Source organism: Choloepus didactylus, chromosome 6 (genome assembly GCF_015220235.1).
Source record: "Choloepus didactylus isolate mChoDid1 chromosome 6, mChoDid1.pri, whole genome shotgun sequence".
NCBI classification, from domain to species: Eukaryota; Metazoa; Chordata; class Mammalia; order Pilosa; family Megalonychidae; genus Choloepus; species Choloepus didactylus.
Window position 1 is genome coordinate 140,780,773 of NC_051312.1, and position 68,879 is coordinate 140,849,651.

Here is a 68,879-nt window from a genome sequence, read left to right on the forward strand (position 1 = left end):
CGTAAGAAAGAGTTAAAACATGCCAGTCATCAATAAATGTAAATGACCTTAACTCCTCTGTCTAAAAAACAAAGATATCCAATTTGACACCATATACAAGGCCTAAGAATATGCTATACATGAAAGACACCTAAAACAAAGTGACTCAGAAAGGGCTAAATAAAAAGGGATGCATAAAGTTATGACAGAGAGAAAGCAAAGTAGAGAGCAGGGATAGTGATCCTGATAACAGATTAACAGATTGAGTAGAGGTAGGAATAAGCCAAACAAAAACAAAAACAAAAAACAAAAAAAGGAACACCAAAGATGGACATATTTTAATTCTAAAACTAAAATTCATGATAAAGATATGACTCAAAAATCTGTACACCAGATAACAGAATAACAAACTTTATAAAGCAGATTAAACATGCAAGAAGATGGATGGACATACAATATTACTAATAATGTTAATACCCCACTTTCCATATATATTGACCAACTGACCTGTCTTATAAGTAAGGAATTAGAAGTCATAAGTAACAATCAATAAGGTAACCATTGATATAAATATAGAATTCCACACTCTGATTTCAGAACACAAACCTCAAACATCCAATGGTATATTCCAAATTTATTAGATAACATCAGTAATTTCAATTAAAAAGCATCATCTGGTTCAATAAGTACAGATATTTTAAACAGTATTCACTGATCACAATTCAATAAAATTAGAAATTACTTACAGAAGCAAATAAACCATCAAAAACAGAAAGGGCCTTCCAACTGGAGATTCAAAACTTTATGTAAGTTTTTCTGTTTTGACTGGATACATCGGAAGTGAAGTACATACTCACTTCTATGGCCAATTGATTTTTGACAATGGTGCCATGCTCACTTAATGGGGAACAAATAGTTTCTTCAACAAATGGTACTGTGAAAACTGTATATCCATAGGTAGAAGAATGAAGGTAGATTCTTACCTCACACCATAAAAAAACATTAACTCAAAATGGATCAAAGACCTAAATATAAGAATCAAAACTAAAAAAGTATGAAAGTAAAACAGAGGGAGGCATTTTCAGGACCTTAGGTTATGTTTTCTTAGACTTTACATCATAAGCACAAGCAGCAAAAGAAAAACAAATAAGTGGGACTTCACAGAAATTAAAAACTTATGTACGTAAAGGACTGCATCATGAAAGTAAAAAGACAACCTACACAGTGGGAGAAAATATTTGGAAACCACATATCTGATAAGGGTTTAATATCCTACAACTCAACAACAGAAAGACAATCTAATATAAAAATGAGCAAAAACCTGATTAATCATTTCTCTTAAGAAGATATACAAATAGCCAGAGAGCACATGAAAAGATGTTGAACATCATTAGCCATTAGGGAAATACCAATCAAATACCTACTAGAATGGCTACTACTAAAAGAAAAAAGAAAAAAAGAAAATAGCAAGTGTTAGAGAGGATGTGGAGAATTAGGAACACTCATTCATTCTTGGAAGAATATAAAATGGTACAATTGCTGTGAGAAATGGTTTGGTATTTCCCCAGAAAATTAAATATAGAATTACCATATGACCCAGCAATCCAATTCTTGGTTATATACCCAGAAGTGTTGAAAGCAGCTACTCAGACAGATTATTTGCACACCGATGTTCAGAGAAGCATTATTCACAATAGCCAAATGATGAAAAAAAGTAAGTGTCCATCAACAGATGAATGGGCAAACAAAATAAGGTACATTCATACAATGAAATATTATTCTGCTGTAAAAAGGAATAAAGTTCTGATACAAGCAACAACATAGATGAACCTTGAACACATCATGTTGGGTAAAATTTTCCAGATACCAAAGGACAAAAACTGTATTATCTAATTGATATGAAATAATTAGAATATGCAAATTCAAAGAGTCAGAAAATAAAATGCAGCTTATTAAGGGCCGGGATGGGGTCAAGGAATGGGGAGTTAAGGCCTACTTGGTACAGAGTTTCTATTTGGTATGATGGAAAATTTTGACAATGGATGGTGCTGATAGTAGTAAACATTACGAATGTATTTAACACTTTCATACTATATATTTGGATGTGGCTAAAAGGGGAAATTTTAGGTTGTATATTTGTTACTAGAATAATTGTTTTTTTTTAAATAGGAATTACAATATAAACAGTGGACCCTAACGCGAACTAAGATTTTAACTAATAGTACAATTATAATAATATTTTTTCATCAATAATAACAAAGGTACCATACTAGTACAAAGTGTCAATATTAGGGAAAACTGTGTATGTGAAGAGGGTTATATGAAAACTCTGTATTTCCTGCATGATTTTTCTATAAATCTACAGTTTCCTAATAAAAAATAATTTGAAGGGACAGAATGGATCAGAAAATCTCAGAGTTGGAAGTATACAAAGGCATCATTTTGGTCATATCCCTAGTCAATGTTTAAGTCCCCTCAGTAATATCTCAGACAGGGAGTCACTCAGTCTCCACTTAAATCCCTATTTCTGGATAGCTCACAACTTTCTAAGATGACTTATTATTTTTTTAACAGTTCTGACTGTTGAAACAATCTTACTTAAATTGAGAAAAATCTGCCTCTCTATAACTTTCTCTCAATAAATCTATTTGTGTCCCATGGCAGAAACTACTACAACTTCTACAACTAACCTTCTGTTCTATTTGAAAGTTCGTCATTCCTCAGTGTCTATGACCAATCTTTGTCTCCTTTTATTCATGAAACTTTTTTGCCACCTGGGATTATATTATGTATTTATCCCCTGTTTACTGTCCTTCTTTATGACTAAATCCTAAGTGCCATAAACACAAGAACGTGGTCAATTTGTTCATCTCTTTATCAACAGTATGATAAATACTGTCAGGCAGGTACTGTGCATCTAACAATATTTGATAAATAGATGACTAAAAGACTGAAAAAGTAAGTGAATATAATGAAAAAGTAAATGAATATATAATTTCAACTCCCTTCTCCATCATGGACAGACTCATCTGAATATAATTCAAAATGCCAATTTCCCCTAGAAAAGTAATATCAATTGAATACATTATTTGCAAATGGATGTAGTCTAATCAATACAGTATAAAAGATGACTAGAGTTTTCTCATTCTAAATACAAAAATATAGCTAATGCAGACAAAGTAGCTAACTTTTAAGGTAGCTAAACTCTTTAATTATATTGACTGTTTTATTGAAAACAAAACAAAACAAAAAAACTTTGATTCTCTGCAGTGTCTCTTTCACTCTCTCTACTTTTTTTGTCCAGAAGTATAGAATCTGATGTTATCCATGTGAACTTTAGTCTCGTTAATTGTGGCCAACACTCTAGAGATCATTGTGGATCATGATTCTCTTATCCATTATATTACCTGCTCTCCCATCTTCACAGCATCCCATAAATGTAATTAAAACTTCTTCAACATCTCATCAAGTTATCGACAAAAACCAGAATTACTAAACCAATATACTGATTCCCAGTTACCTCATGCACATACCTCTAGTAGAGTAGACTGCCTACTCTATTAGATGCTGGAATAATAGCTCAGCATGGGGAACCAGCATCAGGATTGTGTTTCTCTTCTCTGAAAGAGCTGAATCCTTGCACCAAACAGAAGTAAGTGGTGGTTATAGGAAACATTTCAAGATATTCAAAAATCGCAGAGTGTGCACAAATTGGGGCTCCCACAGTGGGCAGGAAAGAACCATAGAATACTGGGGGAAATAAAATAGTCAGCATCATTAAAATGATTATGCTCATACAAAATCAAGGAATTAATTCAACTCTACAGATCGGAGCCACGCTCTACTAGACTTTGGGCTGAACAGACACAACTCAGGCAATGTGGGACTTCAGGACAATTATTATGGATCTTTACTGAATGTGTTTACATTGTTTGCAGGACTAGCCTACATCTTTGCCATCTCTTACCCTAACCTTCACCCTCATCCTAGTTCTGTCTCTCTTATTCACTCCCCCACTCTCTCCTTGGAGCACATTCTCTCTCTCTCTCTCTTTCACACACACACACACACACACACACAAACACACACACACACAGTGCTGTGCTCTGTCATACTGCTTGTGAATTACTCACATGTACATCACTATTATCACTCCAGATATCACAGTCTACTACCCCTTCCTCTCTGATACAGCTCAATTTAACCTGTGATGCATCATACCCTTCCTTTCTTTTCAGCCATTTCCTTAACTCTTTCTTGTCTTTATCTGTTTGATTTCTTAAGTTGTTCAGTGCCTTTTGCACCTCATCTCTGAAGTTTTCTAAAATTATAAGAATGTATTTGGAATCAGCTTCCTCCCTGCTGTCTTTTGCTGCCTTAATATTTCATAAGTATCAGCTTTCCCAGAAATACACACACATAACACCACAATTTATCTGCAAGCTGTTCATTATTAAGTACTATAGAGTGCCCCCCTCCCAGGGCTCCAGCTCAATATCCTGAAGGCTTTGGGACTGAAAAACTGCTCCTCCTCTCAAAAAGTGCAGACATTCCTGTCCCTACCCTCCAGAAATTCTGACCCAATTAACATTATCCCTTCTTAAACACAATCCTTAAATCACTCCCTACTTTCCAGTGCACTTTCAAAATTAATATGTACAATATATTCTTTTTTTTTGCATTTAAAAGCACAAAAGATACATTTTAATGACAAAAATATGCAATGATGATGAATATCTACTGTACATCTTGCCAGGGCCAAAAGAATGAAAGACAGTATGAAGAAAGTCAATCTTCAAATATATTCGTAACAAAAACTCTCTCCTAAATAGTAAAATCACCATTTAAGAATATACTCTGTACAGTATCTGGACACCAGCTGCAAGAAAATGGGGAGCAATTAGAGAGTGGGGAACAATAAGATGATAATTTCTCTAGGTTTTCTAGATAAAAATATGTGTGCACCAGAATTCAGGATTAAACTTTTAAACACACATTTAAATAAAAATAAAATGAACACTTCTAATATGTGACAGCTGGATTTAACAAAGTTACATTTTCTTTTCTCAATAGAAATGAGATGGGGCATTTCTAAACAATAACACCTTAGTGTGGAGATCCTTCCCTATCCCTAGTTACTGGCACAAAACAATTATCTTCCATGGAATTCTCTTTCACATTACTAAAATATGCTCATTTCCTTGGGACCAGTAATGCATGGAATACTTCTAATACTTGTTTTCAGGTGTTTGGAATTACCAGAGCTGAGATTTTGAAACCACTTATGTATTACCAATATTTCAATCTTTGCAAAGAGATAATAATCCTTTCACTATTTATTGACTAGGTTTCCTTAAGCAAATCAGATCTACTATTGTAATAGTGGTGCAGGTGTAATAAGTGATATTCTCAAATTTTTATTTTTCTATCATGGGACTTGCCCTTAAGAAGCCTGTTACTGCAAAGGAGAGGCTAGGCCTGCTTATAATTGTGCCTAAGAAATTCCCCCTGAACCCCTCTTTGTTGCTCAGATGTGGCCCTCTCTCTCTAGCTAAGCCAACTTGGCAGGTGAAATCACTGCCCTCCTCCCTATGTGGGATCTGACACCAGGGGTGTAAATCTCCCTGGCATCAAGGAATATGACTCCCACGGAGGAATCTGAACCTGGCATCACGGGATGGAGAACATCTTCTTGACCAAAAGGGGCATGTGAAATGAAATGAAATAAAGTTTCAGTGGCTGAGAGATTCCAGATGGAGTCGAGAGGTCACTCTGGTGGGCACTCTTATGCACTATATAGATAAGTCTTTTCAGCTTTTAATGAATTGGAATAGCTAGTAGTAAATATCTGAAACTATCAAACTACAACCCTTGAAGCTTGAAGACAATTGTAAACAATGTAGCTTACAAGGGGTGACAGTGTGATTGTGAAAGCCTTGTGGATCACACTCCCCTTTATCCAGTGTTTGGATGATGAGTAGAAAAATGGGGGCTAAAAAACTAAAGGAAAAATAGGGTGGGAAGGGAGGGAAGATTTGGGTGTTCTTTTTTTTACTCTTATTATTTTATTCTTATTTTCACTTTTTCTGGCATAAGGAAAATGTTCAAAAAATAGATCAGGGTGATGAATGAATAACTAGTTATATGATGGTTATGTGAACAATTGATTGCATACTTTGGATGACTGTATGGTATGTGAATAAATCTTAATTAAAAAAACAAAAAAAAAGAAAAATATGCAATCCATGTAACATTAAGTAGTAATTATGTTACAATGTACACTTTTTTTTGGCAAGGAATGATTGCTTTCAAAGCCTACTGGGAAAATGAACCAAAAAAACTAATAACAGCATTTGCAACCTGGTTTAATACCAATAAGCTAAAACTAAAATTCAAGTGATGGATAATTTATGCATGTTATTAAGCAAAAAATCAATATCACCATAAGTTTACCTAAGAAACTAAGGAAAAGGTGGGAAGAAGTTAAATGAGCACAACATGGGTCTCAATGATTACACTATGATTCTCAACAGGATTTTCAAAACAGAAGGAATCTACATACAATTTCTATGAATATTTCTTATAGTAAAAAGATGAATTCCAAAGCAAATGTCGGCTAGCTCAGCCCTATCTTGTCAAAGATAATATTCAGATGAAATGAAGTTCCATTTGCTAAAGTGCATCTGCTAAACAAATCTGCTCTGGCTGTGCTACTAAGAGCTGTCCAAGAGGTGGCAGTAACTCATGCTGATTCGTTCGTGGTCTGGGCTATACAAAGAGGAGAATAGAAAGGTGGATATTTTAAAACTAAATATTTTATACAGCGGACTATAGAAAAAAAAATCCTAAATATACAACTTTCAAAACTCCAGAGAGCAAGAAAACCTCATTATTTAAAAATACTGAAAATGTAAAGGATCCATAGAAATCAAAGTGGCAATAAGCATAGACTTTTTTAAATTTGATTTTATTGAGATATATTCACATACCACACAATATCCAAAGTGCAAAATTAATTGTTAATAGTGCCATCATATAGTTGTGCGTTCATCACCCCCAATCTATTGTTTGAACATTTTCCTTGTACCAGAAAAAGTGAAAATAAGAATAAAAAAAATAAAAGAAAAAAGAACACCCAAATCATCACTCCCTCCCACCCAATTTTTTTTTCCTTTTTAATTTTTATTGGGATTGTTCAGAACCATACAATTATTCAAAGATAAAAGTGTACAATCACTTGCCTCTGGGTACCCTCACACAGCTGTGCATCCATTACCACACTTAATTTTTGTTCAATTTTTAGAAACTTTTCATTACTCCAGACAAGAAATAAAGTGAAAGATGAAAAAAAGAAAAAAAAGAAAAGGAAACTTGAATCCTCCCATATCCCTAACCAACCCCTCTCAATTGTTGACTCATAGTGTTGGTATAGTACATTTGTTACTGTTTATGAAAAAATGTTGAAATACTACTAACTGTAGTATATAGTTTGCAATAGGTATATATTTCTTCCCTATATGCCCCTCTATTATTAACTTTAATTGTATTGTCATACATTTGTTCTGGTTGACGGAAGAGATTTCTAATATTTGTACAGTTGATCATGGACATTGCCCACCATAGGATTCAGTTTTATATATTCCCATCTTTTGACCTCCAACTTTCCTTCTGGTGACATATATGACTCTGAGCTTCCCCTTTCCACCTCATTCACGCACCATTTGGCACTGTTAGTTATTCTCACAGCTTGCTACTGACACCTCTGTTCACTTCCAAATATTTAAATTCATCCTAGTTGAACATTCTGCTCATACTAAGCAACCGCTCCCCATTCTTAAGCCTCGTCCTATGTCTTGGTACCTTATATTTCATGTCTATGAGTTTACATATTATAATTAGTTGCTATCAGTGAGGCCCTGCAATATTTGTCCTTATGTGTTGGCTTATTTCACTCAGTATATTGCCCTTGAGGTTTTGTCATCAACCCATTTTTTTTTAAATATGGTTTTGTTCACACACCATACATTCCATCCTGAGTAAATAATCGATGGTTCTCTGTATGGTCATATATTTATGTGTTCACCACCTTCACTGCTATCTATATAAGGGCATCTACATTTCTTCCACAAGGCAGGAGGGAGAGACAAAGAAGTTAGAGAAGCAAAAGAAAGAGGGAAAAAAAATGACAGCTAGGAAGCAGCAAAAGGAAAAATAACCTTAAATCAAAGTAAAGTAAAGAGTCAGACAACACCACCAATGTCAAGTGTCTAACATGCCTCCCCTATCCCCGCCTCTTATCTGCATTTACCTTGGTATATCACCTTTGTTACATTAAAGGAAGCATAATACAATGATTCTGTTAGTCTCTAGTTTATGTTGATTGCATCCCTCCCCCAATGCCTCCCCATTTTTAACACCTTGAAAGGTTGACATTTGCTTGTTCTCCCTCGTAAAAGGACATATTTGTACATTTTATCACAATTGTTGAACACTCTAGATTTCACCGAGTTACACAGCCCCAGTCTTTATCTTTCCTCCTTTCTTCTGGTGTCTCACACGCTCCCAACCTTCCTCTCTCAACCGTATTCATAGTTATCTTTGTTCAGTGAACTTACATTGCTGTGCTACCATCTCCCAAAATTGTGTTCCAAACCACACACTCCTGTCTTCTATTACTCTGTAGTGTTCCCTTTAGTATTTCCTGTAGGGCAGGTGTCTTGTTCACAAAGTCTCTCATTGTCTGTTTGTCAGAAAATATTTTGAGCTCTCCCTCATATTTGAAGGACAGTTTTGCTGGATACAGGATTCTTGGTTGGTGATTTTCCTCTTTTAGTATCTTAAATATATCACACCACTTCATTCTTGCCTCCGTGGTCTCTGCTAAGAGATCTGCACATAGTCTTATTAAGCTTCCTTTGTATGTGATGGATTGCTTTTCTCTTGCTGCTTTCAGGATTCTCTCTTTGTCTTTGACATTTGATAATCTGATTATTAAGTGTCTTGGTGTAGGCCTATTCAGATCTATTCTGTTTGGAGTATGCTGCACTTCTTGGATCTGTAACTTTATGTCTTTCATAAGAGATGGGAAATTTTCATTATTTCCTCTATTATTGCTTCTGCCCCTTTTACTTCTCTTCTCCTTCTGGGACACCAATGATATGTACATTCTTGTACTTTGTTTCATTCTTAAGTTCCCGGAGACATTGCTCATATTTTCATTCTTTTCTCCATCTGCTTCTTTGCTTGTAGGCTTTCAGGTGTTTTGTTCTCCAGTTCCTGAGTGTTTTCTTCTGCCTCTTGAGATCTGCTGTTGTATGTTTCCATTGTGTCTTTTGTCTCTTGTGTTGTGGCTTTCATTTCCATAGATTCTACTAGTTATTTTTTTGAACTTTCGATTTCTGCCTTATGTATGCCCAGTGTTTTCTTTACAGCCTCTATCTCTTTTGCAAATTCTTCTCTAAACTTTTTGAATTGATTTAGCAACTGTATCTCAGCTGAAGTGTACATTTGTTCCTTTGACTGGGCCATAACTTTGTTTTTCTTAGTGTAGGATGTAATTTTCTGTTGTCTAGGCATGGTTTCCTTGGTTATCCCAATCAGGTTTTCCCAGACCAGAACAGGCTCAGGTCCCAGAGGGAAAAAATATTCAGTATCTGGTTTCCCTGAGGGTGTGTCTTAGAAAATTGCTCCACCCTGCGATGCCTCAGGTCACTGTGCTTTTCTGCCCAGCAGGTGGTGCCTGTTAGCCTATAATTATTGACTGGTGTGAGGAGGTATGGCCTTGTTCCCCCAGGCTCTGGGGTCTGGTTCTGAATGGAAAGGGCCCCACCCCTTTCCTCTTAGATAAGATAGACCCCCTAGGGGGAGGTCACTAGCATTTCAACGGTCTCTCTCTCTGCTTGTGCTATTTCCACCCTTGTCTGAGTCACAGTCCTGGGAACTGAAAATGGCTGGGGCTTTCTCCACTGAGCTGAAAAAGAAACAGATAGTCCCCTTCAGACCTAGTCCAAGGCAACCCTCCAGCTCTCCAAGGTCAGTTGTCACCCAAAGCCTCTGTCTGTTTTGGGGGGATTTGTACCTGTAGTGAGCAGTTCACACTCGCTATTTAAAACCCCAGTTGAAGCTCAGCTGAGCTATATTTGCTTGCTGGGTGAGAGCTTCTCTCTGGCACCATGAGACTTTGCAGCTCAGGCTATGGGGGAGGGGGTCTCATGACTTGGATCCACAGGTTTTACTTACAGATTTTATGCTGTGATCTCGGGCATTCCTCCCAATTCAGGTTGGTGTATGATGAGTGGATGGTCTCATTTGTCCCCCTGCAGTTATTCTGGATTATTTACTAGTTGTTTCTGGGTTTTTTCAGTTGTTCCAGGGGGACTACTTAGCTTCCACTCCTCTCTATGCCGCCATCTTCCCTCTCTATCCCACCCTATTTTTCATTTACTTTTTGTCCCCATTTTTCTACTCATCCATCCGTACCCTGGATAAAAGGAGTGTGATCCATGAGGTTTTCACAATCACAGTCACACCTTGTAAGCTATATTGCTACACAATTGTCTTTAACAGTCAAGGCTACTGGGCTGCACTTTGATAGTTGCAGGTATTTACTTCTAGCTATTACAATGCATTAAAACCTAAAAAGGGTTATCTTTATAGTGCATAAGAATGCCCACCAGAGTGACCTCTCAGTGACATTTGGGATCTCTCACCCATTGAAACTTTATTTCGTTTCATTTAGCATCCCCCTTTTGGTCAAGATTTTCTCAATCCCATGATGTTGGGTCCAGATTCATCCCTGGGAGTCATATTCCATGTTGCCAGAGAGATTTACACCCCTGGGAGACAGATCCCATGTAGAGGGTAGGGCAGTGAGTTCACCTGCCAAGTTGGCTTAGCTAGAGAGAGAGGACCACAACTGAGCAACAAAGAGGCATTGAAGGGGAGATTCTTAGGCACATCTATAAGCAGGTTTAGCCTGTCCTTTGCAGTAACAAGTTTCATAAGAGCAAGTCCCGTGATAGAGGGCTTGGCACATCAAACTGCCAGTCCTCAATGTTTGTGAGAACATCAGCAACAATCCAGGTGAGGAAGCCCAACACCTCTGCATTTTCCCACAGCTTCTCAGGGGGCCCCTGCACATATATTTTTATTCTCTGTCCAAATTACCTTAAGATGGGTCTCTATTTCACACTAACCAATGCAAACCCACCAGGTCTCACTTCCTATTAAAAGTTCCATGTATTTAAGGTATTTGAACAAACTGCATGAGTTAAATTGTTTAGGAAATATAGATCTCGAACCAACTAAACATCTCTTCCTTTGGTCTCACATGGAACTTGAAGTTTTAAAACACAGTCAGTATTGTCCTTTACCCTTTGGCCCAATTTGCCCTCATCCTAACCACATCTGCTTCATTCATATCTCTAGTTGAAGTCTGGATTCTTTTTCAGCTTTTTGAACAGCTGCTATATGTGCTAATACTAACAGTCATAGCTGCCGAGTTCTAGCTCTGAGTTTCAGGTGTCACACAGATACCCAAAGTTCCAGGGATCAAACAGGTTATACACAAAGGGATCAGCAACTCAGAATCTGGAGACAGCTATTATAATTCAGGAATAGATGTGACTGCTGTAAGAGCTTACAATCTAGGGACCATTACAATAAGTGTTCTCCTGATAAGCTGTGCTCTAAGGTTCAGTTCTGAGTTTACACATTGTAGTTAGTTCATATTGGTGAGGCATTATAGTATTTGCCTTTGCTTCTGGTGTAGTTCACTCAAAATGCTCTCTACAGGTTCCATTTGCTTCCTTGCATGTCTCCCAGCTTCACTCCTTCTCGCAGTTGCTCAATATTCCATTGTATGTACACACTACAGTTCACCATTCTGTTCCTCAGTCACTGTACCATTGCAAATAATGCATACTCGCTCCATAAACACCAGTGTGCAAATGTCCACTCATATCCCTGCTCTCAGATCCTCCAAGTAAATGCCCCCTAATGAGGCAGAAGAACCTGAAGGCACCTACATACTTAGCTTCATGTGGAACCATCCCATTGTCCTCCAGAAAGATTATACCATTCTGCCTCCTACCAACAGTAAATATACACATCCCTCTTTCCATGTTTTCACCAGGACTTTTATCCCTGTTTATATTTTTCCATACAATTTTATAGAGCTATATTCACATACTATATAATTATCCACAGTGTACAATCAATTGTTGATGGTATCATCATACAGTTGTGTATTTATCACCATAGTCAGCACTTGAACATATTGATTACTATGAAAAAAAAGCGTTTTTTTAATGAATAAAAAAGATAATAAAAAGAAAAATAAAATATCATACAATACAATAGTAGGGTCAGACAACATCACCACTACCAAGAATCCCATATCCTTCCCTTATATCCCCCTCTCATACACATTTAGCTTTGGTATATTGCCTTTGTTACATTTAATGGAAGCATATTACAGTGTTGCTGTTGACCTCAGGCTCCAGTTTGCTTTGATTCAATTGTTTCCCAATACCATCCCCTTTCCAACACTCTGCATGGTTGACATTCATTTGTTCTCCCATATGCGAGAACACTTTTATATTTGTACATTTAGTCACAATCGTTGACCACTCCAGTTTTAAGGATAGACTTTTACTTCAATATTCACTCATTGTGCTCTTAAGATCTCTATGATAGAGCATTTATCTTCCTCATATATTTTGGCAATGGATTCAAAAACAAAACTAGCTGTTGAATGCCTTGAAACTCGATTTTTTTTCTTTAAAGCTAAATTAATGAATATCTTTATTGTTATTGCACTCATATATTACCTGGAATATATCTACAGCAACTGAGCAATAGTGATTATAACAAAAGTAAGGCAAGTTGGTTTATAAAGCAGTTGATTTCCTTATTAGATAGGAAAGTTTTCCTAGTAGAAATTCAAACAACTGCAATTCAAATCAGATTATATAGGCTTAACTTCATGTCCATACCATCTTGTCTCTGTGGGGAAATTATTATATTGTTTCTAGTCATCTTTTTGATTGTGGGGATAATTGTAAAAATCTGTGAAAACATTAAAAATCATTGGGTTATACCAAAAGGGAGGATGGTTGGTATGTGAATTATATTATCAAAGAAGTCAACTTAAAGAATAATAGTAAAATCTTTATAAAAATAGTAAATAAAGAGCTAAATAAAGTATTTTCAAATCACTGAAACTGTAAATACAGCATATAAAAATATGTGGAATATCATTAATTTTAGCTTATAGGGAAATTTATTGCTGCTAAGTGCCTATATTGCAAGAGCATCTCAAATCTCATACTTAAGCTTTCATCTTATGAAACTGCAGATAGAACTGCAGGTTAAACTCAACACAAGAAAAAAGTGAAATAGTAAAGTTGAGAGCAGAATGCACTAAAATAGGAAACAGAAAAATATTACATAAAATCAATTAATGCAAAAGCTGTGTTTTTAGGTCAATAGAAGTAATAATCAACTAACCAGACTGATGAGACTTAAAAAGAAAAAAAAACAACACATTATTAACATCAGCACTATTAAAGGACATTACTACTGATTGTACCACATTAAAGGAAAGTAAGTAAATATTATGAACAAATTCATTGAAATAATCCTGTCAACAAATGAAATGGATAAATACTTATAAAGACCTAAACTTTGAAAGCTTACTGAAGAAGAAATAGGCAACCAGAAATGCCATACGTCTATTAAGGAAATTGCATTTTCAGTTAAAAAACCTCTACAAAGAAAACTTCAGGCCCAGAGAATGATGCTGTCGGAAATGAAAACTGAGATCAATACCATTCATGAATGTGAATTCAAGAATTATTAACAAACATTTAGCAAACTGAGTCTAGCAATATACAGAAAAGGAGTAATACAAACAGTAAGTAAAGTGTATCTCAGGAATGAAAAATTGCTTTAATTTCTGAATATAAATCAGTTATTCACTAATGAAGGGCATATACAAACATGTGTAAGATAACCTGACACTTAAAAGTGAAAGACTGAATCCTTTGTACTAATTTAAAAATCAAAATACGGATTTTCACGCCCACTACTCCTATTGGTTTTATGTCAGAGGTCATAGTGCAATAAGGCAGTAAAAGAAAGAAATGGCATATGATTTTAAAAGAAGAAATAAAATTGTATCTATTAGCAAATAAAGTGACTGCCTATGAAGAAAAAATGAACAAATATTTTTTAAATCCTATGATAATTATACCAAAGGTATAGAATATAATGTCAATGATATTTCTATCTAGTCGTAATGAAAAAAAGGGAATTTATATATTAAAAAAGCGATACTGTTGCAATAGCACCATAAACATGAAAAACTTATGTATAAATCTAACAAAATATGTGCATGACCTGCACACTGCAAAATGGTAATTAAATCAAAGAACACATAAAACAGAAGATAAACTATGTATATGGATTGGAAGAATCACTATTGTTAAGATGGCCATCCTCTTTAAACCGATGCACACATTCCATGCAATTATATTAAATTCTAATCAGAATGTGTTGTAGAAAGATGATTCTCAATTTTGCATGACAAATGAAGGAAAGAGAATAGCTACAACATTTCTGTAAAAGAATAATATTGGAGGAATCACACTACTGCTTTCAAGACTTACTACAACTTTACAACAATCAAGAGAGTGTGGTATTATCTAAAAATAGGTAGATTTACAGGGCAGATAACAGAGTCCAGAAGTTAATGTACATATGCACAGTCATTTAATTGTGACAAAAGTACAAAGGAAATTCAATCAAGAAGAGACACGCTTCTAAATTAATGTCATTGGATCAAATAAATATCAATAAAAACAGGGAGAAATTGAGCAGGAGAAGGAGGAGGAGAGAGAGAGATAGAAGGAAGAAGAGGAGGAGGGGAAGGAAGTGGAGGAGGAGGAAGATCAAAGAACAACAAGAAAATACAATCATTTCCATTTTTATCCCACAACATTAACAAAAATTAATCATAGACTAATGGAATGAATGTGGAATACAACTCATACCACACATAGAAATTAACTCAAAATGGAACAAAGACCTAAATATGGGAACAAAACTATAAAACTCCTAGAAGACAAGAGGGAAGCATCCTCAGCACCTTGCATTAGACAATGGTTTCTTAAACTTTACACCAAAAGCATGAGCAACAACACAAAAATTTGATAAATGGGACCACATCAAAATTTTAAAAACTTTTCTGCATCAAAGGACTTCATCATGAAAGTAAAAAGACAACCTCCTACTCAGTGGCATAAAATATTTTGAAACTACATATCCCATAAGAATTTATATCTGGAATATAAAGTGCGGGTAGCTGAGCTTGTACCTCGGCTTGCCAGGCCTGGGCCAGGGGACCTGATATCACCCCCTGGGGAGGGTAGTAGGTACGGGCGTGAGTGCCCTCTGCAGCCCCCCCGAGCCTGGGGAGCGAGGTCGAGGTAGCTCCCTTTTCCTCACCCAAAATGTCACGGGCAAGGGAGGCTTGCCGGAAGAAACCGCCTTTCTCCCAACTGCCCTTTCCCCACTTCCTTATCTTACCCACTCACTCCCTGGTGCCAAGGCCACTCCTGCCACCGCCAGCGCGCATGCACCGTGGCCAGAACAACCCCCGCCCGCTGCAACGGCTCCTGCGTCCTCTCAGAACCAATCCTAGCCCCTCTCCCTTCAGTATTGCCATTTAAGGCTACTTCACCTCCTTTCCAGCCCTGCCCTTCCTACCAGCCTATATAACCTGTGATCACCCCTGAATAAAGCCTCTTTGGCGCATACTCCTACTGGATGAAGAGTGTCTTGTCCTTATCGCCGCCCTCCACACCTTGCACGCCTCTCGCCGAGGACCCGGCCAAGTCCTCCGCCTCTCCCTCGCCTCCGGGAAAGAGCCCCCGCCGCCGGTACCCTTTAAGCAGCCCCGAGAGCTGAGGGCTCAGCTACCGGCCGCCCCTCCCCTCAGAAGCAGTAACCCCGACCGCAACTGGTGCCCCGTGTGAGGGACGTCTCCACACGACAGTTCGGCAGGTCGCCCGCTCGCCCGGACGCCTCTCCAGCTTCCCGTTTCCTCGCCTGCAAGGTAAGGGCCGCCTCTCCTTCGCCGCTTCCGGAGCCGTGGGAGGTTCACTGCTCCGAGGCCGCTCCTCCCTTCCCCCACGCTCTCTTCATCCAGTAGGAGTATCCCCCACGCTCTCTTCGTCCTCTTGTATGCGCACTTCTATGACCCCCGTTCCTCCTAACGCTCTCCCTCTTCCCCTCCATTACTTTGCTGTAGTTCTTTGTATCTTTCTTTCCTCATTTGGCGCCGTGTGCCTCTTTGCAACCGCCCCCCCTGACTGCTCCCGTTGCCAAAGGGCACTGCTTTCTGCTCTCGCCATCTCCTTCGGCCTCAAGGCCACGGTTTATCTCATTCTCTCTGCTCGGTAAACAAACCCCCCTCCTCTCCCCTCAGCTATGGGTAATCGTCTATCTACATGCCAGGCACCTCGAGTTCGTGCTCTAGCGGGTCTCCTAGACACGCATCGCTGTAAAGTGTCTGTCCGGCAGCTGCAGATATACTGGGACCTCTTGCTGCCCTTTAACCCATGGCTCACCACTTGCCATCTTTGGGACCCTGTTATTTATGATCGTCTTATTGATCGAGTCACCAACGCCATGGAACATGAGAGCAAGCGCTTCCCTCCCGGCTTGCTCCCCACCTTGATAACCATCCGCTCCTGCCTTCAAGGCTCCCTCCCCCCTGATCGAGGCCCCGTTAAATCCAAGGAGGCCCTATCAACCCAGCCAACAGATTCAGATAGCGATACTAATTCAAATCATGACTCGGACACGGAGTCCTTAGTCGAGCAGATTAACAACGCGCTCGAGGTGACTCCCAAAAAGCAAAATAACACTGCGCCACGCCAAGATGGCGAACTTCCTCCTTCTTCTTCCATCGAGGGGAGGAAATGCTCCGGCAATAACATCAGCCCTAAGCTGGGCCGGAAACCGCATACGCTTTACCCCGCCCTTCCACAGGGCGGAGCTAGTCCACCATCTTGTGCCTTGGACCCCGCCCTTTCACAGGGCGGGGCTGGTCCGCCATCTTGTGTCTTAGCCACGCCCACCGCGCCGCCATCTTGCGACGCTTGGGGCCTCCCATTTCCGCCTTCCCCTCCGGCGAGCTCCCCCTCGGAGCCGCTACCGGCAGCTGCCGCCGCTCCTTCCACCCTGCCGACTAACAACCCCTGGCTGCCTTCTGCACCTCAAGGCAACCCTTGGGGCAACGCTCCCCCTACCCCCACTCCCGCGCCAAGCCCTCTGCAAGCGCGCCCTCCTTTCTCTCGTGCTTTTCGCTGCTTTCCTCTTAACCTTGCCCCCACCCCACAGAAACCGTATGACTGGTATCCCATTGACTTAGATACTATCAAGCAGCTTCGCAGGGCCGTCAAGGAGGACGGGTTAGGTAGCCCATATGCTTCCCAAATACTGCAGGATCTCGCCATGAACTATTGCCTTCCCCAAGACTGGGCCTCGCTTGCCCGTTCAATTTTTAACCCCGGTCAGTTTGTTGACTGGCGTGCTCACTTCCAGGCAGAAGCAGCTAAGCAAAGTGAGCAAGATGCAGCCATTGGAGTCTGTCATCCCCCCGAAGCCTATTTGGGCACTGGAGCGTTTCTAAATGCGTCTGCTTATATTAATGCACCTGCCACCTTTTGGCCTATCCTTTGGGGAATCGCCTTACGAGCGTTTGCCAATTGCTCTGCCTGTCGGCCTAATAGATTCACCAAGCTCTTCCAGAAGCCGAGTAAGCCTTTCGCCACCTTTGTCTCCAGAGTCGAAGAAACCTGCGCTCAAAAGGTAAGTGATCCCCAGGTCCAATATTACATGTGCCCATCCTCAAATCCTGGAAAATCGTACTGTAATTCCCCCAACGAGTACTACTGTGCATACTGGGGGTATGAGACATTAGCCAATAATTGGAAGCCTCCTGTTCCTAATCATTACCTTACCTTAAAGTGGGCCCCTACAGGGTGCAAACTCCCTACTGTTAACTGGCTCGGCCAAGAAAGTAAGGGATCCTGCACACATCTTAATCTTACAGTGCAGCTCCCCACTAATCCCTCCTGGTTACTCAGTCAAACTTGGGGCTTCAGAATCTATGAGAAAGGAGGCGACCGAGGATCACTTATTCTCATAAAAAAGGAGGCTGTAAGCCAACCATGCCAAAATACTGTATTAAAAACACCCTCTGGCATAGGTCCCAACCAAGTCCTTAACCCCCTTTTTTCCACAGCCCTCCAGCCGCACCTCAGCTCCAACCAGCCGCACCTCAGCTACAAACAACGCATCGCCAACCCCACCACCCCAGCTTCCTCTGCCCCCTTCTCGTTATTCCTCTCCCCTCCTCAGTCTCATCCAAGCCGCCTTTGCCTCAGTGAACTCCTCCAACCCCAATTTTACCTCCTCCTGCTGGCTCTGCCTCTCCACCTCTTCCTCACTGTACGAGCCCGTTACCTCCAACCTCTCCTTTTCAGAAAGCACAGAAAACAGCCCCTCAGAATGCAATTGGAATACCTCTGCCGTCCCCCTGACCTTTCATTCAGTCTCCTATATGGGAAAGTGCGTCCGCCCTCGCTCCAGTAACTCTCCCGACCTCACTGCCTGTGCCAGCTACTCATTTCCCAGCAGCTCGGCAAAATTTCTCATTCCTCATAACTCCTCCCAATGGCTCTGCTCCTCTACAGGACTTACCCCCTGTCTCAGCACAAATATCATCAGTGAATATAAAGAAACTTGCCTCCTAATTGTCCTTATCCCTAGGGTCTTATACCACAGCGAAGAAGATTTCTTCCTCCGTCTAGAAAAAACTGCAGCTCCTGCCCTTTTGCAAAAGCGAGAGCCCATCACCGTCCTCACAATTGCCTCCCTCCTAGGTCTTGCCGGCACTGGCACCGGAATCGCTGCACTAGCCAGTCAAGGCTCCGCCCTAACTCACCTCAGGGCAGCTGTTGACGAGGACATTCATCACTTACAAAACGCTATTTACCATCTAAAAAATTCTGTCAATTCCCTCTCTGAGGTAGTGCTCCAAAACCGCCGAGGTCTTGACCTTCTCCTCCTCAAAGAAGGAGGCCTCTGCGCCGCCCTAGGAGAAGAGTGCTGTGTATATGCCAATTCCACAGGTCTCGTCGAGGACAGCCTAAAAAGGGTCCGAGAAGGACTGGAAAAGCGTAAAAGAGATCGTGAAGCCACCAGTTATTGGTCCAGTTTTTTCACTCCCATCCTCCCATACATCCTTCCTTTTCTTGGCCCCCTATTAATAATTATTCTAGCTCTCATCTTAGGACCCTGCCTCATCCGCAAAATTGTCCAGCTTGTAAGAAAACAAACGGATGCCATTTTTTCCTCGTTCGTGCAAATCCAGTATCAGCGACTCGCCACCTCTGACGCCCCCCACTCCAAGATAACAGCCAACCCTCCGCGACCTCAACGCCACCGGTCAACCCGCCGACCGCGAGGCCCTTCCCAATCACCTAAACATCGCTCTCGCCTCGAGTTCCAGCTTCTCTGAACCCCTGAACTTTAAACCCCTCACCTTCGCCCAGCCCGCTGCAGCGAAGCCATTGTCAAGCGCCCGGGCACCACACCAACACTGAGCTCCAGCCTCACCGAGCCACCGTCAACCCCTTTTTTCCCTTCCCTGACCTCCCCCTTCCCTCACCCTTAGCGGGCCTCTCCGGTAAAGCCTCTTCCTCTATTTAGAAAAGAAAGGGGAATTGCGGGTAGCTGAGCTTGTACCTCGGCTTGCCAGGCCTGGGCCAGGGGACCTGATATCACCCCCTGGGGAGGGTAGTAGGTACGGGCGTGAGTGCCCTCTGCAGCCCCCCCGAGCCTGGGGAGCGAGGTCGAGGCAGCTCCCTTTTCCTCACCCAAAATGTCATGGGCAAGGGAGGCTTGCCGGAAGAAACCGCCTTTCTCCCAACTGCCCTTTCCCCACTTCCTTATCTTACCCACTCACTCCCTGGTGCCAAGGCCACTCCTGCCACCGCCAGCGCGCATGCACCGTGGCCAGAACAACCCCCGCCCGCTGCAACGGCTCCTGCGTCCTCTCAGAACCAATCCTAGCCCCTCTCCCTTCAGTATTGCCATTTAAGGCTACTTCACCTCCTTTCCAGCCCTGCCCTTCCTACCAGCCTATATAACCTGTGATCACCCCTGAATAAAGCCTCTTTGGCGCATACTCCTACTGGATGAAGAGTGTCTTGTCCTTATCGCCGCCCTCCACACCTTGCACGCCTCTCGCCGAGGACCCGGCCAAGTCCTCCGCCTCTCCCTCGCCTCCGGGAAAGAGCCCCCGCCGCCGGTACCCTTTAAGCAGCCCCAAGAGCTGAGGGCTCAGCTACCGGCCGCCCCTCCCCTCAGAAGCAGTAACCCCGACCGCAATAAAGACATTGTAAACCTCAACAACAAAAAGACAAATAAATCAGTTTAAAAATGGGCAAAAGACTTACACAGATATTTCTAAAAGAAGATGTATGAATGGTCAATGACCACAAAAAAAGATGTTCAACATCATTAGCCAGAAGGGAAATGCAAATCAAAACCACAATGTGGTAGCATTTAACATCCACTAGATTGGCTACTACTAATTTTTTTTTTAAAAGGAAAATAATGAGTGTTGGAGAGGATGTGGAGAAACAGAAACATTCGTTCATAATTTTTGGGAATGTAAAATGATGCAGCTGCCATGAAAAAGTTAATAGTTCCTCAGAAAAGTTAAGCATAGAATTACCTGGTGACCCACCAATACCGCCTCTATATATGTACCTAAAACAATTGAAAGCAGGGACTTGAACAGTTATTTGTACACCAGTGTTCATAGCAGCATTACTCACAATAGCCAACAGATGAAAACAACCTGATCGTACATCAACAGATGAGTGGATAAACAAAATGTGGTATATACATGAATGGCATGATATTCAGCGATAAAAAGGAATGAAGATCTGATGCATGCAACAAAGTGGATGAATCTTGAAGACATCATATTGAGTGAAATCAGACAGACCTAAAATACAGGATACCAGGGATAGGGTGAGGGTAAAGAATGGGGATTTAGGGCTTCATTTGTACAAAGTTTCTATTTGTGGTGATAGAAAAGTTTTAGTAATGAACGGTGGGGGTGGTAGCACAACATTGTGAATTAATTAACACTACTGAATTGTATATTTGAAAGTGTTTAAAGTGAGAAATTTTAAGTTGCATGTATGTAACTAGAATAAAAAATTTAAATCATAAAACTGTAAAACACAGCAAACCCTAATATAAACTATGGACTATATTTAATAGTATAATAATAATATTGTTTCATCAATTGTAACAAAGATATCACACTAATGCAAAGTGTTAATTATAGGGAAAACTGTGCTTGTGGTGGGGGAAGTTATATGGGAACTATAATCATTGCATGATATTTCTGTAAGCCTACAACTTCTGTAATAATTTTAAATGAATCATAGAACAAATGTATAGCTTCCATCGATAAGATATTTAGAAGAAAACAAAAGGGAAACTCCTTGTGACATAGGGTTTGCCTAATGTTCCAAAGAGAAGATACAAAAAGCACAATTTATAAAACAAACAAAAAAATAAGTTAAATTGAATGTTGTCAAAATCAAAGCCAATAAAAGAAAGAAAATACAAGCCACACACTGGGAGAGCTATTTGAAATCACATATCCAATGAGAAACTTGCATCCAGAATATATAAAGAGCACTTACAACTTAACAATAAGAAAACAAGCAACCCAATAAATGAGTGAGCAACATATGTGAACCAACCATTTAACAAAAAAGATATAGAATTGCAAATATATACATGAAAAGAAGCTCAATTGCTTCATTATGGAAATACAAATTAAAACCATAATGAGTTGCCATTACAAATCTATTAGAATGGCTAAAATTTTAAAACTAAAATAAAACTGACTAAGCCTAGTGCTGGTAAAGATCTGGAACTGGAATTCTCACGTATTACCACTGGGAATGCAAAATGGTACAGCCAGTTCGGAAAACAATTTGGCAGTTCCTTACATAGTAGATCCAATCCAAGGTATTTTCTAGAACTAAAAAAGCTTATGATCACAAAAAAACATAAAATTATTTCTATGGTTGATTTAACATTCTTCAGCCAACTTATGGATAAATAACCTCTGGTACATTCATACCATGAAACCTACACAGCAATATAGCAGAATCATGGATACATGTAACAATATGGATAAATATCAAATTCAAGAGAAAGAGCTCAAACCAAGAAAACTATATACTTTAAGATTCAACTTATAAAACATTCTGGAAAAGGAAAACTATCACAACACAAATAAGATCACTGGCTTCCAAAGTCTGGGGGTGGGAAAAGGGTTTAACTATAAGGTAGCACGGGGAAATGTCTTGATTTTGGAGACAGTTTCTCTAATGTACTGTTTGACAAAACTCTAAACTAAAACTTTTACACTATTAAAATTATACCTTAATGAAAGAAAATATAAACACTTGCATAAAATGAATTTCCACTTCACATCACATCAATGAAAATGAGAAAAAAATTGAAAAACTGAGAACACAAACTGTTGGTGAAGATGTGAAACAATTTCAACTTACCTATAGTATGGTGGGAATGTGAAATAGTACATCACCTGGGAATCAGTTTAGAAATTTCTTTTATAGTGAAGCAAATACCATATGACAAGCAATTCAAAACCTAGATATTTCTGAAAGAATATAAAAACACAGAATTCAAAAATGATTTGCACCTACATACTAATAACAGCATATTATGTCCAGTCTGAACTCAACACCAATGTCCACCAACTAGAGAACATATAAGCACATTATGGTATACTCACACAAAACCATATTGTTCAACAATGAGAAAAATGAACTACTGAGACACAAAACAAAATGGAATCTGATAAATAACATGATAACTAAAGAAGTCAAGCACAACAAAGCACATATTGCATGAGTCATGTTTTTGAAGTTCTAGAACAAGCAAAAATGAACCTGAAAGTAAGTTGTGAAGACTGACCCCCAAAGAGGGAAGAAGAAACTCTCTGATACAATGGAAGGAGCCTATATCATGTTCTTGGTGGGAAATGGATGGGTATGTACTTAAGAGCCATCAAGCATAAGATTTGTAAATTTTGCTATATATAAATTACACCTCAAAAATTTTTTAAAAAAGGAGAAAATATGTAACATCTCCATATTTTGAACTGTTGTTCAAATGATCCATTGAGAAACATCATGGAAAATTAGAGGGCTTTTTTTTTTCTTTAACACATTTCTGAACTCTTAAATTGACGTAAGAGGGGAAATCCACATCCTTCCAGGCCACCATTAGAGGCATAAAACTGGGCTAGTTGGTGCAGTAGTTCTACAGAGTATGGGATTCTGATAATAGCATTAAAGAAATTCTGACTTAAATTCACTTTCTATAACTTGAAGGGAGATAGATGAAGCTGAGCTAAACACACATGGGAATTCAAGGGAGAAACTGCAGCTACTCAAGTCTTCCATCTAAGATTTTTACCTCTAAGAACCAGTAATTATTACCCTCAGCTTGGGTTTCATCAATAGTAACAGCCAAGTATCCAACTGTATGTATGCTTTATTTAATAGCTGTGATATTTTAAGGACATTTTATGGCTATAAAATTAATAGTACCTAAAGGGACATGAAGTGTCTCCCAGGGCTGACACCATGTGTCCCCTAAGAGTACTGTACACTCACCTAGGAGATTTTATTTGTTAGGCTACTTTAACATAGGTGTAATTTTAAAAATTAAAAAACAGATTATTTTTATAAGAATGGCCTATAATTTATTTAATAAAAGAAAACAACTGACAACTGATCCAGACTAAATACAGGTATGAGAGGGGAGTGAGAATCCCCAAATTTTGAGTCATCTCTGGACCAAGACCCTTTCCCTCAGCACAACCCCGACTATAAAGTTCCCAAAACACTCATATGTTTCCGCTGTTATTTTTTAAGAGCACTGTTTAGATGAACTTGCTAAAGTATTAGATGTATCTGAAACATATATTTAATGTAGACTGAGCCAAGGGGGAAATGTGGTCCTGGGGACGCTGTTACCCAAAGCCCCGAATATGACAACTGGCAACAAGGACAGCACCCAGGTCTAAGGGACAATCTGGGGACAGTGACTGGGGATTGACACTCCTCAATCCACAGCGGGCAAAAGCCTTGTGAGCCCAAAGAGGATCCTGTGGGTTCAGTTTTGCTTTCTGGTATGTTGCAGCCTTCAGTGGGGTTAAAAGTGCCTCTGCCATTAAAGTTGCCACTAGGTAATGCCTGACAAAATTATTCTTAAAACCTCTGTGACCCCACAATAATGATGAACAGGATCCCGGGAGGAGTGGGTACAGAGGATGGGGGACACACCTGGCAGCGCCCCTGCATTGTGGAGCCAAGAGCCAGCTGGTGGGTCTCCAGCACCTGCTGGGACAGAGGAGCTCCCTGCCCAAGGATCCTGGAATCAAGAGGCCATTAATCAAAAAACAAAGGTAAAAATGATCATAAGAAAGTTTATCTGCTACTGACCGCCAAAGAGGGAGTTAAAGGAACCCCCTTCCTCAAAAGACCCCTGGAGTAACGCCCCATCAAAGTCAAGGGAATCACCAAAAGCCCGACCCTCAGCGCACCCACATAAACCTGCGGGTCTCCTGAAGGGGCGCCCTAACCCCATGGTGCTTACCGGGCGCTTCTAGCTGGGCCCGAACAACACGCCCGAGTCCCACGGGCTCACCTTCAGGTGGCGGCGCTGAGTCCTGGGGGCGGTGGAAGGATGACCTGAGGGCCCCGGGTCGCCACCGGCTACACCACAGGCGCCGCGGGTCACACCCGGTGTGAGGGAGAGAAGCAGCCGCCACCGCCACCGCCAGCTCAGAGGAGGAGGAGCGGACCCGGATACCACGGAAATACAAAATAAAGTCCGCCCGAAGGCGGACCACCATTCCAGGCCTGTACAGAGACCCGCTGCAGGGACCAAATAAAAAGGGCGCCGCCCGCTGTACGACGTGACCCTTAGGAGGCGCCTCTGCTATCCACGGGCCAAAAGATGCAACAGCTGGTAGCTATCTCCAGAGAGAGTAAGATGTTTCATTACTTAAAGATCCTGTCAGGATTATCCAAAAACACAGCCAAGTGGGGTGCTAGAGGCACTGAGAGCAGATATAAACCGCTCCCGCACCTTGTTACAATGACTGACTACAGCCTGATGCTTGGCCCATCCCTATAGGAGCTTACTTACCTCAGAGCCACCTGTGGCTGGTGCATTACTGAAGAGGGGCAAACGCTGCCTCCGCACCTGGGTTATGCTCTGCTCCTACAGAGCCAACACAACTGAACAAATCCCAATCAAGCTACTCGGGTTCTGATACCTTAGAGTTATTTTTGAGCAGAATCTTGCCACAAGTTAAACCAACTCTACTGGCCTTGTTGGCCACAGCCCCCAAGTAAATCATTCCTTACAGGCACTCACCACCCTAAAAAATACAAAACACACCCATCCTCTAGCTGTTCATGGCAACAGCCTGCCTTCGCACCCAGGAACAACTTGTAAAAAAGTTTCCCCCTGAACTCCCTTACCTGGGGTCCCCAGCTGAGCCGCCATCCTTACATCAGGGTGACCTCTATTGGCAGCTGTGCCAAGGGGGATCCTAACTGGCTCATCTCTGGGAAGTCTCCCAAGCTCCTTAGAGTCTCCTTGAGGCTGGTGACAAGTCAGAGCCCCCACCAGGACAAACAAGCTCCAGGCCTTCAACAATGGCAGGTCCCTGCTTGCCCGGGGGTATTCCCAGGGGCCTACAAACCACAATTCCCTGTTTACTGGACTCATGTCATTTAGGGGACCCCAAAACCCATAAACTTAATGACCTTATTAGACACTAGATTACAGGACACTCTGATTCTCTCTTCACCAGCACAATGCCCTGATGCCACAGAGCCCACTGATGGACTGGTTGGTGACAACTCTGAGATACCTGTCATGTTCAACATGAAGATAGGACCTAGCCTAGTCTCAGGGCCGGATGTTAACTGCTGCCCACCTCTCAGCTGCCATTTCCTATATTTGACATAGATATTTTGACACTCCAGTTCTCCACATAAACCAAGCCCAAGTCCTTTAAGATGGAAAATTAAGTGTGACCTCTGAGGGCCAATAAAGCACCAAGGTTTTGTCACTAGCATGACACTACAAAATAAGCCCAATTTATGTGGGACACGGTACAGGTGGGTGTTCTAAAACCCACCATCTCACCCTTTAACTCACCAGTCTGGACTGTATATAAGGCTGGGGAGAAAATTAGAGGTGACCCTTAATTACCAGAACCTGAACAAGGCCATGCCTCCTATCAAAGCCCCTCTACCAGACACTGTCACTGTTATTTTAAAAAGTTCAAATGCCTCTTCCAATTACTTTCCTGTTACTGACCTGGCCATCATGTTGTATTCGGTGCCAATAAACAGGCAAAAAATCAGGCTCAATTTGTTTTCATTTTCAAAATCCAACAATATACATTTACTAGGCTCCAGTAGGGCTCCCTCAACAATACCCTACTGGCACATGGACGTGCGGACAACAATCTGACTGTCCTCTGTCATCTAAACCTGCCTGTGACATTATATAAATGGCAATCTCTTGCCCAGTAAACAAAAACACAACTTAAGACAAGACCTCATGTTGACCATCAACCCCCTGACAAGGCGGAGGTAAGCAATCACTCCTCACATAATACAGATCCCTGCTACCTCCATCAAATTTCTGACCTACATTTAAAATGAAACAACAACAAACAACCAAAAAAAAATGCAAAAACCCATAGTCAGTCTGCCTCAAACTCCTCACTCTCAGGGCTCCCACTCGGCCAAGGAGGCCCAACACACTGTCATATTTGGGGCTTTGTTGGACAGAGCCCAGCGTAAAGTTTTCCCTTTGGCTCAATCTACATCAAAGATGAGTCTTAGACACTGTTTAATATTAAACAGCGCTCTTACAAAAACATCTACTAAAATATGTTAGTATTATGGGCATTTTACAGTCTATGTGATAAGAAGCCTCTAGTCTCTAACTACAGATAGACTAAATAGAGGTATAAGAGAAGGGAGGGACTCCCCAAATTCTGAGAGGCACCTCTAGATACAGTCCCTCCAAGTCAATTGGTTGCATGACCCCTGACTGTAAAGTACACACTATGCCAACATGTTCCCGCTGCTCATCTCATAAGAGTGATGCTCAAATAAACCTACTGAAGCCTCAGGTGGTGCCTAAGTCTCAGCTTTGATTCAGGTTGAGCCAAAGGGGAAATGTTGCTCTGAGGACTCTGCCATCCAAATACCCAAACATGATAAAAGTAAGTTTAAACAGGAGTACTTCAATTTAACTATATGGATAATTTGAGTGTCAATTAACAACAACAACAACAAAAACTTGACATTAAGTTAAAACCACGTATGGCTGATAATGCTGAGAGGAGGCGGGGCAAGATGGCAGACTGGTGAGCTGTATGTTTTAGTTACTCCTCCAGGAAAGTAGGTAGAAAGCCAGGAACTGCGTGGACTGGACACCACAGAGCAATCTGACTTTCGGCATACTTCATACAACACTCATGAAAACGTGGAACTGCTGAGATCAGCGAAATCTGTAAGTTTTTGCGGCCAGGGGACCCGCGCCCCTCCCTGCCAGGCTCAGTCCCGTGGGAGGAGGGGCTGTCAGCTCCGGGAAGGAGAAGGGAGAACTGCAGTGGCAGCCCTTATCGGAAACTCATTCTACTGATCCAAACTCCAACCATAGATAGACTGAGACCAGACACCAGAGAATCTGAGAGCAGCCAGCCCAGCAGAGAGGAGACAGGCATAGAAAAAAAACAACACGAAAAACTCCAAAATAAAAGCGGAGGATTTTTGGAGTTCTGGTGAACATAGAAAGGGGAAGGGCCCTGAGGCGCATATGCAAATCCCAAAGAAAAGCTGATCTCTCTGCCCTGTGCACCTTTCCTTAATGGCCCTGGTTGCTTTGTCTCTTAGCATTTCAATAACCCATTAGATCTCTGAGGAGGGCCCATTTTTTTGTTGTTTTTTTTTTTTTTTAATCCTTTTTTCTTTTTCTAAAACAATTACTCTAAGAAGCCCAATACAGAAAGCTTCAAAGACTTGCAATTTGGGCAGGTCAAGTCAAGAGCAGAACTAGGAGAGCTCTGAGACAAAACGCAATAATCCAGTGGCTGAGAAAATTCACTAAACACCACAACTTCCCAAGAAAAGGGGGGTGTCCGCTCACAGCCATCATCCTGGTGGACAGGAAACACTCCTGCCCATCGCCAGCCCCATAGCCCAGAACTGCCCCAGACAACCCAGTGTGACGGAAGTGCTTCAAATAAAAGGCACACACCACAAAACTGGGCGTGGACATTAGCCTTCCCTGCAACCTCAGCTGACTGTCCCAGAGTTGGGAAGGTAGAGCAGTGTGAATTAACAAAGCCCCATTCAGCCATCATTTCAGCAGACTGGGAGCCTCCCTACACAGCCCAGCAGCCCAGAACTGCCCTGGGGGGACGGCACTCACCTGTGACATAGCACAGTCATCCCTCAACAGAGGACCCGGGGTGCACGGCCTGGAAGAGGGGCCCACTTGCAAGTCTCAGGAGCCATACGCCAATACCAAGGACTTGTGGGTCAGTGGCAGATACAAACTGTGGCAGGACTGAACTGAAGGATTAGACTATTGCAGCAGCTTTAAAACTCTAGGATCACCAGGGAGATTTGATTGTTAGAGCCACCCCCCCTCCCTGACTGCCCAGAAACACGCCCCATATACAGGGCAGGCAACACCAACTACACACGCAAGCTTGGTACACCAATTGGACCCCACAAGACTCACTCCCCCACTCACCAAAAAGGCTAAGCAGGGGAGAACTGGCTTGTGGAGAACAGGTGGCTCGTGGACGCCACCTGCTGGTTAGTTAGAGAAAGTGTACTCCACGAAGCTGTAGATCTGAGAAATTAGAGATAAGGACTTCAATTGGTCTACAAATCCTAAAAGAACCCTATCAAGTTCAGCATATGCCACGAGGCCAAAAACAACAGAAAATTATAAAGCATATGAAAAAACCAGACGATATGGATAACCCAAGCCCAAGCACCCAAATCAAAAGACCAGAAGAGACACAGCACCTACAGCAGCTACTCAAAGAACTAAAGATGAACAATGAGACCATAGTACGGGAGACAAAGGAAATCAAGAAGACCCTAAAAGAGCATAAAGAAGACACTGCAAGACTAAATAAAAAAATGGATGATCTTATGGAAATTAAAGAAACTGTTGACCAAATTAAAAACATTCTGGACACTCATAGTACAAGACTAGAGGAAGTTGAACAACGAATCAGTGACCTCGAAGATGACAGAATGGAAAATGAAAGCATAAAAGAAAGAATGGGGAAAAAAATTGAAAAAATCGAAATGGACCTCAGGGATATGATAGATGATATGAAACGTCCAAATATAAGAATCATTGGTGTCCCAGAAGGGGAAGAAAAGGGTAAAGGTCTAGGAAGAGTATTCAAAGAAATTGTTGGGGAAAACTTCCCAAATCTTCTAAACAACATAAATACACAAATCATAAATGCTCAGCGAACTCCAAATAGAATAAATCCAAATAAACCCACTCTGAGACATATTCTGATCACACTGTCAAACACAGAAGAGAAGGAGCAAGTTCTGAAAGCAGCAAGAGAAAAGCAATTCACCACATACAAAGGAAACAGCAAAGACTAAGTAGTGACTACTCAGCAGCCACCATGGAGGCAAGAAGGCAGTGGCACGATATATTTAAAATGCTGAGTGAGAAAAATTTCCAGCCAAGAATACTTTATCCAGCAAAGCTCTCCTTCAAATTTGAGGGAGAGCTTAAATTTTTCAAAGACAAACAAATGCTGAGAGAATTTGCTAACAAGAGACCTGCCCTACTGGAGATACTCAAGGGAGCCCTACAGACAGAGAAACAAAGAAAGGACAGAGAGACTTGGAGAAAGGTTCAGTACTAAAGACATTCGGTATGGGTACAATAAAGGATATTAATAGACAGAGGGGAAAAATATGACAAACATAAACCAAAGGATAAGATGGCTGATTCAAGAAATGCCTTCACGGTTATAACGTTGAATGTAAATGGATTAAACTCCCCAATTAAAAGATATAGATTCGCAGAATGTATCAAAAAAAATGAACCATCAATATGTTGCATACAAAAGACTCATCTTAGACACAGGGACACAAAGAAACTGAAAGTGAAAGGATGGAAAAAAATATTTCATGCAAGCTACAGCCAAAAGAAAGCAGGTGTAGCAATATGAATCTCAGATAAAATAGACTTCAAATGCAGGGATGTTTTGAGAGACAAAGAAGGCCACTACGTACTAATAAAAGGGGTAATTCAACAAGAAGAAATAACAATCGTAAATGTCTATGCACCCAACCAAGGTGCCACAAAATACATGAGAGAAACACTGGCAAAACTAAAGGAAGCAATTGATGTTTCCACAATAATTGTGGGAGACTTCAACACATCACTCTCTCCTATAGATGGATCAACCAGACAGAAGACCAATAAGGAAATTGAAAACCTAAACAATCTGATAAATGAATTAGATTTAACAGACATATACAGAACATTACATCCCAAACCACCAGGATACACGTACTTTTCTAGTGCTCATGGAACTTTCTCCAGAATAGATCATATGCTGGGACATAAAACAAGCCTCAATAAATTGAAAAAGATTGAAATTATTCAAAGCACATTCTCTGACCACAATGGAATACAATTAGAAGTCAATAACCATCAGAGACTTAGAAAATTCACAAATACCTGGAGGTTAAACAACACACTCCTAAACAATCAGTGGGTTAAAGAAGAAATAGCAAGAGAAATTGCTAAATATATAGAGACGAATGAAAATGAGAACACAACATACCAAAACCTATGGGATGCAGCAAAAGCAGTGCTAAGGGGGAAATTTATAGCACTAAACGCATATATTAAAAAGGAAGAAAGAGCCAAAATCAAAGAACTAATGGATCAACTGAAGAAGCTAGAAAATGAACAACAAACCAATCCTAAACCAAGTAGAAGAAAAGAAATAACAAGGATTAAAGCAGAAATAAATGACATAGAGAATAAAAAAACAATAGAGAGGATAAATATCACCAAAAGTTGGTTCTTTGAGAAGATCAACAAGATTGACAAGCCACTAGCTAGACTGACAAAATCAAAAAGAGAGAAGACCCATATAAACAAAATAATGAATGAAAAAGGTGACATAACTGCAGATCCTGAAGAAATTAAAAAAATTATAAGAGGATACTATGAACAACTGTATGGCAACAAACTGGATAATGTAGAGGAAATGGACAATTTCCTGGAAACATATGAACAACCTAGACTGACCAGAGAAGAAATAGAAGACCTCAACGAACCCATCACAAGCAAAGAGATCCAATCAGTCATCAAAAATCTTCCCACAAATAAATGCTCAGGGCCAGATGGCTTCACAGGGGAATTCTACCAAACTTTCCAGAAAGAACTGACACCAATCTTACTCAAACTCTTTCAAAACATTGAAGAAAATGGAACACTACCTAACTCATTTTATGAAGCTAACATCAATCTAATACCAAAACCAGGCAAAGATGCTACAAAAAAGGAAAACTACCGGCCAATCTCCCTAATGAATATAGATGCAAAAATCCTCAACAAAATACTTGCAAATCGAATCCAAAGACACATTAAAAAAATCATACACCATGACCAAGTGGGGTTTATTCCAGGCATGCAAGGATGGTTCAACATAAGAAAATCAATCAATGTATTACAACACATTAACAAGTCAAAAGGGAAAAATCAATTGATCATCTCAATAGATGCTGAAAAAGCATTTGACAAAATCCAACATCCCTTTTTGATAAAAACACTTCAAAAGGTAGGAATTGAAGGAAACTTCCTCAACATGATAAAGAGCATATATGAAAAACCCACAGCCAGCATAGTACTCAATGGTGAGAGACTGAAAGCCTTCCCTCTAAGATCAGGAACAAGACAAGGATGCCCGCTATCACCACTGTTATTCAACATTGTGCTGGAAGTGCTAGCCAGGGCAATCCGGCAAGACAAAGAAATAAAAGGCATCCAAATTGGAAAAGAAAAAGTAAAACTCTCATTGTTTGCAGATGATATGATCTTATGTCTAGAAAACCCTGAGAAATTGTCGATACAGCTACTAGAGCTAATAAACAAATTTAGCAAAGTAGCGGGATACAAGGTTAATGCACATAAGTCAGTAATGTTTCTATATGCTAGAAATGAACAAACTGAAGAGACACTCAAGAAAAAGATACCATTTTCAATAGCAACTAAAAAAATCAAGTACCTAGGAATAAACTTAACCAAAGATGTAAAAGACCTATACAAAGAAAACTACGTAACTCTACTAAAAGAAATAGAAGGGGACCTTAAAAGATGGAAAAATATTCCATGTTCATGGATAGGAAGACTAAATGTCATTAAGATGTCAATTCTACCCAAACTCATCTACAGATTCAATGCAATCCCAATCAAAATTCCAATAACCTACTTTGCAGACTTGGAAAAGCTAGTTATCAAATTTATTTGGAAAGGGAAGATGCCTCGAATTGCTAAAGACACTCTAAAAAAGAAAAACGAAGTGGGAGGACTTACACTCCCTGACTTTGAAGCTTATTATAAAGCCACAGTTGCCAAAACAGCATGGTACTGGCACAAAGATAGACATATAGATCAATGGAATCGAATTGAGAATTCGGAGATAGACCCTCAGATCTATGGCCGACTGATCTTTGATAAGGCCCCCAAAGTCACTGAACTGAGTCATAATGGTCTTTTCAACAAATGGGGCTGGGAGAGTTGGATATCCATATCCAAAAGAATGAAAGAGGACCCCTACCTCACCCCCTACACAAAAATTAACTCAAAATGGACCAAAGATCTCAATATAAAAGAAAGTACCATAAAACTCCTAGAAGATAATGTAGGAAAACATCTTCAAGACCTTGTATTAGGCGGCCACTTCCTAGACTTAAACCCAAAGCACAAGCAACAAAAGACAAAATAGATAAATGGGAACTCCTCAAGCTTAGAAGTTTCTGCACCTCAAAGGAATTTCTCAAAAAGGTAAAGAGGCAGCCACCTCAATGGGAAAAAATTTTTGGAAACCATGTATCTGACAAAAGACTGATATCTTGCATATATAAAGAAATCCTACAACTCAATGACAATAGTACAGACAGCCCAATTATAAAATGGGCAAAAGATATGAAAAGACAGTTCTCTGAAGAGGAAATACAAATGGCCAAGAAACACATGAAACAATGTTCAGCTTCACTAGCTATTAGAGAGATGCAAATTAAGACCACAATGAGATACCATCTAACACCGATTAGAGTGGCTGCCATTAAACAAACAGGAAACTACAAATGCTGGAGGGGATGTGGAGAAACTGGAACTCTTATTCATTGTTGTTGGGACTGTATAATGGTTCAGCCACTCTGGAAGTCAGTCTGGCAGTTCCTTAGAAAACTAGATATAGAGTTACCATTCGATCCAGCGATTGCACTTCTCGGTATATACCCGGAAGATCGGAAAGCAGTGACACGAACAGGTATCTGCACGCCAATGTTCATAGCAGCATTATTCACAATTGCCAAGAGATGGAAACAACCCAAATGTCCTTCAACAGATGAGTGGATAAATAAAATGTGGTATATACACATGATGGCATAGTACACGGCAGCAAGAAGGAACGATCTCGTGAAACATATGACAACATGGATGAACTTTGAAGACATAATGCTGAGCGAAATAAGCTAGGCAGAAAAAGAGAAATATTATATGCTACCACTAATGTGAACTTTGAAAAATGTAAAATGAATGGTTTATAATGTAGAATGTAGGGGAACTAGCAATAGAGAGCAATTAAGGAAGGGGGAACAGTAATCCAAGAAGAACAGATAAGCTATTTAATGTTCTGGGGATGCCCAGGAATGACTATGGTCTGTTAATTTCTGATGGATATAGTAGGAACAAGTTCACAGAAATGTTGCTATATTATGTAACTTTCTATCAAGGAGGCTTATCTTTTAATAGTATTTGTAAAGAATGTGGTGCATATTATGGAACACAATTTAACTTTTCTCCTAAGAAATAAGATGGAGAAACCAAGATGCATGTTGAAAGGAAGAATCCCAATAGGTATTATCATAATTGATTTTTGTTTGATTTTAAAGGAGCAGACAGAACCTTGACATTGCATGTGGCAATCTGTTCCAAAGCCAAGAATATCATTTTGTGATATCTCATCACAATCCTTAGAATTCCAGAATATTTTGGAGAACAGTGCAAATGTGAGTAAAAATGACAGCTGCTCCATGGATGTATGAAAAGTTGAGGAAAATTTCAATTCTATTTATGACAAGGCATCATTTGAACAATGCAATAAAATACAGGCATTCACAAGAACTGCCTAACTCTTCAATACTGGCGGGGTTGGAGTAGGCGAGCAGGGCGGTGAGCTTCACCTGTTCTCACACATCCTCGAAAATAAACAGGAAAAATAAATGTAGGGTAACTGTTTCAGAGAAAGCACAGCAGAGATGAACCTGTCAAACAGCAACCCAATCTGCAGCATACCTTGGATGGGAAAGGCACACATACAACAAATGGAAAGTAGCTTTATCTTTGACATAAAAGAAAATCAACACAGGGTCTGAGAATGACATTTTAGTTCAGTACATGGCCCATGTTCCTTAAATCAATTCCTATGGTGCAGACCTGTTGTGGGTGAGACCCTTTGATTAGGTTGTTTCCATGGAGATGCGACTCAGCCCATTCAAGGTGGTTGTTAATCCCCTTGCTGGCATCCTTTAAGAGAGGATAAAAAACATATGAAACTCAGAGAGCTCAGAGAACCAAAGAGAGAGAAAAATACAGACAGAATCCCAGAGACATTTTGTGAAAGCCATGTGTTCTAGTTTGCTAATGCTGAAGAATGCAAAACACCAGAGATGGATAGGCTTTTATAAAACGGGGGTTTATTTCACTACACAGTTACAGACTTAAGGCCACAAAGCGTCCAAGGTAACACCTCAGCAACTGGGTACCTTCACCGGAGGATGGCCAATGGCGTCCGGAAAACCTCTGCTAGCTAGGAAGGCAGCCGGCGTCTGCTCCAAAGCTCTGGCCTCAAAATGGCTTTCTCTCACAATGTTCCTCTCCAGCAAGCTTGCTCCTCTTCAAAACATCACTCACAGCTGCACTCAGTTCCCTCTCTTTGAGTCAGCTCATTTATATGGCTCCACTGATCAAGGCCCACCCTGAATGGGCGGGGCCACGCCTCCATGGGAAGAGCTCATCAAAATCATCACGCACAGCTGGGTGGGGCACATTCCAAGCAAATCTAACCAGCACCAAAATGTCTGCCCCACAAGACTACAAAGAAAATGGCATTTGGGGGATACAGTACATTCAAACCAGCACACCATGGAAACCAGAAGCTAAACCCAGGAGAGGATCAGCAGACACTGGTCATGTGCCTTCCCATGTGACAGAGGAACCACAGATGCCATCAGCCTTTCTTCAGAGAAGGTATCATCCTATTGATGCCTAAATTGGGACATTTTCTTGGCCTTAGAAATGTAAATTTGTGAACTAATAAACCCCTATTGTAAAAGCCAATTCATTTCTGGTATATTTCATTTTGGAAGCTTTAGCAAACCGAAACACTGGAGGACCACCAAACTGTTTCCCAAAAAGCTGCACCATTGCACCATTTTATATTCTCATCAACAAAGAACAATTGACGAGTGTTCCTATTTTTCTGCATCCTCTTTAACACTTGTTATATTCTGTGTTTTTTTTTTTTTTTAAGTAGTAGCCATTCTAATACTATTTGATTTGTATTTTCCTATGGCTAATGATGTTGAGCATCTTTTCATGTGCTTATTGGCTATTTTGTATATCTTCTTTAGAGAAATGTCCATTCCATTTTTAAATTGGATTGTTTGTCTTTTTGTTGTTGAGTTGTAGGATATTAAACCCTCATCAGATATGTGGTTTCCAAATATTTTCTCCCATTTTGTAGATTGTCTTTTTACTTTCATGATGCAGTTCTTTATGTACAAAAGTTTTTTAATTTCTATGAAGTCCCAAACATCTACTTTTTTTTTCTTTTGCTGCTTGTGCTTATGATGTAAAGTCTAAGAAACCATAACCTAACCCAAGGTTCAGAAAATGCTTCCCTCTGTTTTATTTTAGGACTTTCATAGTTTAGATTCTTACATTTAGGTCCTTGATCATTTTGAGTTAGTTTTTGTATGTGTTTATGGATATACAGTTTTCCCAGTGCCATTTGTTGAAGAGACTATATGTTCTCTATTAAGTAAGTATGGCACCATTGTCAAAAATCAATTGGCCATAGAAGTGAGGGTTTATTTCACTTTTGATTTCTCTGGTCACAACAGAATAACCTAGCAGAAAATTTTTGAATCTCTTGATGGTTTATTTGTTTCTGTAAGTAATTTCTAATTTAATTGAATTGTAATCAGTGAATATTTTAAACAGTATTCACCGATTACAATTCAGTTAAATTACAAAAATGCAAAACCACCTAAACAGTAATTTTTCTAAATTAAAGAGTACAAAACTTCTAGAGAGAGAAACATAGCGAATATAAGAAAATATGAATGATTATAAAACATAAGACAGAGTCAAAACTAAATATTTGAGTCATCAATAATTGTGAGTGACCTTAACTCATATGTATTCTTATTGCACTACTGATGTTTTTAATTGAAATTATTGATGTTATTTAATCAATTTTGGAGTATACCATTGGATGTTTGAGAATGTTTGTATTCTAACATCGGAGTGTGGAATTCTATATTGATATCAATAATTCCCTTATTGATTATGTTCTTTATGGCTTCTATTTCCTTACATGAATATTGTCCAGCTGACCTGTCTTATATGAAGTGTAGTGTATTAAAATTTCTAATAATATTTTATTTCCATCTTTCTTCTTAGATACTTAATATGCGTTATAAAGGTGATTATTCCATTATCCTTTGTACAAATGTTTGAATCATATCTTTATCATGAATTTCAGTTTTAGAATTAAAATATTTGCATCATGCTGTGCCTTTTATTTTTTGGCTTAATTCCTACCTGTACTCAATCTGTTATCAGGATCACCATCCCTGTTCTCTACTTTTCTGTCTTTCTGTTATAACTTTATCCATCCCTTTTTATTTAGCTCTTTCTGAATTAGTTTTAGGTGTCTTTCATGTATCATATATACTTAGGCCTTGTATAAGCTGTCAAATTGGATAACTTTGTTATGTATACATATGAGTTAAGGTCATTCACAATTATTGATGACTCGAATATTTAGTTTTGACTCTGTCTTATGTTTTGTAATCATGCGTATTTTCTTATATTCACTATGTTTCTCTCTCTAGAAGATTTGTACTCTTTAATTTAAAAAAATCACTGTTTAGGTGGTTTTGCATTTTTGTAATATATGTTACTTTTTTTCTTATAACTTTTAATTTTTCCTAGACTCTTGTTCTCTTATTTAGCCATTTGCACCCTGGATTATCATTTATTGGTAACCTTTATTCAACTTATCCATCAGTCAAAGAACTAATTCTATTTTTTCTCATCTTTTCCTTCCTTCTCTTTCCTTCAACAGTTTAATTTTTTCTACTTTGTCAAAACTATATTTTCACATTAGTCCTCCAATTTCATCTCCACCATTGCTTTAATCGGGTAAGTACCTTTGTATATTTTATCTGCTTTTTGGTCCAAGGGAGAACATTGGTTCTTTAACCCCTGATTCCCCCACTGAGCTTACCCAGTGGGTCAGGTTAGAGCTTATCAGAGGGGTTTGAATAAAGCTGGGAGGACAGTTTCCTAGCCCTGTTCAAGGCTCTGTGACATTGAAACCAGAGATCTTTTATCAACTCAGGACCTATGAGGTGAATTTAAAAGTTGTGCAAACTCTCTGGGATACTTAGAGGATTGACTGAGACAACAGCATGAACAAAATAACTCTGAAAGTCTATTAGTCATAAAACCACAAAATGTTCCTTTAACTATTTCAGGATATAAATGCAAATGCATAGAAGAATAAACATTGAGTCTAAGTTAACATCATGTCTGTCATATAAAAATGCCTTTATTTTGTTTCATATTCTATACACTGGAGGCTCATTAAAGTCATTTCTAGCCTCTGAATATCTGCATTTGTAACAAGTTCCAGAACCAAAGCCAGCTATAATATCACTTCTTTAGGTGCATGTAAGTTTGCTTCCTTACTGTCAATGGAATTGGAGACTCTTCCACATTTTCTTACCTTCTCTATTTTAGTCAGATAGTTTCTAGGCTTGAGAAGAGCAGGAACAGGTCTACATATTGTACTTAGCCTATAAATATACCTCTACCACTACTAACATATGGAATAATTTTTTCCGGGAGGATGTCTTGCATGAATGATAAATGGGAAGATACATGAATAACAGAACATGAATTATTCATACTTCCTTGGCTGTCTTTGGAGTGGATTGTGGAGTTTATTAATCCCTATTTTATATAGTGCCTTATTTACAAAACAGTTTGTATTATATATTATCTCATTTTATGACTTCCCTGAGAAGCAGCTGGTGTGAAAATTATGAGCTCCATTTTATAGATGAGACAATCAAATTTCATTTGGTTTAAATTGCTTTAACCACAGATAATAAATGTAAAACCAGGTCTTGGTCTGTGATTCCTAAATGCTAATTCAAGGCTCTGGCCACTTCTTCATTATGAACAATTCCTGGCATGAAATCCAAAAAATTTTTAACCTGACTTCTGAATTAAAGAAGACTAGACCACTGGGAATGTTATTCTGATTCTCATGAAGTCTCCTTATCATAAAAGTTACAGCTCTAAGAAATTTGGAAAATAATTTACTTGAATCCTATTATTTTATAAACAAGTAATCTGAGTCCCACAGAGTGTCAAGGACTTCCTCAAAGTCACAGTTACTTTGAACAAATGAACATTATATATGCCTAGTTAAATGCCTATTACTAATTATGAGAGTACAAAGAGTAGTTTTCATAGTTAAGGCTATTTTTTATTATTGAATAGATTTGGAGTTAAAACACAGTATTGAGTAAATCCAGTTATGAATGAACTGTACTACTACACTGTTGATGTGTAAACTTTAGAATACTTTCTTGAATGCTTTACAGATTAGCTTCACTAAAGAAGGGGTTTCTTTGGAGAAGCCTTGGCATTTCTGGCAGTCCAGCACAAGAAAGCTGAGAGGGCCCTAAAGTGCCATCATCTCCTCTGACAGTGGCTCTCAGTCAGGAGAACATACTCCTCAATTGTCCTAGAATGGTAGGTACCTTTTTCCCTTTTCCAGGTGTAATCTAGAAAATAATGACTAAGGCTGCTTGAGCCATTGAATGACACAAACTGCAGTCACAGGACATGGTATAGAAGCAGAAGGCACACTAATTACTGAATTCTGGAAATTAAAGCTTGATTCATGTGGAAAGAATTCATAGAAATTTTTTCTCAGGGTCTCAGGTGATTTCTGACCTGTTAAAGTTTCTGAGCCCGTGGATAGGAAGGGCAAACAGGATTTCCTAGGACACTAAAATCTCAATGATGGACCACCATTGGATTGCCAGACTTTTAGTTTGTCAAGTAAAGGCATCCAAACACAACAAGTAAATAAGAAGCAACCAAGAAATCTAACTACAGTCTGCTATCAGTACTATATCATAAAATGAAAGGGTATTTTGAAGCCCAACAACATAATAAAAGTAGAAATAATAACCTCTAAGAAAGTAGAATCTTTAAATTGGATAAATTTAGCTTTAGGAAAAATTTACATTGTCCTTATTTCCTCTCCTTCCCCCACTTTTTCTACTGACTGATTAAATCTTAGCCAAGAAACAGCAGTTGCCTGCAGAATGGCCTTTGGAAATCATTGATATGATTGCTCTGTGTTCTAGAATCTTTATTGGTGACATGAACATATAAAATAACAAACTTTTTTAAGACTTTCCTACTCTTGCAACAGACACCAATGAGCCATGAGAATACTATGATTATCTTTTCAGAGGCTTATTAAATGCTTGAGTCTCCAGTAAATCTCTGGGCTCAAAAGGTCTTGAGGGACTTCTGTGTGCCCGACTGTGTATGTATTTTTAATGAGGTCCCTAAGCTTGGAAAACCTCAGTTAAGGTTCTACATCACATCATACTCTGCTTTTAAGACTGGGGAAGAAATAGCGTGATCTGCTTCAAGGTCCAGAGATTTTGTAGTATTAGATGCATTTTAATGTTTTACTTTTAGCCAATCAAGTAATTCAACCCTGGAAATATAAAAGTGTGCATCAGGCAGTAGGAGAGACATTGTTGGCTATAAAATGGAGCTGTGACATTAGAAAAACAAGGAATTCCTAAGAACTTCAGTCTCTGTGCAGGATCAGGGTAAGTGCCAAGCTTTCTTGATAACAGTGTATGCTATCCAATAGAAGGACAAAATGGAGAATAGTAATGACACTCACTGGAAGCAACTTTTTTACTTTACCCAGCAGTATTTCTCCCTGCTATTTTCCTCACCTGCTTATGTTCTCTTTTCTCCTCTTCTATAAACATTGTCTTCACATTTCTTCACAAATTAGGCCACACTTGATCTCCTGCTTGAGTGAATCCCAGCCTAAGTCCATCCAGCTCTGGTTCAGAGAACCTCACTGGAGGGTGAGAAGATGCAAGTTTCTGCTTCCTCGAAACACATCTGATGTATGTATTGATTGTGGTTCCTTGTCTTCTTGTACACCAGCCCTCATACATGGGTCTCTAAGAGAAAAGGATACAAGGGCTGACACAATCCCAGAGTAGAGTATTTATATTTGGACAGAATGTTAAATATAAAGTCCTATTTTCTCTTCTATCTTACTCAGTTGGGCTAAAGGAAAGAATGTTCTCAGGCTCCTAAGAGAGTCCACCTACCTGGCCCTGCTTTCTTTTGTCTTGACATCAGAAGCACTTGTCAGTGACAGACCCAGCCTAAATGAGATAAAGAGCCTCCAACAAAAAGGCTCCTCAAAAAGGCTCCTCCGCAAAAGGCTTAACACTTCCAAACCCTCTCAAAATTTCAAAATCTAGAGGCTCACATATTTAAAAATCTAACTTTCCATCATCTCTCTTAAGCTTACAATCTTTTGAACATGAATAGCAAAGGGAAGGAGTTAGGATGCAGAAGAAACCTGTATTTCTGACTTTTCTTCACGTCAACTTAGTATATTTCTATTTCTCCATGTGATGTTCTTTTCTATATTCAATTATATTAAACATATAATTATATTTTATATACTATAAAATTATAATTTAATATGAATTATTATATTTTTTTATATACATAAACACATTAAAATTTGGTTAGTATTTTTAGAGAATGAACTTTCACATGTATTATTTTAGTGGATCACAGAAATCCTTTGAAGCATGTATCATCATTCCCCCTTTACATATGAGAATATGGAGACTTCCATTAAATTCCAAAGTTGCTCAGATTTGCAGGTAAAGTGAGCCCCTAAAATAAGGCTTCTTTGACACCAAAGCCTTTCCACTGATTTCTTGAATAGTCGGTAAGTTTTTCTCTACTTTTAAGCTCATTTAACCTTTTTGTTATAAAATAAGTATGAGTAGTACTGAGTTAAACAAAGTGGAATAGATTTATTTCTAGTAGAAGAAAAGCATTTAATTCAGATTCAGAGACTTTAATGCACAAATGTTCAGTATGAACTTCCTAGAGTCATGTACTGGAAAATAAAAGTCCTTCCCCCTTATTCTTTATTGAACGTCTTGATCACTGTCTGGGAAATGATAGTCTAGGCTATGGACACAGTTTCTTAGGGTATACTTTAATGCTGCTATTGTAAAATACCATAGCATTTAGTATTCTATTAGATGTCTGACTTCTCAAAAACCAAAAATGTATCTCTTTTCCTTCCTCTGTATTTTCTCTATGCCACAGTCAATGTAAGGTAAAATTAAGACATGAAAAATTAGTCCTGTTTTGAACTATTTATGAATGCTCATTGTCCTCAGGGTGTTCAGAATGAGTGAGCCCTTTACCTTTCTTGTTGCATATCTAGATCCACCCTTTCCTTGAAGCATTTTGAAATCTGGACCATTCTATAACATCTCATAATAATTCCCACCTTCTCTTGTAGTTTCTCATTGTCTTAGGGTTTCTTAGAGTTAAGAAGCAATCAATAATATATATTAATCCATCTCTTAAGAAAAAGTAGAAGAGCACAGCAGAAAAGAACAAGGACTCTAGCACTAAAGTTCCTGGATTCAAATCCTGGCTCCAATCTTAAATCCCCTTAAATTAAGTTTCTTCATCTGTAGAACAAAGATAAAATGGTATCTACTATGGGGATGTTGAAGAATTAATATATGTAAAGCACTCAAAAATAATATGCAATTGATGATGATGATGATGGTGAGGATTCATTCTCATCATATCTTGTCATCTTTCCTAGCAGGCAAACTACCTTGTCTAGGTATTATAAATGCCACAACAAACTTAAACGTGTCCATGGAAGGTTTTAGTAGGACGTCTATTTATTCCACTGAAGAAGTGGTGGCAAAGCCTTTCAACAGAGTGTGTTTTCTGTCCTCCCTTCTAATCAAGCATAACCCTGCCTTTCTATTCAAAAATGAATACTGAATGCCAGCCTGAGTCTATCAAGTTCTGCTTTGAAATTCCCCACCAATAACCCTCTGATTCCTAGCTTACATGCTTTCCACACTTTGACAGGTAATTTGGCTTCTTTTTGCTATTGATATCCTCAGTTCATTGTCTCTCAGAAGAACTGAGCTTGCTCTGTCTTCACCCAAGGTTCTACTCATTTCTTGACTCACAAAGAGGAGTTGATGGTCTTCATGTGTGCAAAAAAAAAAAAAAAAATGTGATTTGGTCAATCTTTTCCACTTCCTCCAGCAAGCAGATAGTTGTTGTATAGTCACTGGGTATTAAAATAAAACTATATGACAAGGAGGGCGCCAGGGATTTCAAAAGGAGATGGTATTTAAGCTGAATTAAGAAAAATGAATGAAAATGATGTGGATGATACCTATAGAGAGAGGCAGAGGAAGCAGCATTTTGAGAGGTATAGAGGTTTACAGAATTTCTGGTGTATTTGTGAAATGCAAATTTACTTCTGTTGCTGGGTGCAGCATGCTTTGGGGGATGAATGGCATAAGGGGGAAAATAAGCTTAAAAATTAAATTGGGGCCTCACTATCATGGGTATTAAATGTTAGCTAAGTAATTTGGATTTTTTTTTTTTTTATGAATGCATGGTGGAACCATTGAATGTTTCTAAACAAGAGTATAGAATAACTAGAACACTGACAAAACACACACCCATCTAAAATGACTCCAGCAAGGAGTTAGTTCAGGTTGCAATAGGGTGGACTAGCCAGATTCCAAGGTTTCTTCTGGAAACATACACTGTACTCACTAATTTTTCAAGATCCAGAGGTCAAACCACCAGGGGCACTGAGCTATAGGAAGATCAGTTTCCCATCAGCAACGATTTTCTCATACACCCTCAGAAGCAACTTTTCCTGCCACTGTAAGGCTGTTCATTGGGGTCTTTGGGGTCACACAAGTAAGGGGATGGTAATATACTGTCATTCAACATTTCTGGGGATGGTTGAGGTATGAGAAGACCCTCTTAATCTTTGCAGGTAGTGGGCCCCAGAGTTACAAGAGACTGCCCTTCACCAGCGATTCCAGTAGCCAACCATTCTGCCTCCCCCTTCTTATCTTTAGAGTACTTGGGTGCCTTCATCTTAGTGGAAGAGGTATTACCTCCGTATCAGAATCAGGAGGTGTCATGTGAGGGTTTCTGTTTCTTGAGCCCTGTTGCTTTGGACTGGGGGAGACATATTAGCTGATATTGGGATAACCAGATGCCTCTCTCTGAACCCCATACCCATCAACACTCCAACTGGGAGTAAGAGTGCCATCGCCAGTACCCTGAGGCCTCTTTGTCTCCTGATTAACAGATGCTGTAGGAGATGCCTGCAGTCCTTACAGTATGAGAAAACTGGGGAACTGAAAGAGTGATTTGAATCTTCCATCAGTCTCTCCTTCTGTGTAACTGTTGACATGTACCTGTTAGGAATTCTTCCCATAAAGGGTGCTATGGTCTTGCTGCTAAATTCAGGTAGTGAAAATTTTTAAGTTAGAAGAGTATTTGTTTTCTGATCAAAACTCTGGGGCCAACTTTAAGGAGGTTCAAGGTACTTTAGGGAGCTAGGGTCAGGGTATCAGGACTATGTACATGAGTTGAGAAGAACTTGTGGTTCAGTTTTTCTGTCCCTGTCAACCTCCTTTACGCATGTGTAATTTCATTTGGGATGGGAGTTAAGATCCATTTTAATGTAATTTTTATTTTCCATTTTCACAGAATTCCCCAAAGAAGAATGGCCCTAGGAAATGATTCCACAGCAACCACGTTTGTCTTAATGGGTTTAACACAGCAGCCCGAGCTCCAGCTGCCCCTCTTCCTCCTGTTCCTGGGAATCTATGCAGTGACTGTGGTGGAAAACCTGGGCTTGATCCTTCTGATTGTAGTCAGCCCTCTGCTTCACACCCACATGTACTGTTTCCTCAGTAGCTTGTCCTTCATTGATGTCTGCTATTCCTCTGTTGTTACCCCCAAAATGCTGGTGAACTTCCTAGGGAAGAAGAACACAATGCTTTATTCTGAGTGCATGGCACAGTTCTTTTTCTTTGCGCTCTTTGTGGTGGCAGAGTGTCACCTCCTGACAGCAATTGCATACGATCACTGTGTTGCCATCTGTTACCCTTTGCTTTATTATGTGATCATGTCCTCTTGAGTCTGCTCACTATTAGTAATTGTTCCCTTCTTCCTTGGATTTCTGTCTGCCTTGGCCTATACAAGTGCCATGATGCAGCTGTCCTGCAAATCCCACATCATCATCCATTACTTCTGTGATGCCTACCCTCTCCTCAATCTCTCCTGCTCCAGCATGCATCTCAATGAGCTTCTACTTTTTATTGGGGGGTTTAACACCTTAGTCCCCACCCTCGCTGTCTTCATCTCTTATGCCTTCATCTTCTGCAGCATCCTTGGCATCCGATCCTCAGAGGGCTGGTCCAAAGCTTTTGGAACTTGCAGCTCGCATCTCATGGCTGTGGGGATCTTCTTTGGGTCTATCACATTCATATATTTCAAGCCCCCTTCAAGTAACTCCCTGGAACAGGAGAAGGTGTTTTCAGTGTTTTACAACACAGTAATTCCCATGCTGAATCCTTTAATATATAGTCTGCGAAACAAGGATGTAAAGAAAGCATTGAGAAAAGTTTTATGGGGAGGTAAACATTGATTTTGGAGATTTACATATGGGAGAAGTTAATGACTCCAATGAAAATATATTCATTTTCTTAATCTCTCCTTGTTATTCTTCTTTAATAGATGTCATATCTAGATTTTAGAAAGACTTTTCTACCCTTAAGTGAATTTCTGTTAAATAGTAAATTATGCCTTTCTTCTTTTTTCTTTACATTTGCCAAATTATTAGTTTTTACAAAATAATTCTCTAGTTTCATTTTGCAGGATCTTCTCATTTGAGAAATATGAACTCAGTAGAATGGTGGATACTAAAATCTCATTGTGTTAACAAAGCTTACGTATCTTTAGCTCCCTCCTTTTGATAATACCACCCAGAATACATCCTCCCCCTCCTCAATCTCTCCTGCTCCAGCACACATCTAAAAGACATTCTACTTTTTATTATTGCAGGATTTAAGAAGGACGACTTGACAACACTTGTGGGGAGTTAATTCTTGTGCCTGAGGACAAGTCACATGAATTTTCCACACTTCCCTGTCTGGTTGCTAACGGCAGTTTAAAGCACCATAAGAGAGCCACACAATTTGCAGCAGAGTAACCACCCTCATTTACTGGTCTTGGAATTCAATATTTCTTAAAATCATAGCTGAAAAACCCAATGAATACAGGAAATGATTGCTCCAACCTCTATTGTTTAAAATGCTTTTATATAAAAGAGTCACTTTTCCCTATATTCAAATCATTGCCTTCTTGGGTAAAGGCTTCCTCTACATGGTTTAACTTTAAACCACATTTTTAAGGCTTAAACACAATATTTGAGTGAGGGCTGACAGGCTCATGCAATTGTTAAGGTTGTCTCAACCTACCCAAAGAACACTGGTTGAGGATACTAGGGCCCAGGACTTTGTGGAGGCTCACTTAACTCACATTTTTTCAGTGGACTTAGCCTCTTCTGAGGACTGCGTTTGCTTAAGAAGAGGTACTCATAGGCTGTCCTCTGGACAAATGAATGTGCACCTGCATAAAATTATTCACTTACCTATGAACAAAAGTGCTGAGGTTAAAATCTCATATTAGGAAAGGTTAAGTTCCATAATCACCTGCTTGGATATCAATAGTTAAGCATAAACTATAAACTATAACCATATTGCAAACGTGGAGTCACTTTATGTTTCTAACTTTTTCAAATGCCTGGTTCAATGCACCAGGTACCAGTTGTTTGAGGAGATAAATTAAGAATCCCTGTACTGAACCAACTGAGAAAATAAATAAGCAAGTTTTCAGATGAATGCCAATGTATCTTGATTACATCTTTATTATTGGTAAAGCCATTTGTTGGGATGTATTAGTTAGGGTTCTCTAGGGAAACAGAACCAACAGGAGATATCTGTAAACATGAGATTTTATAAAAATGTCTCATGCAACTGTGAGGGTGCATGAGTCCAAATTCCATAGGGCAGGCTATGAGCTGGCAACTCCAATGGAGGTCTTCGATGAACTCCCCAGGAGAGGCTGGTTGGCTGAAAAAAAATGAAAGTTCTCTCTTCTCCCTTAAATTCTTCAACTGATTGGGTTAAATCCAGCTGATTGAATTCTCTCATTGTGGAAGACACTCCCTTTGTTGAAGTAATAAGCCACAGATGCAAACAATAGACTGATGATTTAAGAAACCAGACTTCTGGTTTATTACCAGCCACAAATGTCCTTGCAGTAATGGTTAGGCCAGTGCTTGCTTGACCAGACTCCTGGGCACCATCAGGTGGCCAAATTGGCACATGAAACTAACTACCACATGGAGCAAGCAGACTTTTTTTTTTTTTTATCTTTTATTAGAGAAATTGTGAGTTTACAGAAAAATCAGTCACAAAATATAGGACTCCCATATACCATCCTAGCACCAACATGTTGAGATTGGTGTGAAACATTTATTACTACTGATGAAAGCATACTTTTACAATTGTTTCACTAGCTAAAGTCCATGGTTTAACTTAAGGCTGTATGAACCACCCCACTTTTTAGCAGTTTTATTGAATATAGTCACATACCATACAATCCATCCAAACTCTACAATCAGTGGCTTTTAGTACATTCACAGAGTTGTTCATGCTAACACAATTAATTATAGAACATTTTACTTACTCCAAAAAGAAAAATCACATATCCATTAGCACTTACCTTTCACTTTATCCTTCCTGAGCCCAACATAAGTACTGATCTATTTGCTTCTATAAATTAATTTATATTTACATTTTATATAAATGGAATCATGCAATATGTAGTACTTTGTGTCTGACTTCTTTCACTTAGCATAATTGTTTTTAAAGTTATTATTATTTTTAGAGAAGTTGTTGGTTTACTGAAAAATCATGTAAAATACATTCCCATAGACCTCCATACTATTGACACTTTGCATTAATGTAGGACCTTTGTTACAACTGATGAAAGAATATTAAAATCGTACTGTTAACTATAGTCCATAATTTACATTAGGTATATTTTTTTCATATTCCATCCAAATATTAACACCTTGTATATGTGTCTCACATTTGTTATAAATCATGAAAGAATATTCTTATACTTGTACTATTAACCTAGTACACAACAGGGTTCACTGTGTTATACTGTCCTGTTTTATATTCTAACTTAGATTCTAATAACATACAAGACCCAAAACTTCCCCTTTCACCTACATTCACATACACAATTCAGCACAGTTAATTTCACTCACAATAATGTGCTGCCATCACCACCATCCATTCCCAAACCTTTACAATCAACCTACATAGAAATTCTGCACAAACTAAGCATCAGCTTCCTATTCTCTACCCATCATCCTATCCTCAAGTAACCTATATTCTAGAGTCTAACTCTATGAGCTTGTTTATTCAAATTATTTCCTATCAGTGAGATCACACAATATTTGTCCTTTTGTGTCTGGCTTATTTCACTTAGCATAATGTCCTCAAGGTTCATCCATACTGTCACATGTATCAGGACTTCATTCTTTTTAAAAGCTGAATAATATTCCATCACATGTCTACACCATACTGTGTTGATTCATTCATCAGTTGATGGATACTTGGGTTGCTTCCATGTTTTGGCAGTTGTGATTAGTGCTGGTATGAACATTGGTGGGCAAATATTTGTTTGAGTCCCTACTTTCACTTCTGGGTATATACCTAACAGCAGGATTGCTGGATCACATGGCAATTGTATAACTTAGCTTTCTGAGGAACTGCCAAACTGTCTTCCACAGTAGTTGCACCATTTTACATTCCTACCAACAAAGCATGAGTGTTCCTATTTCTCCACATCCTCTCCAAATCTTGTAGTTTTCTTTTTTTTTTGATAGTGGCCATTCTAGTAGGTGTGAAATGGTATCTCATTGTGGTTTTCATTCATATAGGATTTGCATTTTCCTAATAGCAAGCAATATTGAGCATCTTTTCATGTGCTTTTTAGCCATTGGTATTTTTTCTTTGGAAGACAATCTATTCAAGTATTTTGCCCCTATCTTAAAATTGTTCTGTATTTTCATTGCTGTATAGTAGGATTTCTTTATATGTTCTGGATATTAAACAATTATTGGATATTTGCTTTCCAAATATTTTCTCCCATTGAATAGGTTGCTTTTCACTTTCTTGACAAAGTGCTTTGAAGCACAAAAGTTTGTTTGTGTAATTTTTTAAGCAGGTTCCATTGCTTGTGCTTTGGTGTAAAGACTAAGGAAATGCCTGCCACAAGATTTTAAAGATGCTTCCCTACATTTTCTTCCAGGTGTGCTATGGTCTGAGTTGTTATACTTAGGTCTTTGATACATTTTGGGTTAGTTTTTGTATGAGGTGTGAGATAGAAGTCCTCTTTCATTCTTTTGCATATGGATATCCAGTTCTCCCAATAACTTTGTGGAAGACACTATTCTGTCCCAGCCTTGTGAAATGTCAATTGGCCACAGATGTGAGGGTCTATTTTTGAAGTCTCTATTCTATTCCATTGGTCAATGTATCTATACCTGTGCCAGTATCAGCTGTTTTTACCACTGAAGTTTCTAATCTGCATTAAAGTCAGGAAGTGTGAGTTCTCCATCTTTGTTATTCCTTTCCAATATGCAAATAGTGAAAGGTTTTGTTTTTTTTTTTTTTGCTCCTTTCCCATTTGGATGAATTTATTTCTTTTTTATTGCCTAAATGCTATAGCTAGCACTTCTATCACAATTTTGAATAACAGTGATGACAGTGGACATCCTTCTCTTGTTCCAGATCTTAGAGGGAAAGCTTTCAGTCCACCATTGTGTACAATGTTCTGTATGAGTTTATCATGTTGAGGAGTCTTCCTTCTATTTCTGTCTTTCAAAATGCTTTTATCAAGAAAGGCTGCTGTATTTCTCAAATGCCTTTTTTCATCATTCAAGATGATTATGTGGTTTTTTTTCCCCTTTGATTTGTTAATGTGGTGTATTACACTAATTGATTTTCTTGTGTTGAACCATCCTTGCATACCTGGGATAAAATCCACTCGATTATGGTATATAATTCTTTTAATGTGCAAATTAAGGATTTTTGCATCTATATTCATTAGAGAAATTGGTGGGGAATTTTCTTTTCTCATAGTATCTTTATCTGACTTTCATTTTGGGGTGATGTTGCCTGCATAGAATGAATTTAGCAGTGTTCCCTCCTCTTCAATTGCTTTGATTGGGGAATTTAATCCATTGACATTCAATATTATTACCACAAAGGCAGTATTTACTCAATCAATTTATCCTTTGGTTTTTATATGCCATTTTTTTGTCTCTCTTTTACCCTTTTAGTTACCTTAACTTATAATCTACACTCTTCTCCAAGCCTATTTCTCCTGTCTTTTTCCTTCAACCTGCAGAACTCCTGTTCAACCTGCAGCTCTCTAGTTGACAAACTCTCCCCATTTCTCTTGTTCTGTGAATATTTTAAGCTCTCTTTTTTTCTTCCTCATTTTTGAAGGACAGTTTTCCAGAAAAAGAATTCTTGGCTGGCAGTTTTTCTCTTTCAGTACATGAAATACATCATATTACTGCCTTCTCGACTACTTGGTTTCTGATGAGAAATTGGCACTTAGTATTATTGAGGATCCTTTGTATGTGACCAATCGCTTTTCTCTTGCTGCTTCCATGATTCTCTCTTTATCTTTGGCACTTGACATTCTGAGTAAGTACTTATCTTATATTAGGTCTATTAGGATTTATTCCATCTGGGGTATGTTTTGCTTCTTGGACAGGTGTATTTATCTCTTTCATAGAGTTGGAGAATTTCTGGGCATTATTTCCTCAAATATTCTTTTTGCCCCTTTTCCATTCTCTGCTTCTGTGTCACTCATGATGTGTATGTTTGTTTGCTTTGTGCTTTCATCCAATTTCCTATGGCCCTGCTCATTTTTTTCTGTTCTTTTCTCTATCTGTTCTTCTGTCAGTAAGATTCCAGTTGTCCTCTCTTCTAGTTCATTGATTCTTTCTTCTTCCTGTTCAACTCTGCTGCTGTATGCTTCCAGTATATTTTTAATCTCTTTTATTATGCCTTTCATTCCCATCCATTCTATTATGTTTCTTTTCATACTTTCAAATTTTTCTTTATGTTCTCCTGCTCACCCAGTATCTTCTTAATATCCTTAATGTCTTTATGAATATTTTCCTTCATCTCCTTGAATTGCTTTAGGTGATTTGTTTGAACATCTTTGATTAGTTGTTCCAAATTGTGTCTCCTCTGAGGTTTAATCACTTCCTTTAACTGGTCCATATCATACCATTTCTTAGGAGGGCTTGTGATTTTTTGCTGATGTCTAGGCATCTGATTATACTGAATAGTTTATTCTGAAGATCTGTTTCTGTCTCTTGCCCAGGGTTTTATTGTTGATTGTTTTTGTGTTAAGGCCTTTCTTTGACACTTGGTTCAACTTTTTCTTGCCCGTGTTTAAATGATCAGAATTTTTTCAGCTCTTCGTCTAATTCTTGCCCTGGGTATGCAGTACAATTTTTTTTTTATTTTTTTTTATACAGATTGTTCAATAATAGTTGTATCCAAAGATCCAAAGTGTACAATCAATTGCCCATGGCACCACCATACAGCTGTGCAGCCATCAACACAATTATTTTTTTTTCAATTTTTAGAACATTTTCACTACTCCAGAAAAGAAATAAATACTAAAGACAAAAAAAGGAAACTCAGATCCTCCCATACCCCTAGCCATGCTCCCCTCCATTACTGATTCATAGTTTTGGTATAGTACATTTGTTACTGTTGATGAAAGAATGTTAAAATACTACTAACTGTAGTATATAGTTTGCAATAGGTATATATATTTTTCCCTATATGCCTCTCTATTAATTTCTAGTTATAGTGTCATACATTTGTTCTAGTTCATGAGAGAGATTTCTAATATTTGTAAAGTTAATCATGGACATTGTCCACCACAAGATTCGCTGTTTATACATTCCCATCTTTTAACCTCCAGCTTCCCTTCTGGTGACATGCATGACTCTGAGCTTACCCTTTCCACCATTTTCACATACCTTTCAGCACTGTTAGTTATTCTCATAACATGCTACCATCACCCCTGTCCATTTCCAAACATTTAAGTTCACACTAGTTGAACATTCTCATAATAAGCAACCGCTCCCCATTCTTTAGCCTCATTTCTATATCCTGGTAACTTATATTTCATTTCTATGAGTTTACATATTATAATTAGTTCATATCAGTGAGACCCTGCAATATTTGCCTTTATGTGTCTGTCTTATTTCACTCAATATAGTGCCCTCAAGGTTTCCTCATCAACTCCTTTCTTTTAAGATGGTTTTCTTCACATAATATACATTCCATCCTAAGTAAACAATTGTTGGTTCCCCGTATAGTCACGTATTTATGTACTGAGCACCATCGCCACTCTGTATATAAGGACATCTCCATTTTCTTCCATGAAGATGGAGGAAGAGTCAAAGAAGGCAGAGAGGCAAAAGAAAAGAGAAAGAGAGAAAAACAAACAAATAAAAAAACTTGATAGCTAGAAAGGAACAAAAGGAAAGATAGCAACTAACTTAAGTTATTCCCCACCCCCCCATATGCATTTAGCTTTGGTATATTGCCTTTGTTAAATTAAAGGAAGCATAATACAATGTTTCTGTTAATTCTAGCTTCAAGTTTGCATTGATTGTATTTTTCCCCCAATCCACCCTCTTTTTAACACCTTGCAATGTTGACATTCATTTTTTCTACCTCACATAAAAACATATTTGTACCTTTTATTACAATCATTGAGCATCCTAGGTTTCCCTGAGTTACACAGTCCCAGTCTTTATTTTTTGTTCTAGTGTCCCACATGGTCCCAGCTTTCCTCTTTCAACCATATTCACAGTCATCTTTGTTCAGTGTACGTACATTGCTGTGCTACCATCTCCCAAAATTGTTTGCCAAACCTCTTACTCCTGTCTTTTCCTTTCTGTCTGCAGTGCTTCCTTTAGTGTTTCCTGTAGAGCAGGTATCTTGTTCACAAACTCTGTCATTGTCTGTTTGTCAGAGAATATTTTAAACTCTCCCTCATATCTGAAGGATAGTTTTGCCAGATACAGGATTCTTGGTTGGTGATTTTTCTTTTTCAGTATCTTAAATATATCACCCTACTTCCTTCTTGCCTCCATGGTTTCTATTGAGAAATCCACACATAGTCTTATCAAACTTCCTTTGTATGTGATAGATCGCTTTTCTCTTGCTGCTTTCAGGATTCTCTCTTTATCTTTGACATTTCATAATGTGATTATTAAGTGTCTTGATGAAGACCTATTCAGATCTATTCTGTTTGGGGGACGCTGAGCTTCTTGGATCCATAATTTTAAGTCTTTCATAAGAGATGGGCAATTTTCATTGATTATTTCCTCTATTATTGTTTCTGCCCCTTTTCCTTTCTCTTCTTCTGAAACACCAATGACACGTAAATTCTTGCTTTTCATTTTGTCTTTAAGTTCCTGGAGATGTTGCTTGTATTTTTCCATTCTTTTCTCTATCTGTTCTTTTGTGTGTAGGCTTTCAGGTGCCTTTTTCTCCAGTTCCTGAGTGTTTTCTTCTGCCTCTTGAGATCTGCTGTTGTGTGTTTCCAGTGTGTCTTTCATCTCTTGTGTTGTGCCTTTCATTTCCATAGTTTCTGCCAGTTGGTTTTTCGAACTTTCAATTTCTACCTTATGTACATCCTGTGTTTTCATTATATGGTTCAGCTCTTTTGCCATATCTTCCCTAAACTTTTTGAATTGACTTATTATTAGTTGTTTCAATTCCTGTATCATAGTTGAAGTGTAAGTTTGTTCCTTTGACTGGGCCATAACTTCATTTTTCTTAGTGTAGGTTGTAGTTTTCTGTTGTATAGGCATGGTTTCCTTGGTTACTCCAATCAGGTTTTCCCAGAGCAGAACAGGCTCGGGTCCCAGAAGGAAGAAACATTCAGTATCTGTTTCCCCTGAGGGTGTGTCTTAGAAAATTGGTACACCCTGTGAGGCCTCAGGCACTGTGATTTTCTGCCCAGCAGATGGCACCTGTTAGCCTGTAATTCTTGACTGGTGTGAGGAGGTGTGGCTGTTTTCCCCCAGGGTCTGGGGTCTGGTTCTGAATGGAAGGCGGTTAGTAGAGTAGGGCCCCACCCCTTTCCTCTTAGAAAAGATAGGCCCCCTAGGGGGATGTCATTAGCATTTCAATGGTCTCTCTCTTCCTGTGCTATCTTCACCCTTCTCTGGGTCACAGCACTGGGAACTGAAAATCGCTGAGGCTTTCTCCACTGAGCCAAAAAAGGAACAGATAGTCCCCTTCAGAGGTAGTCTGAGGCAACCCTCTGGCTCTCAAAGATCAGTCATCACCCAAAGGCTCTGTTTGCTTGTTGGGGATTTATACCTCATAGTGAGCAGTTCACACTTGCTAATTAAAGCCCCAGTTGGAGCTCAGCTGAGTTATCTTTGCTTGGTGGGAGAGAGCTTCTCTCTGGTACCAAGGCTTTGCAGCTTGGGCTGTGGGGGGAGAAGTATCCTAACTTGGATCCAGAATTTTTTATTACAGATTTTATGCTGTGATCTCAGGCATTTCTCCCAATTCAGGTTGGTGTATGATAAGTGGATGGTCTTGTTTGTCCCCCCGCAGTTATTCCAGATTATTTACTAGTTGTTTCTGGTTTTTTTTTAGTTGTTCCGGGGGACTACTTAGCTTCCACTCGACTCTATGCTGCCATCTTATATCCTCCCTGCAGGACAACTTTTAACATTGCACTATTTGTGTAATTGTTTCAACCCCAGGATAATTCTTCTTTTTTGTGTTCCTCTTCCAGGAATCTTGATCTGTTCTATTTGTATTGTTTTGTCTCTATAGTTTTTTTTTTTAATCTTGAAGGATGTATTTATTAAGCAAAGTAAATTTTTTTTTATTGTTTTGAGGATCAGGCTGTGACTGCTAATGTCACATGTTTCAAACAAATTACTTTAAGATAAAAACATCACATTTTCTGCTAAAATTGAACAATCTATTAAAATTGCTATTATATAATATCACACCTAAGCTTTTCAGTAATATTTTAAACAAATATGTATTGCAGAGCAAGTACCGGAAGCAGTAAAAATAGAAACATTTCATATTTAACCATAACTACAATAGACTAAGTAAGCTAAAATACACTTAGTCCCTTTTCTTTATTAATTCCCCAAAGAAATTACATTACTGAGTGAAGGAACTCTCTGGCTGCATTTTTGAGGGTTTAAATGTATTACCACAATGTTGTCTTAAATGACTGTGCTTGAGAGCACAGCTTTTGAAGATAATCATGTGCAAATAAATTACATTCAAGTGCAACTTTAGGATGTTCTGTTATTTTAACAAAATATATATTTTTAACTTTCCTTTCATTCCCTCTAGCTGCTTTTGCTTGGTGGGCAAATTCTGGAAGGAGTGTCACCCTGAAGAGGATATTGCTATGTCAGAACTTAACAGTCAAGATACAGCCCAGGATCCATGAAGGGGTGCAGAACAATTCTAAAGAGCTCTGGAGAGTGCCAGGAAATACGCCAAAAAGCCTTTTTGATAGCTCCTGGGAACTGCACCTTCACAACCTTCCCAGCAGATGGCACTCTTCAGCACAGTCCTGAGGAGGTCTTGCATCTTTGAACCTTCACTGCCTTCTCTCCTCATCAGAGCACAGTTGAAACAATGGCTCTCACAGTCCATGCCCAGAGCAGGATAAAAATCAAGTTCATAGCCAGAACTCAGTCACCTAAATTTGCTTATCAAAAGCAGGGATCCAGGAGGAGGCAGAGCAAGATGGCAGCATAGAGAGGTGTGGAATTTAGTTAGTCCTTGTGCCAGTTTGAATGTATTGTGTCCCCCAAATGCCATTATCTTTGTGGTCTTGTGGGGCAGAGATTTGCTTGGAATGTGCCGCACCCAGCTGTGGGTAATGATTCTGAGGAGATGTTCCCATGGAGGCATGGCCCCGCCCATTCAGGGTGGGCCTTGATCTGTGGAGCCATATAAATGACCTGACTCGGGGGGAGGAAATAGGGAGTGCAGCTGTGATTGATGTTTTGAAGAGGAGCAAGCTTGCTAGAGAGGAGCATCCTGGGAGAAAGCCGTTTTGAGGCCAGAGCTTTGGAGTAGACATCAGCTGCCTTCCTAGCTAACAGAGGTTTTCCGGATGCCATTGGCCATCCTCCGGTGAAGGTACCCGATTGCTGAGGTGTTACCTTGGATGCTTTGTGGCCTTAAGACTGTAACTGTGTAGCGAAATAAATCCCCATTTTATAAAAGCCTGTCCGTCTCTGGTGTTTTGCATTCTGCAGCATTAGCAAACTAGGACAGATTTTGGTACCAGAGGAGTGGGGTGCTTTTCCTGCTGAGTTTGCAAATACCAAACATGTTGGAACGGCTTTTCAAATGGATAAGGTGAAGATTCTGGAAGAATTGTGAGGAGCTTGATAGAAAAGGCCAAAACTGCTTTAAAGAGACTGTGGAAATATGGACTCTAAAGATACTTCTGATGAGGTCTTGAACAGAAACGATGAACGTGTTGTTGTGAACTGGAAGAAAGGTGATCCTTGTTTTAAAGTGGCAGAGAATTTGGCAAAATTGAGTCCTGGTGTCAGACGGAAGGAAGAATTTGAAAGCAATAACCTGGAATATTTAGCTGAGGAGATCTCCAGACTACATGTGGAGGATCTATCCTGGCTTCTCCTTGCAGCTTATAGTAAAATGCGAGTGGAGAGAGATAAACTTAGAACTGAACTCTTGGGTTCAAAGAAACCAGAAGCTGATGGCTTGGAAAATTATGAACTTCCAGGGGGTGGAATTCCAGAAGCTACAGCCCAATGTGAGGATGTAACCAAACATGGAACCCAGCCACCATTTCAGTACAAGCCAAGATTGGAGATGGAATTATCCAGAAAGGATTTGTGGAAAATCCTATTGCCTAATGGCTTTGATCCCTGTGTGCTTCATGCAAAGCCAACAGAATTTTTGCGAGATCTTTATAGACAGAGCCATTGCCGGTCTGGACTGGAGGAGACAGACAAGGAACAAATTGAAGGAAAAATTTCTTTAAAGACAGAGCCATGGAGGTTGAGGTCTGGAGTCAAGAGGTTTAGGGCTGGGAGAGCAGAGCAGCCCACACACATGGAAAAGGTGAGTTTGCCCCAGAGGTCGAGGGTGGGCATTCCACCTCAATGCTCTGGAAGAGTTTTGCCACCTCAGGTCCCAAAGAGGTTGGAGCACATTTCCAGGGAATTGGGGAGAGCCTGGCTGCCACCATACTGTTCTGAAGGGGTTCAGCGTGTGCCCCGGAGATGGAAGGGAATCTAGGAGCTGCCCCGATGTTTGAGGAGGGTGGGGCCAAGAAGGTGGTCTCCCCAAGGTGTGGATATGTTGGAGCACTCACCCAAGCATTTGGAGAGAAAAGGGCTGCCACAAAGGCACTTAGGAAGCGTTAGACTCCTGCTCTCTCAAGCCCCACGGATGCAACATCGTTCTCTTAATGACTCTCAGACTTTGAAATCTAATGGAGTTTGTCCTGCAGGTTTTAGGAACTGTTTTGCTCCTGTTAACCCTGTTTTCCTTACTGTTTCTCCTTATGGCAATGAAAATGTTTATCCTATGAATGTCTCTCCTTTATATATTAGAAGCACATAACTTGTTCTAGGTTCACAGATCCACAGCTAGAGGGGAATTATGCCTTGGGACTGACCACACCTAAATTGATTTTGATGGGATTTTGTACTTAACTTTTGTTACTGAAATGATTTAAGTTTTTGTGATATTGTGATGAAATGAATGTATTTTGTATTTGGAAAGATAGTGTCATTTTGGGATCCAGGGGGTGGAAAGTGCCAGTTTGAATGTATTGTGCCCCCCAAATGCCATTATCTTTGTGGTCTTGTGGGGCAGAGATTTGCTTGGAATGTGCCGCACCCAGCTGTGGGTAATGATTCTGAGGAGATGTTCCCATGGAGGCATGGCCCCACCCATTCAGGGTGGGCCTTGATCGGTGGAACCATATAAATAACCTGACTCGGGGGGAGGAAATAGGGAGTGCAGCTGTGATTGATGTTTTGAAGAGGAGCAAGCTTGCTAGAGAGAAGCATCCTGGGAGAAAGCCGTTTTGAAGCCAGAGCTTTGGTGTAGACACCAGCTGCCTTCCTAGCTAACAGAGGTTTTCCGGACGCCATTGGCCATCTTCCAGTGAAGGTACCCGATTGCTGAGGTGTTACCTTGGACAATTTGTGGCCTGAAGACTGTAACTGTGTAGCAAATTAAATCCCCATTTTATAAAAGCCTATCCATCTCTGGTGTTTTGCATTCTGCAGCATTAGCAAACTAGAACAGTCCTCTAAAGCAATTAGTAAATAGCCAGGAACAACTGGTAAATAGTCTGGAACAACTGTTGGGGAACTTCTATGACTGGACACACATCGAACACTAGCCATGAATGGGTAGAACGGCTGAGATTGTAGCATAGAACTGTAAGTAAAGCTCCCCAAACTGTGGAGCTGGTGCCCCTTCCCCACTGGCACAGCAAGCTGAGCTGAGACACTTTCCTATGGAAAAAAAAAAGCAGGTTGCCTGGAGCGAGGGAAAGTAACTCAACCAAGTTCCAATTGTGGTTTTAATTAACAGATTTGGACTATTGAACACAAGCAACAAGCAGAGATAAACCCAGAGCAAGCAGGAAAGGAATCTGAGGTTCCTCCCTACAGACAGAAGTCAGGGCTGATGGAAAAAAAATACCTAAATAAATAAAAACAGAGGCTTTTGGAGATGGCTGAGCTCAGAATACTGGAAAATGGCTGTGTCCCAAACAAAGGGGCACAGAGAATGGGGTACCAACACTGGTCAAATGGCAAAACTGGGGGTCTAGGGGCTGGCTCTGAAAAGTGGCTTTCTCTCCCCTCCCCCTTTTTTTCTCTCATTCTAAGTAGCTTATTAGAGAAAGCCCCAGGTATTTTCAATTGACAGCACTGACCCAGGCAAGGGTGGAATTAACAGAGTAAAAGAGACAAAGGAGGAATTCAAGTGTAGAAGATAACTCCCTAAAGGGTGTATCTTCCCTAAGAAAAGGGGGGCGGGGCCCAGCTCAATTGGCTGCCTTCCCTCAGAGAATTCATATCCCAGGGCCTGGTGGGGGGGAGGAGGAGGACCAGAAACAACTTAAGTTCAGCATCTAACACTCTTGGCCCCTGGCCAGAACAGGATTCACTGAAATTTAAATGAACCACACCTCTTTACACTAGTGGGGAGCTGTGGACTGACAAGCACCACATACTTGGCAGCATAGGAAAAGCACAGACTCTAGAGTCCTCACAGGAAAGTCTGACAATCTTCTGGGTCTCACCCTCAGGGAAACCTGATACTGAATACATCCTCCTCCTGAGACCTGGGCCTCACTGGTCTGGGAAAACCTGATTGGGGTAATCAAGGTAACCAGATGCCTGGACAACAAAAAGTTACAAATCATACAAGGAAAATCAAAGATATGGCCCAGTCAAAGGAACAAACATGCTTCAACTGATACAGGAATTGAAACACTAATTGTTAATCAAATGATTCTCCTAAATCGATCCAAAAATCAAATCAATGAGTTGAGGGAAGATATGACAAAAGAGATAAAGGATATAAAAAAGACATTAGGTGAACATAAGGAAGAACTCAAAAGTTTGAAAAAACAATTGGCAGAACTTATGGGAATGACAGGCACAATACAAGAGAGGAAAAACACAATGGGGACATACAACAGCAAATTTCAAGAGGCAGAAGAAAAGATTCATGAACTGGAGGAGAGAACATCTGAAAATGTACACAAACAAGAACAGATAGGGAAAAGAATGGAAAAATATGACAGTATCTCAGGGAATTGAATGACAACATGAAGTACATGCATGTACATGTCACAGGTGTCCCAGAAGGAGAAGAGAATGGAAAAGTGGCAGAAACTATAATGGAGGAAATAATCACTGAAAATTTCCCATCTCTTGTGAAAGATATAAAATTACAGATCCAAGAAATGCAGCATACCCCAAACAGAATAGATCTAAATAGACCTATGCCAAGACACTTAATAATCAGATTATCAAATGTCAAAGACAAAGAATTCTAAAAGCAGTAAGAGAAATGTGATTCATTACGTACAAGGGAGCTCGACTACGTGTGGATTTTTCAATAGAAAATATGGAGGTGAGAAGGCAGTGGCATGATATATTTAAGATACTGAAAGGGAAAAACTGCCAACCCAAAATTTTATATCCAGCAAAACTGTCCTTCAAAAATGAGGGAGAGTTTAAAATATTCTCAGGCAAACAGACACTGAGAGAGTTTGTGAACAAGCTACCTGCTCTACAGGAAATACTAAAGGGAGCACTACAGATAGGAAAAGACAGGAGAGAGAGGTTTGGAAGACAGTATTGGGTACTGGTAGCACAATAATGTAAGTACACTGAACAAAGATCACTGTGAGTATGGTTGAAAGAGGAAAGTTAGGGGAATGTGGGACCTCAGAAGGAAAGACAGAAGATAAAACCTGGGACTGCATAGCTTAGTGAAACCTAGAGTGGTCAATGAATGTGATTAAATGTACAAATATAAAAATATTTTACATGTGGGTGAACAAATGAATGTCAATTTTGCAAGGTGTTAAAAATGGGGTGGTATTGGGGAAAAATACAATCAATGCAAACTAGATTCTATAATTAATAGTAACATTGTAATATGCTTCTATTAATAGTAACAAAGGCAATATACCAAAGCTAGATATCTATAAGAGGAGGACATAATGTAAGGGTATGGAATTGTTGGCATTGGTGCTGTTATCTGACTTTTTTATTGTATTTTATTTTAACTTTATTTTCTCTTGTTGCTTTGAAGTTGTCATTTCTTTCTTTTTCTTTTTTCTTTTTACTTTTTTCACCTCTTCCTCTTTCTTTGTGGAAGAAATGGGAATGTCCTTATATAGATAGTGGTGGTGAATACATAACTATGTGATTACACAGGGAACCGCTGATTATTTACTTAGTAAAAAATTCACTGGAATGTATGGTGTGGAATAAAACCATCTAAAAAATAAACAGAGGGATACATGTGCTGGAGAAAATAAGGAGAAAGGGATGTACCTAATCACCATTAGTGGGGAAGGGAATGGTGCAGCCCATCTGGAGGGCAGTGTGGTGTTTCCACAGGAAGCTAAGTGTGGGTTTACCATATGGTCCTGCAACTCAGTTATTGGGTATATACTTGGCAGAACTGAAAAGAAGGACACAAATGGACATTTGCACATTGGGGTTAATGGTGGCAGTATTCATGATTTGCAGTGGATGGAGGTGGTCTAAGGGTACATCGACTGATGAACAGAAATAACTGTGGTGAAAACATACAATGCAATATTGAGCTGCTACAAGGAGTGAAGTTGTGAGGTGAATGACATTAAGGAGAGTATGTTGAGTGAAATAAATCAGAAATGAAAAGAAAAACATTAAAATGCCTCACTAATATGGACTAACTATAATGTGTAAACTCTGAGAATTGAGCCTGAGAGCACAGGTTGTCAGGGGAAGACTTTTTGTAAAGGTTCCTAGATAACCCTTTTTATTTTTTAGTGTATTGGAATAGCTAGAAGGAAATACCTAAAACTGTTGAACTGCAACCCACTAGCTTTGATTCTGGAAGATAATCGTGTAACTATATAGCCTATATGGTGTGACTGTGTCGTTGTGAAAACTTTGTGGCTCCCACTCCCTTTATACAGTGTATGAACAGAGAAATAGAAAAATGATGACAAAAAGCAAATGAATAATAGAGAATGATGGGGAGTGTAGGATGTTTTGGGTCTTCATTTTTACTTCAACTTTTATTCTTATTCTTTTTGTGTGTGGTAATGAAAATGCTCAAAAATTGATTGTGGTGATGAATGCACAATAATATAATGGACTGTGAACAACTGATTGTATACCATGGATGACTGTATGGTATGTAACTATATCTCAATAAAAACAAATTAAAAAAAAATCAGGGATCCATACATGGCCATGCACCCCACTTTTTGGTGAAGGCAGCTTCCATATCTCTCCCCAGCTGCAGCAGCCAGCCAGTGAACCAAAGTGGCTTGTCTCCAGAGTGGGAGATGGGTGCCTACCTCCACCTTGAAGCAAGTTACTTGCAATTTTTTTCCCAAAATTTCTTAGCCTCTTTGTCCCACTATTCTCTGGATGCTGTATAGTGCTCTCCTGCCCCCCAGAGCCCCAGAAGAGTTGTTTCAGACACTTTCTGACTGTCCAGTAGCTGTTACTGGTGGATGAGTGAATCTTGGCGCTCCCTCACTGCAATTTTTTGGAACTCCATGAGCCCTTTTGATGAGCCCTCTTTATGCCTTTTCTGTCCTCCTCCACTCTCTGCCAGTGGTTGCTGAATAGGGTTAATAATGGGGTTATATGGTGACCAGTCTTCTGTCACCATGGCACCCAGGAAGTAAACAGTTGGAAGCTGCAGAGGGTCTCCTCTAGATTCCTCAGGCTCTAGAGGACTCTGTTTTTCTGGGGGAGTCTCAAGCAAGCTTCTTAATACTAAGCCATAGGAAAGCAAATTGCCATTGTTAATGACAGAAAATGCGGTACCCTTGTAAGCCTCCACCAGTTGAGTAGGGATAGATGGACAAGAACAACTGAGAATATATTCTTTCTGAACATATGCTAACTTTCAAAAAGAGAGTAAAAAGGAAAAGAACAGTTTCTCCTTTGAAACTCCCCACTCAGAGAAGTCACCCCAACTTCCCAGGAGGTGTGACACAGGGTGTGAAGCAGAGCTGGTGTATGAAGAGTAATATGCATTCCTCAACATGGAACGCAACATCAGCAAGAGGCAGAGGTGTCTCATTCCCCAAACATATACTCTAGAAAAGCAAATTCTAAACAATTCAGAGAAAAATAAATGGCAAGACTATGCTGGAGAAAAATAGATTCAAGAAAGACAAAATATTTAAATATAGAATTATGAAGAAATTATAAGTAATTCTTATGAAAAGTGACATTCAAATGTTTAAAGAACATTCATTAGTAAACTTATTAGAATGATTCTGTTTTGCATCCAAATGTGTAATCAGAACCAATAGAGAAGAGCAAAGGATTTTTTCTGATAAAAAATAGAAAAAACTGTTTATAAATGAATGCAAAAAAAAAAAAAAAAAAAAGAATGCCCCCTAGAAAAGTAGGCAAAAGTTATTCTATGGGAAAATGTAAATGAGCACATTAAAGTTGTTTAATTTTATTAACAGTAGAAAGTCGAAAACAACAGTGATCTAGCATATTTACCTCTCATATGGTAAGTTTAAAAAAAATCTTGAGGGTGGGTGAAATAAGAATTTTAATATATAGAAATATCAATATTAATTTCTGCAAGACAGTTTGATAATGTGTATCAAATATCTTGTAATCTTATATTTTACAAACTCACTCCATTTCCTGGAAAGTATACTTAGAAATAGAAGCAATATTGACAAAGATAGAACAAAAAGGAAATTGATTGCAGTGTTATTGATAATAGCAAAAAAAAAAAACTGAATTATATGTTCCTGAAAGATATTTTTGATTAAAATACGGTACAACTATACAGTGGAATATCAGTCATTTAAAATAATTTCATAGCAATTTAAAAAGTCAGGCACAACTATGAAACATACAGGATCCACTCAGATGGAAAATCCCTAGTGATATAACAGACATTCTTTTTTTTTCCTACTGAAATACACCTACAGCATGCAAGTAAATTAAGATGATATCATAGGGATCATTTTAAAGTCATTTGAGTTTGTGCCTGTGTTAAATATAGAGGGATTGAAGGGATCTTATCTTCTACCCCAGCATTTTGCAAGGCATTCTTCCACTATAACAATGAATTTTTACATATGTATGCACGTGAAGTGCACTAAGAATAGAGCTCTATGAATTTTTAATTACATCACCCTCACAAGGAGGTTTTCTTATGCTCCATTCCAGTCAATACTGGCTCCCAGGGCGTAGTCACTATTCTGACTTGTTCTGTAATTACTTAGTTTTGCTTTGTTTTGAACTTTATATAAATGAATTCATACAATATATACTCTTTCATGTCTAAGTTATATCACTCAAAAATTTGTCTTTAACACTTGTCAATGTTGTGGCATGTATCAGTGGTTTGTGAGGTATCCACTGTATGACTATAAGATATTTTATTTATCCATTCTCCTGGAAAATGGTCATTCGGGAACATTGGGATGTGTTCAGTTTTCAGCTCTTATGAATAAATCTGTTATATCTCTTAATTGTGTTTTTGTAGATACATATCCTCATTTCTTTTTAAGTTGTGAAGAAGATAGTAAGATAAATTGTAAGGTAGGTGTGCTGTTTTGGATGTATTATGTCCCCCCAAATACTATTATCTTTGATGCAGTCTTGTGTGGGCAGGAAACTATTGGTGTTGATTGGGTTGGAGACTTTTGATTGGATGTTTCTGTGGAGATGTGATCACTCAACTGTGGGCGAGGTCTTTCACTGGATAATTTCCATGGAGGTGTGGCCCCACCCATTCAGCATGGGTCTTGATTAGTATACTGGTGCACTATATAAGCTCAGATAGAAGAAGCAAGCTTGCTACAGCCAAGAGGGACACTTTGAAGAATGCACAGGAGCTGAGAGAGGAGCTGCAAATGAGAGACAGTTTGAAGACAGCCTTTGAAAGCAGACTCTTGCTCCAGGGAAGCTAAGAGAGGACAAATGCCCCAAGAGCAACTAAGAGTGACATTTTTGAGGAGCTGAAGCCTAGGGAGGAACATCCTGGGAGAAAGCCATTTTGAAACCAGAACTCCAGAGCAGACGCCAGCCACATGCCTTCCCAGCTAACAGAGGTTTCTGGATGCCATTGGCCATCCTACAGTGAAGGTACCCAATTGCTGATGTGTTATCTTGGACACTTTATGGCCTTAAGACTATAATTGTGTAACCAAATAAACCCCCTTTATAAAAGCCAATCCATTTCTGGTGTTTTGCATTCTGCCAGCATTAGCAAACTAGAACAGTAGGTTAATAGTTTTTGTAAATAGTGTCAGATTGTTTTCCAAGGGGGTTAGCAATTGTAAACTGTGAACAGCAATGTGTGAGAATTCCAATTACTCCATATCCTTGCCATTACTTCATAAGAGTCTTTTAAATTTTAGCCTTTTTGGTGAATCTGTCTTTGATTCACATATGTCCAATCCCTTGATGAACTAATCATGTGGAAATCTTACCATATATTGTGTGGCCATCAGACTATTTTTGTAGTAAAAGTTTAAGGAATTTTGTCCTGAACTTTAGGATATCTGAAGTAATAGTAGTTGTCTAAATAGAATATCTACATTTATCCTCAAAAAATCCATGTAGGTAAACAAGAAGAAGAAATAAAGCCACATAATCACTGCATCTTTACCATAGCCAAATGACAGAGATCAGCACAAATGTTGAATTACCTCTAAGTAGAAAAATAAACATCAATTTCTGGTAAATCATCTCCAGTTCTCACTGGAAGTCTTGCAGAGAGCTAGGAGTGTCCAGAAAAACTCAAGGAAGTCAAAAGAGAAGACTGAATCTAAGTAACCCTCCGAATTAAAAGGTCCACCTGAAGTACAAAATGCTGAAAAAAAAAGTCCTTGTAGACCAGTAGACTGACTTTAAAAAGGGGACTTAAAAGCATGCACGGGACTCAAGGCAGTAATTTTAGAAAGGCAACACTTCTAGGGGAAAAGAGATTTAAAAGAAAGGAGAGGAACACTTTGGAGACTGAATGGAGAAGAGGAAAAAGTACCAAGAGGGGAAATGTAAGATCCTGCAATAGAAATCAATGTAAACACAAACAAAATAAAAAAGGGAAGCACACAAAACCTCTTCCCCATTGTCTGTTAAGGAAAAGTCTCTCATTAAAGAAACTGCACTTCACCATAATAACAGAAGAGGGTGGAGGGGAACTAGACTTCAACATATTTTTCACAGAGCAAAAATCGCATCCACAAAATACATAGAAAGAGCTACTGCAGGGAAAACTTATCTGTGGTGACTAAAATCAGATCAGCAATGTATTTGGGGTTGGAGCACTGATATGGTAAGAGGAAGAATTCTGAGTGGAGGAAATGTTTTACATCTTGACAGGAGTGTGGTGTACATGGTGTATTCATTTAGGAAACTTGGTATCTGCACACTTGATATCTCTTCATTTCACTATATGCAAATCATAAATGAAAATGAAAGAATTAAAATGAATTATGTTCCCAGCCCCCAAAATAGAAATCAACAAAGTAAACAAACTAAAGAAAGCATTGAAAAAATAATACAAAGAAAAAATTGTAAAGTAGAGGGTGGAAAAACAGTAGGCAATTAATAAATCAAGCCCCTATTTTCCTTTGGGAATGGGATTTTAAAAATAGACAAATTCGTGGCTAAATAACCAAGATAAAAGAGAATATATGAATATGCAAAGTAATACATGAGTAACACAAATGAACTACTGAACAAAAAGAAATTAAAGAAAAACCTGAGAAAGTCTTTGGAGATATTTATTATTAAATAGAATTTAAAACTTGGTTAAAAGGGACAGCTTCCTAAGAAAATGAACTTTACCTAAATTGAAACCATCAGAAATGGAAAGATTAAACTTATGAATTTCCATATAGAATTAAACTCATCAAGAAGATACTGCACAGAAAAGCAGCAGATTCAGATGATTTTAAAGAGCAATACTAATAAACATTCACAGAAAAAATAGTCCCAATACTTTAACAAGAGTTTACATACACTAGACATAGGGAAAACTTCCAAATTCTTTTTATAAAGAAAGTATTATATTGATACCTAACCTGAAAAAAATCAGTACAATAAGAGAATGTTAAAGTTCCATAACAATAAATAATATCAAAGCAAATATATCAAATAAAATATTAGCAAATAGAATATACCACTAGAATAAACTGAAAATATACTTTGACCAAGTGGTATTGAATCCAGGAATGCAAGATTTTTCAACAATAGGAAATCCTATTTTGTCATGCTATCTTTTATGGTGATCTGTGCTCTGGAATGTTTACTGTTACTATTGTCATTGTTTGAGGTTCCATGAACCATGCACATATGAGATGGAGAACAGGATAAATAAATGGTGTGTGTGTTCTAACTGCTCTACTAACCAACCGTTCCCCATCTCTCCCTCTTTTCAGGCCTTCCTTTTCCCTGAGACACAGCAGTATTGAACTTAATCCATTAATAATTCTACAATGGCCTCTAAGTGTTGAAATGAAAGGAAGAATCCCATGTCTTTCACTTTAAATCAAAAGCTAGTATCGCAGGATAATCTCACTACTGAGGAATGTGATAATGAGAACACTGATTCCTTCTATGCTGCTGTTATATACCTATCTACCACCAGATGTTTTCTGTTCTGATAGTGAAGAACCAGTTATTCCTTCTGACATAGAAGCACATTTAACAGAACTTTTACCTAAAAACACTCAAGTACTATTTCCAAATGATAAAAAGTGGAAAGGCCTTACTATAATAACTTGGACAGAAGATTCATATCCTTAAAGTCCCATATTAGAAGATTATACTGAAGGAGAAGCTAAACAGTTAAAAAAGCTGTGAGTATTTTCAAGAAAGCAGAAAGGTCCTCTCAACCTTCTTAGATATAGATAACATGTAGTTGCCCAGTCTGCTGTGAAAACAGGATGGGCTGCAGATGTTACTTTAACCATAAATAAGTCATAAATAATGTAGCAAGGTTGAATACAGTCCTAATCAAATGTATGTTTATCAATATGATGTAACGGATAAAATAATCATAGAATAAAATGAGAAAACTATGTTAACAAGTTAGAGACAAGTAATAGTGATTTCTTTTCTAATTTTTAGACTTTATACAGGTAAAAGTAAGTTATGCTGCTCTTACAGAAGCCATAGCTTAATTAGTGAAAATATTATCAGCAGAGTTTTACAGGCATTCAAGGCTGTCTCTGATAACATGGATACCCTACTCGTGGATCAAGATGCTTCGCTTCATGAGTCATTCATGTTCACAAAGCATCATTTAAGGTAAAGATAGAATATGACTTAATTAAAGGCACTCTAAATCAAGATGCTATAAATTTTCTGTAACTCAAACAAGGGGGAGCTGTCTGATCTCATGTCCAGCTGTGTCTGGTGGAGTGGGGGCTCCCAGGTTTGATAATGTAACAATTAATTTTTACATTGTAAGCGTGTCCCTTTCACCGGAAGTGCTCCTTTAGTAAAAATGTGTTGAAGTTAAATTCTTGTCTTGAGTGCTCTTTATGTTTAAACTATTGTCTGTCCCTATACTCTTGAGTAGGAGGTTACTTGAAGCCCAAACCCATTGAATCATGACCTGATAAGGCTCAGGCCTTTTCTAATGGAGATCATAGGTTTGAGGTGTAAAGAGATGAAGGACATCATAGGTTTGAGGTGTAAAGAGAGGAACCCAACCCATGAAACTGGATAAGATTGAGCTTAGTGAGAAAGGCATGTTGAAATCCAAGATAGGCCAAAATCTAGGCCTTTTGCACCAAAGAGTTAGGTTAAGTTGTGAATGCAGAGGAAATTAAAAGTGCTGCTCCAGTGAACACATGAATAATAAGAAAGTGAAACAGCCTTATTGCTGTTACGGAGAAAACTTTAGTTGTCTGGATAGAAGATTAAACCAGCCACAACATTCCCTTAAGACAAAGCCTTATCTAGAGAAAGACCCTGTCTTCAATTCTATAAAGGCTGA

General features: G+C 39.1%; 1 pseudogene; it reads left to right on the plus strand.

Moving 5' to 3' along the window:
• The first annotated feature begins 44,680 nt into the window (after positions 1-44,680).
• On the plus strand, positions 44,681-45,607 carry LOC119537350 (annotated as a pseudogene).
• Positions 45,608-68,879: the final 23,272 nt, after the last annotated feature.